This window comes from Xenopus laevis, chromosome 8S, assembly GCF_017654675.1.
Source record: "Xenopus laevis strain J_2021 chromosome 8S, Xenopus_laevis_v10.1, whole genome shotgun sequence".
In the NCBI taxonomy this organism is placed as follows: domain Eukaryota; kingdom Metazoa; phylum Chordata; class Amphibia; order Anura; family Pipidae; genus Xenopus; species Xenopus laevis.
In genome coordinates this window covers 96203688-96275776 of record NC_054386.1, presented here as the reverse complement: position 1 = coordinate 96275776, position 72089 = coordinate 96203688, and the positions used below count along the sequence as shown (strand labels likewise).

The 72089-nt window shown below is 40.9% G+C and overlaps 1 protein-coding gene across 1 annotated transcript; it reads right to left on the bottom strand.

Moving 5' to 3' along the window:
• Positions 1 to 45964: 45964 nt before the first annotated feature.
• On the bottom strand, positions 45965 to 49864 carry LOC121397566. The gene is made up of 4 exons (XM_041574450.1): positions 49738 to 49864; positions 48477 to 48641; positions 47833 to 47994; positions 45965 to 47530 (listed from the first exon to the last, which is right to left on the bottom strand). Exons 1-4 carry the CDS (start codon positions 49783 to 49785, stop codon positions 46274 to 46276), a joined length of 1632 nt encoding a protein of 543 aa, XP_041430384.1. The 5' UTR covers positions 49786 to 49864; the 3' UTR covers positions 45965 to 46273.
• Positions 49865 to 72089: the final 22225 nt, after the last annotated feature.

The following is a 72089-nucleotide window of genomic DNA, read 5'->3' as shown; positions in this document are numbered from 1 at the left end:
TATCCTGCCATGTGTTCTGGGGTATTATATATGGAACTGGCAAATACTGAAAAAACTGTTAAAAAATAAATAATGAAGAGCATTTGTAAAGTCGCCTAGAATTGGCCATTCTATAACAACTTAAAGGTGAACCACCCCTTTAAATGAACTAGAAAATCATGTAAACATTAAATAAACCCAATAGGCTGGTTTTGCTTCCAATAAGGATTAATTATATCTTAGTTTGGATCAAGTACAAGCTACTGTTTTATTATTACACAGAAAAGGGAAATAATTTTTACGGCCTTTCCATAATTCGGAGCTTTCTGGATAATGGGTTTCCAGATAACAGTTTGCAAACCTGTATTTACATATACACAAAATAGAATCCCATGAGTTTCAGGTTTCAAGGTCTCAGATCCCCAGGATTTAATTTATAACACAGGCCTGAAATCTGGCACCTGCTCAGTCCGTATAAATTAAAATGCTTTTTAGTCAGAATTTATTGTCATGGGCAGAACATAAGATGAAACCAACGACAGGACGAGCGGAGGAAACTGAGATGGAGCGAGGTGTGAAAAAGGTCCTTATTAGTGAAGTGGGCTTGGTGAAGGTCATAACCCCATTTTTTAATTGGGAGCGTGTGCTAGAAGCCAGGGTGTCTATGGGTGGCATATGTAGGCAGAGGGTGTGGTGCCACGGAGGCTTGTGTTACGGGGAAGGGATGGGGCGATTATTACGGGGGATGCTTCAGAGACAGGCTGGGTGGACTTGCCTGGTTGCTAGGAGACAGAAGAGTTAAGTGGTCTCACTCTAGGGATGGAGCTGACCTTGGCGTACTCCACCTGTCAGGTAAAGAAAAGCTTGTTTGATTCATTGACATGTGGCCAAATGAGGCCCTTTGGGCTTGGGGAAAGAGGGTGATGCCAGGAAAGCGTGGGTGGGGCAGTTTGGGGGCACTGAATTGAGGGACAGAGAGAAATATCCCTGTGCCGAGACAATGATCTGACTGTTATACATACAATCATTTTGCCTCATTCATCTTTATAAAGAGTCGCCATCGCCACTTATAGAGAGAAAGCAGCAAAATGTCTGACGAATATTCCATGCTGGAGGGGCCACTCAGCAACATATATACTGTATATCAAAAATTAAAGATGTTGTTTCGGGTTATTATATACCCTTTCTCACTTGAGAAAGGGTATATAATAACCCGAAACATGTCGTGTAGTAGCTTTTAATAAACACAACCACAGCGTTTTTGCTATTGAGCAGTGCTCTCCTCATTCTTTAATTTTTGTCATTTGTTGGGATAGCGGTTTACCCAAGCGAGGATTGATGCATTCCTAAAAAGACTGAAAAGGCAGTGCGGAGGACATCATTTGTATTTTGCAATATATTCTGTATATATAACTCACTCAACAAATCCATTTCATTCTATTAAACACCCAATTTCGTAAACATACAAATATATGAGTTTAGGTTCTAAAACTGAACATTTCTGTGAAATTCACTCTTTTCTAAACTAAAAAAAAAAAATCTTAATGAAATTTAAAATATGATTTGCTTTAATGTATTTGGATACGTGGACGCAATGAAAATACAGGGGTTTAAATGGGTTCGGAATGTTTCCGTAATGATGAAGTCGATGTGATTCAATTTCCCATTGTAAGTGAAATGCAAATGTTTGGCTTATCTCCAATGTATGTGTGAACGGCGAGTTAAGCAACATCCGTCTGTCCTTTGTGATTCTCCCCACTGCTGCTGGTTCTGACTAGTGGTGGGCGAATAAATTCACCAGGCGCGAATTGGCGGGCAATTTCCGCCGGCGTGAATAAATTAGCAAAACTGCAGCGAAAATTCGCAGACGAAAAATCTGCTGCGTCAAAAAAATGAGCAGCATTGAGTTTAATACATTTGGCAAAAAATCATGCGCAGGTATAACAATTGTCGCGGGCATCTAAATTGACGCGCGTCAAAATAATTTTGACGCCTATTGACTTCATTGAGCTTCTTGAATTTCCCAGGAAATTAGCTTATTTTTCTGAGAAATGGGACAAAATCGCCCATCATTAGTTCTGACTGCATGAAACAGTTCTGCAGAAGTCGGCTTTCCAACAGTCAAACCTCAATCCCTTGTTATTTGCCATCTCTGTGGGAATGACAGTTGCAAGGCATGGAGATGTGCACAGTGGCATAGAGGGACTGCAGGACATGTGCTGATTGGGGGGGTCACAGCACTTCTTTTCAGGGTCTGGCAATGCTCTGCACCTATACAAAAAAAAAATCCAGTGTGAGCTACAGAGCAGATTGTTTGGGGTAAAAGTCAGCCCTGTTCTTAAAGGAAAAGGAAAGCTACAGAATCAGTTAATTGCCACTAGATTGGCCACAATAGTGCAAGCTATAACACTATATTTATTCTGCAGAATGCTTTACCATACCTGAGTAAACAGCTCTAGAAGCTCTCTCTGTTTGTTTAGGATAGCAGCTGCCATATTAGCTTGTTGTGACATCACTTCCTGCCTGAGTCTCTCCCTGCTCACTCATAGCTCTGGGCTCAGATTACAGCAGGGAGGGGAGGAGGGAGCGATAGAGGAGCAAACTGAGCATGCTCAAGCCCAAACCCTGGAGGATTAAGCTGAAAACAGGAAGTCTGATACAGAAGCCCATGAGTACACAATAGAAGGAAAGAAATGTGCTGTTTGTTTTGACAGAGGACTCAGAGCAACATTACTTTGAGGGTTTACTGGTGTATTTATATAGACCTTTCTAAGAAAGCTTACTTAGTTTTAGCACAGACGAAAAAAGAAATTGCTGGCTCTAATCCCTCTCAAGACCAATTAAATATTATCAAAAAGCATCAATTCTAATCTTGCTTATAAAACATTCAGTGACGGAAAGCCAGCCACTGGGTAATTCTCACCGAGTGGAAAGGGTGACCTGGGTGTCCAAACCCCAGGTCCGTCACTTGAAAGATGAACAATTCAATTTCAATATTGTTAAAGGTCAGCAGAGCTTACACTCACCAAATTGGCCAAATGGCCCGGATGCCGTGCCCCGAACCCGTAGCTTAGGCAATGCAAATCATCCAAAATAAATGTGCACGCACTCCTGCAGCCAAGGCATTAGAGGTAAAAATTTGTAACTTTATTCCATCTTATGCGTCCTAACGCGTTTCGTATCAAACGATACGTAATCATAGGCACCTATGACTACGTATCGTTTGATACGAAACGCGTTGGCTGCAGGAGTGCGTGCACATTTATTTTGGATGATTTACTTAGTTTTAGCCTTTCCTTCTCCTTTAACCCCCATGAATTCAGAGCTGTTGAATGCATGTAATTCATTTTGCATGGAAGGTAGGGTGCAAAGACTGGGGTGAACTGTGAGTTCACTTGTGTTATTGGACTTAAGTATACTTAGATAGTGCCTATAATTGAATTAGCATTTCTGCATCATTTTCCTATATTATTGTTTCACCCAACTTTCTATTAAACCATTAATGACAGGCTTGAGGCTTGCCGGAAAAAGCCAACGAGTCTCAGTTAGGGGTGTCTCTGTCACGTTTAGGGTTTGGGCACACGCTAAGATTCGGAGAGATTTAGTTGCCCAGCGACAAATTGCTTCTTCTTCGGGCGAATAATCTCCCCGAAAAGTCTTCCTGCCAGCTAGAATTTAAATCGTGGGTGGCACTTGGAGCGCTTCATTGTCCGAAGTCGCCCGAAGTTTCCTCGTGAGGCAACTCCTCGAATCTTAGCGTGTGCCCTTACCCTTAAGTGTCTGAGAGTCAGACTAGGCTCATAGCTTGTATAGAGAGATAACATAAAGCTATTTGAAGGAATAGTGGGCCCTTTAACTAAACCAGTGATAAGTGGTATGTCCGGACTATATTTTTCTACAATAAATTATATCCAAATAATATCAAAAGGCGAGGTAACCTAAAGTCAGTGGACATGCTAATTTGTTAGGAAGCCACAGGCCAATGATAAATCCCATCACTCTCCTTTTACAGTACAGTTGTATATATATATATATATATATATATATATATATATATATATATATATATATATATATATATATATATATATATATATATTTATAATGTCCTTGCTTTCAACAAGTCACTGCAGATTGAAGCAAGGAGACCTGCATTGCTGGAGACGTCTGCAGAGAACACCAAGATTTACAAGAACTCTTTAGATTCCGATAAATGCTGATTCTCGTCTGTCACCCACACTCGCCTCATCTGAGCTGCTCCCGATCTTCCCTTCTTCTTGTTCTAAATTCTTCTATCCTAAGTGACTTCATGCAGGGTGATTCACGGATGATTCATGGGCCACTGATGTGGAGGAGATTTCTCCTGTAATAAGGAGACCATCGTCTTCTATCACTAGATGGTTATGAGTTCATTATTAACAGGACAGTAGGGTTTATTTACGAACACTGGGCAAAAATTACATCAGTGTAGTAGTAACCAGTGATTGGCGAATTTCTCCCGAAACGGCAAAAAATGTACAAAACTCGAAAATTGACGCCCACGAGTCAATGGGCATCTGACGCGCAACGGTTGTGGCATGAATAACTTTTCCAATGCATGTCCGAAAATTTTTCTAATTTGTGCTTGCCGAATTTATTCCCCCATCACTAGTAGTAACCGGTACATGAGCTGATCGGGTAAGCTTTCCAATTGATCAGCCCACAGGCCACATACAAGGGGCCATACAAGGTATAGTTCTTTTTCTATTGCTCAAAACATTTGGGCAAACAGCCCAGAGGCTCTTCTTCACTTCCTCATCGGCCAGTGCACCCTCCATTGGGCAATATGGTGCATCAGCTAATTACATTTTCAAACCTGCCTGACCAATATCGACAGTAAGTGGATCGGTTGAGATTAGTAAGCCACCATATACATATGAATAATTATACAACACAAAGTTATTGGTACATGAATGGTCATCTACAGCAACCAATCAGATATTTGCTTTCATTACTCTATCTGCAGCACATTGCACAAATTACTAACACATTATTGTTGATTGGTTGCTGCTCTGGTGCAAGTTTTCCCAACGTTTATCAATGAGACCTGTCATTTTCCTATGTTTTTCCGTTCTGTTGTTCTTGTCTTTGGTCAAAGAGATTTGATAGAAGCTAAGGGCCAAGTTCCTATCTCCTGGGTGACTAATTTTGCACTAGAGACAGCAAACCCAAGGGCTGAATGAGGTGCCGGAGCTTAAAGGGTTCTGAAGGATCCTGGCCAAAGCACAGTTTCAATATATGTGTGTAAAACAGGACTTCTGCAAGGATTGTTGGTTGGGTCAAGTAATGTCTTCATGTAAAACTTTTAGTCCTCCACCAGTTGTTAATTTGCAACTTACAGAAGCTTCTGACAGCCTTTGTTCAGCACTAGCTAGAGTGCTGCATGTTGGACATCTCAGTTTTAGATTCTTAAGATTTAAGATAGTCATACATATTAAAAAAAATCCAAGCCATAGAAAATATCTGGCCTTCAACCCAGAGATAATATCTGGCCTTCAACCCAGAGATAATATCTGGCCTTCAACCCAGAGATAATATCTGGCCTTCAACACAGAGATAATATCTGGCCTTCAACCCAGAGATAATATCTGGCCTTCAACCCAGAGATAATATCTGGCCTTCAACCCAGAGATAATATCTGGCTTTCAACCCAGAGATAATATCTGGCCTTCAACCCTGAGATAATATCTGGCCTTCAACCCAGAGATAATATCTGGCCTTCAACCCAGAGATAATATCTGGCCTTCAACCCAGAGATAATATCTGGCCTTCAACCCAGAGATTATATCTGGCCTTCAACACAGAGATAATATCTGGCCTTCAACACAGAGATAATATCTGGCCTTCAACCCAGAGATAATATCTGGCCATCAAACCAAAGATAATATCTGGCCTTCTCTCATTAACATATGGATGAGACACTGAAGACCAGAAAGTGACAGAAAGTTCACAGGTATAAACAATCAGGAATTCATTTTCCTGAGCAAAGAGCAATCAGGAATTTATTTTTAATCAGACTAATACATGTTACAAAAATTCAAGTTAAAGTGATATTGACACTAAAAATAACTTTTTAAAATATGAATGTACATTAAAAGTTACCTATGGGTTATGTTGATGGCTTTTTGCTGAGAGGTTTGTTTATCTTGTTAGTTGAAGTTTCTAAACCTCTGTTTTGCCAACCTGACTGTCTCATCTTAGCCTGTCAGTTAAAGGAGAACTAAACCCTTAATTAAAAAAAACCCTACCCCCCGTGAGAGGAGGTAATAACACAGATTGTGGCCTGCAAGTCTTAAGTATGGGCCGTCCTTGTCCTTAAGGTTCTGCTTAATGAATTTAACTAAGGGGAGATTCCTTCTTACACCAATGCCTGTTGTGGTCTCTGATACTGACAGATAAATCTCAATTAGCTTAAATAGAAATGGATCGAAGAATTAATCAGATTAAAGTAATATGGGAGCTGTTGGGACAGCTGTTCCTCCTATGATAATAAGCCCTACAACATTTGTCTTCTGCAGGTCGTCCCCACAGACCTCAGTCTCTGTCATCCTACAGACCTCAGTCACCCTATAGACCTCAGTCGTCCTATAGACCTCAGTTGCCCTATAGACCTCAGTTGCCCTACAGACCTCAGTCGCCCTATAGACCTCAGTCGCCCTATAGACTTCAGTCACCCTACAGACCTCAGACCCAGGCTGATGCAAGTCCTCCATTGACACAGTGCTTGTTAATGCCTGAGGTTAAGTGACTGGGAGTGGAGGTCCAGGGTGGGTGGGTTTGGAATAAGCAGAAAACATTTATGGCCTTTTGTGGTATTAACTAACCTAATGTGCGAGTGGGGGAATTAGCGGAGGGGGGGATCGTACTCCATTACTAGATTAGTCACTGCATAATGGAGTTTATAAATTAAACGCTGTCAGTTTTTGTACATTAAGGGGGAGCTGGGATTTTACTAAATAAAGCTGAACTCACCAATCCCTCCAATTATTTCCATCATTACGGACTGTCTCTGTGCAACGGAATCCATGACATAAATGTATCTGGATCCAAAGCAGCCTAATTATTCTTACATGACAACACCAGTTTCTGTCTCTCCTCCACTCTAACCCTAATGCACTTGATGTTCCATTAATTGTCCGGCCTCCCCAGTGCAAGAATATGACTCCAGACCTCTGCAATTGCTCTCTCCCACTTTTCACAAGGCAAATGTTTCCTTCCAGGACTGATAAATCAAGTGTGAATGGAAGACTTGTATTGCCACCAGGGCAGCCTTAGGCGTCCACCACAATACAGATTACCCATTTAATTTATAAAAACCTTTAAAACTGTTAAAGGAAAAAATTAATTTTATGAGAGTGTTTGTCAGCCATTTAATTTGTATTTAAATGGCCAATACAGAATAAAGGACTAGATTACACAGTACCATAAATATTTGTACAGGTATGGGATCCGTTATACGGAAAGCTCTGAATTACGGAAAGCCTGTCTCCCATAGACTCCATTATAAACAAATAATCTAAAGTTTAAAAATGATTTCCCTTTTCTCTGTAACAATAAAACAGTAGCTTGTACTTGATCCCAACTAAGATATAATTAATCCTTATTGGATGCAAAACCAGCCTATTGGGTTTATTTAATGTTTACGTGACTTTGGAGTAGAATTAAGGTATGAATATCCAAATTATGGAAAGCCCCAGGTCCCGAGCATTCAGAATAATAGGTTCGATACCTGTATTAGAATTTGTTATTGGCAACACTTGGGGGGTTATTTATTAAAGGCCGTATGCCAAAAACTCAAAAAATTCGAGTTTTTTTTAACTTTAAAATCTGAATTTTTTGTGAAAAAAACTAATTTTTTTTTGTGATTTACTATACCACGAGGATGGAAAATGTCTGGATGTAAAAATCTGGCATCTCAGACCTACCTAGGTTGTATATAACAATGGGAGAAGTCCCAAAGATATCGTTATCTGTGCTGGGTTTCCAGAGATTTTGTGGTTTTCGGGCAAAAATCTGGAAAATCTGGAGTTTTTTCTCGCAATTTTTCAGGAAGATGTATTGATTATGAACTCATTATGAAATTATGCCATTCCATCTCCCTGAAGTCCATCTTGTCCATGATCAAGTTATGTCATTCCACCTTGTTGATCAGTATTGTGTATGATACCTAAAGATACATAGGATATCAGCTGCCATTCATTTTGGACCTGATTAGTGACCCACTGGACTATGTATACTGGCACCTTCCTGATTGATAGCGTTAAGAGTATTTTAAAAGTATGGAAAAAGATCATCGATGGCTCAAGAGTTCACATCAGCTAATGGGTCATATGTTGGACATGCCTGTTTTACTAATTTTTTCCCCTCCATTTGGGCCCATCTTCTCAAAATTCAGATCTGATGGAGGTAATGGAACTGGATGCATATATTGTATGTTTCACAGACATCATTTGCATAAGTATTGGCCGCTGTCCGGGCACTTTTAGAATGTCGTGGTAGAGTTCTTTTTGTTTTTTTCCCCTGCCTCAGAAATTCCACTTCATTACTCTGTTTGTTGATGCAACTTGTATTCGTTGACACACAAAGCTGAAACTACACAGACTTCACTTGATTATTAACTTAAAGGGATGTAGGATAAAAGAGCGAGGTGATGTCCCAAAAGACCGACCAACCACAGTTAGTGAGATTCCTAATGGCTCAGCTGTTTTAATTGGCCAAAATCCATGCACCTGTACTGCAAAATGATAGTACATGTTTCTCATTTGAAACAGTTGAGTGGGTTTTCTCTCCCTACTTCCTCCCTAATTAAGATTTTTCCACCTCCACAGATCATCGTTGAATAACTTTTTGTTTGATCTCACAATTAATGAGCAGGCAGCTCGACAATTAGTCTGTGGCTACATTTGATGGAATTAATGAGAGGTCTATGCTCCTATCAAGCAACAGATGTAGCACAGGCCTGGTGCGCGGATCTGTAATGCTTGCACAAATCTGCCTGCCACTCGAAGGTGGCGGCTAAAAAAGATATGGGAGGAATGCGTTGTAACACCTGCCAGATCTGATAAAGGCACACGATCTGAAGGGGTTATCACCATTTATTTGCCTCCAAGTGCTAATTGCCCAACTGTGCAGCATGTTTTTTTGTTTTGTAGAATCTGACAGTCACTTAATGAAACTTTCTAGTTCCAAGTGGCTTTACAGGTTTGGTAGACAATCTTAGTTTAGATAGCAGGAGATCTTAGCGGACTACAAGAACCACTTAAAATAAATCAGCTGTTAATACTATAGCTTGAACTTTGCTATAGGGAGTAACACCTATTCATACTACGGCTCATTCTCTGTAGCAGTGGTTGAAGAGCGGTTTTCAGAACAAGAACAACATCAACAGTTGTTTCCATCCATCCCAAAGGGCTGAGAAAAGAGCAAGAATGATTAAAATCATTAATCTGTAGTGATGGGTGAATTTGTATGGGGTGCCGTTTGTCCCAAATACATTCTGTATACAAAACTATCCCTAATACACAGAATGAATGTCTCTCATGTTATATAAGAATTTGTGACCATACACAGAGAAAAAAAATATACAAAAGACTTATTTCTATTAAAGAATGAAAACAAAATCTGGTTAGTGCACAAAATGGTGTCATTATATCACAAACTCCATTCTGTTGCTCCATTATTGCTCTCAGCATAGACAGGAAGAGGAACAGGAGTCAGTCATAAGATAATGGCAAAACAGCAGGAATGCCCTTAACCAAAATGGCCCACAAGCAGGTTACTACAATAAGAATAGCCATATCACCTAAAATGATCATATTTATATAAGTTTTGCATACTTTTCTTTTTCTACAATCATTATAAGTGCAGCATTATATTTCTCAGCCATTTGTAAAAACTTCCATTTATGAACCTGTAGTGTTTAACAGCAGCTCTTTTAGGAAAGGTTTGTTCATGTTTATTACTATGCAGCACAGGGGGACATTAGAGGGCGCCCTCTATAGCAGGTCAGATACTTTGCCTTAGCCATGTGGAGGAGAGCTGGCCACTTCTCATCTTGTTTGTATATGGTAATAAGCTTTGTTCTTATTGGTTCAGGAATGTGACTGACAGTGTTGCTTCACAGAATGGTTATTTTATCTGTTTTGTGAAACAAAACTGTCATTTTGTGGAAAGAATGAATCCTGTACTATAAAATCTTGCTTTCTGTCACAGATATCTATTTTGTCAGTCAAATCTAGCTTGACAAGCACTAGTTAGTTACACTATTATATATTATGTCCAACTTTGTTTTTACATAATTCATTCTGTAAGTAACTTTGCACATAAGTGCGTCCGTTACATGGAGGTTCTACATTTGTGAGACAGATTGCTTGTTAAACTGTACAGAATGGAGTTTGTGATATAATGACATCCTTTTGTGCACTAAACAGATTTTGTTTTCATTCTTTAATAGAAATAAGTCTTTTGTATATTTTTTTATCTGTGTATGGTCACAAATACTTATATAACATGACAGACATTCATTCTGTGTATTAGGGATAGTTTTGTATACAGAATGTATTTGGGACAAACGGCACCCCATAAATTTGCGCCATTTCGCTACGGCGAAAAATTCACCATCGGCGCCCGTTTTTGACGCCGGCAAATTTTTGCCGGTGACTTTTCGCGGGCATTTCGCGAATTTATTCGCTGGCGGCGAATCGCGCAAATTCGCTCCTGACGAATAAATTCGCCCATCACTATTAATCTGCAGTGGTATTGGACTGGGATGCCAGAGGCCCACCAGAAAACCTTACGGTGGGCCCACTTTTCAAACTAGTATGCCTCCTCTCCTCACTGAACCTCTTTATTCTACTAGTCTTTTATATCTACTTACTATATTTTTCTATTATTAAGCATTTTTTCCCCATAAAGAAATAGGGAATGACCATGAAATATGCTTAATGATTATAAGCAAGAGGGTCCATTGACACCTGGGCCCAACAGGAGTTTTCCTGGTATTCCGGTGGGCCAGTACGACACTGGTCTACAAAGTCCTCACTGAATCAAATGGGTTAAGAGGAATTGTTGCAGAGCAATCTGCTTCACTTTGTGATTTATCTAAATCCTGCTTAAGCCCTAAATAGTGAGGGATCAATAGACCATTGGCTACTGTCCGATTTTGCGTCTTTCAAGGGTGTTATCTATAAGCTGTGACCTTTTTCAGCCCTGGGGGGTTCCCAGAAGTGCTTCTTCTAATGTTTCAAGGAGGTGCTCTCATAGGATTCTATCCTTTAAAAATACTACTTACCTTTACATACAATTTAGTGTTTGTGTTTACACTTAATAAGTATAAAATTATTGTTAAAGGGATACTGTCAAAACGCATCAGTCAATAGTGCTGCCCCAGCAGACTTCTGCACTGGAATCTGTTTCTCAAAAGAGCAAACAGGTTTTTTTTATATTTAATTTTGAAATCTTACATGGGGCTAGACATATTGTCAGTTTTCCAGCTGCCCCCAGTCATGTGACTTGTGTCTTTACTGCTGTACTGCAAGTTGGAGTGATATCAACAGAACAATGGGAAGGTAACCAGATAGCAGCTCCCTAACACAAGATAACAGCGGCCTGGTAGATCTAAGAATAACACTCAATAGTAAAATCCAGGTCCCACTGAGACACATTCAGTTACATGGAGTAGGATAAAAAACAGCCTGTCAGAAAGCAGTTCCATCCTAAAGTGCTGGCTCTTTCTGAAAGCACATGACCAGGCAAAATGACCTGAGATTTCACCTACACACCGATATGGTGTAATTTAGAAATAAAAACTACATCATAAAAATCATGACAGAATCCCTTTAAACTAGAAAACTATGGGGTGAAATGGAATCAAATATTTGCTCTGTTTCTAATTGAGAACATTAGATGAGGGTATTTTCAGTCCCACATACCTACCTATGAGCCATATTGGTTCATTACATCTGCTGCAAGGCTATCATCATTTCTATTACTCTGTGTACTTATTGATAATTAAAATGTTTGCTACGTGGAAAAAAAAACCTTGTATGGTAACACAGAACCTGGGGTTGGTATTTCGCCAAGGCACGATGTGCAAGATTTATTTGTTGACTTTGAGTTTGTGTTGAGTCCAGCAGACCAAAATGATGTAAATATGTTAACTTGCTTCTGATCAAACTATCCATAATGTCTGTGGAAGAAAATTTAGATTGTAAGCTTTGTGGACTGTCCATATGCTACAAAGAACGTCAGGGCTAAATAAATAAAAGATAATCTTCTGCACTGAAGTTAGGGTTATTTTCTTGAGGAGGTTCCCTTAGCTAAAGAGATTTTACATCTCAGTTTTATTTTGAGGTGCCACAACATCAAGACAGATGAACAAAAGGACCAACGTAGTTCCTTACTGATGTTTGGAACATCAAACCCTAAAAACTCTGAACATTTTGTGAGGGTTAAAACATCTTCAAATGGTTAAAGGGACATCTCCCAAGTGGAAGTAATCTTCCCTTCTCCTTTAATTAATGGATGCCTTTTGTTTACATAGTTTAGTCATTCAGTCCTATTGAGGGGTACCAGGGAAATCAATGTATTATTGACATTTTTTTTGCATAGAAAATCAGGGATTTCATCATTAGCCTAATGTGGTGTGCGGGGATAATATCCTCTATGATCCCCCAGGAGGCAGATTTCAGGTGTGGAACAGATTCAGGGCATAATAAATCGTAAAAAAAAGTCTTTTTTTAGCACAATTTTTCTGATTTCCTGCGTCAAAATGGAGGCCCACCAAAAAATCGCACCTTAATAAATAATACCCAAAATGTTTCCCTTAGGCTTAGATGTCCTTAACGGATTATAGCAGGGGGTCAACTATTAGTTACATCACTAAATGTATTCCAAGAAATGTCCACTATCAGGAGACCATGTACTACATGAAGATTAACCACTACATATCGCCAGTGTTGGACTGGGATGCCAGGGGCCCACCAGAAAACCTTAGACAGTGGGCCAACTTTCCAAACTATTATTCCTCCTCTCCTCCCTCAACCTCTTTATTCTCCTAGTCTTTTATAACTACTTACTATATTCTTCCATTATTAAGCCTTTTTTACCCATAAAGAAAAAGGGATTGACCATGAAATAGACCAAATGTTTAGAAGCAAGAGGCCTACTGACACCTGGGCCCACCGGGAGTTTTCCTGGTATCCCGGTGGGCCAGTCCAGGGCTGCATATCGCCAGTTTTCACATATGGAAGGTCTTCATGAGGCAGATACTGTATTATATTATCAAATGGATAACTCTAGAGAAAATCTGGTTTTAACATAAAGCACTCATCCAGGAGACATCAAAGAGAGAAGTTAGAGATCGCCACAGTGCTCTAGAGTGAAATTCCACCACTCTCCATTCATTTCTATGGGATTTTTAAAAGAGTATTTATCACTGGGTGAAAGTGAAAGGAGAAGTCCATGAAGAAAATATTTTATTTTTATTTCATTTTTATCAGCTCAAGGGAAACCTGGTTTTACAGAGAGTTCCAATTCCAGAGACCATTTCATCACAGAGAGATAGAGAGATCAACTACCGTATATGTTAAGCTCCACCTTTAAGGAAAAGAGTATAGTCCTCTTGAGGAAAAATGATGAGCTTGTTAACTATAGACAAAAAACAGTTTTAACAAAGAACATTCATAATAAGTTTAACCACCACATGTGGTAGGCTCAACATCTAAAGAGAAGGCCACTCTCCTTGAGGGAACTATAGTGTCAGTTTGAGATTAACTTCCACATATGGTAAGATCTCCTTTAATGAAAGACCACCCTCAGCACGAGTAGCAAGTTATACTACAGCTTGATAACCTTATGGAGTTTCCACGTCTAACTTCAGATTTCTAACTTGGGAGACCAATGCAAAATGGTGATAGGGTTTACACATAGCCCTTTGAGTTCCGTGCTTTGTCATTAGCCCACCTCCTACGTTTTTCAGGAAAAAAAAGTTACAATCTTTCATTAGCCCCCTTGTTTTACGCCACTTCAACAAAGCTTACTTTTTTGTTAAAGAGTGACAGACTGCCTCATAAATACGCCCCGTCTTAATGCTTCACATTTGTCGCCCCGAGGGAAAGGACCAACCATACTCTGACCTCCTTCTGACCTTGTCAAGCTTCAGAAAGGGCAGTGAGAAGCTTAGGTGTGAGAACTAGATTGTAACGTTTGTGCTCAGCTCTTGTTGTGGGATGTGTATGAAGATGTGTGATTGTCACGCACTATGAAACGTCCTAACAAAGGTTCTTCTCTGAAACAAAGAGTCCTCTTCACCCTCTTACAAACCTACATTTTCCGGGCTTTGGCACAACTTAGAAAAGATTCAGTGCCGGTTTTTATTGCATTCTGGTGTTGAACACAATTCATAAAATTCATACTTTAGCGAGCAACGCCATTAAATGAACGAGACGCAGAAGCCTTCGTGTTTTCACTGTTTTTATTTACTGTTTCAAACTTGTTTTACATGTCCATAGATTTTGAAACAATAATTAAAAACGAACAATATTCGTATGATGTAGATAATGGTATCTAAAGACAATTTTCAACTGGGTTTTATTTTTATTTTTTTATTTTTTTTTTGACCAAATCCAAATCAACCTCGGTTAATTGTAAGACAACGATTCCCTTAAATGATGTTATAACTAATATTGTCAAATAAAATTTTATTTGAAATCGTAAATATTGAAAGAACTACAGTCAAATATTCCATTAAATGTACCCTTTCTTTATGCCTCATTAGACCTGGGTAATATTAGTGATATAATGAAATTTATTTGCAGAATATAGAAACTAAACCATATGTATATTTATAAATAGAAATTTTAAAATTTTGACATTTTAAATTTTCTGTAAGGTTCAAGGTTTAGCAAGAAAGAAAGACCATTAGGGAAGCTTGTTAAGCGGAAACAGTTGAGTCCTTCGTAAAGCAATTATTTTCTAATTGCAATGATTTCGGCTTTGCGGGATTTGTTAGATGCACATTATATCTGAATATTTATGTGTAGCTTGGACTTTTTACTACTGATTTACTAATTGTAATGAAAAATTTGTAAATTTACATTTCAAAACCGTTATTCATGGGGAGGCAGAGTTATCGAAATTGGAATTTTCAAGTGTTTTTTCTTAATTTTAAAAACTCAAAAATCTGGAAACCACATTTAGAGGGTTATTTGTAAAAATCCGAATGTTTCTGATTTTTTAAATAAAAAAAGTCAGATCAAACTAGAATCCACAATTTGCCCTTATTTATCAATAAAAAACTTTAAAAAAATCAGATCAAGAAAAAGCGTGACTTTTTCAGATTGTCACTCAAAAACCCCAAATTTGACTCTGCAAACCATAAAATTTTTCGCTGAAAAACCAGCGTCAAACCCCGATCTTCAAATGGTCAAGCAGACATCTACCATTGACTTTTACATGAATTCAGCAGGTTTTAGATGAAGTATTTTTCGGATTCGGTCAAAACGGTCGCCACAAAAAAAGGCTTGAAATAGAATTTAGGTTTAGGAAGCAAAGAAGAATGTGTTTTTGTTTTAATCGTGCCAAGCAACTTTGTAGTTGTTGGCTTGGCACAATTAAACACGGGATAAATCCCTGTTAAGTAGTGATGGACGAATAAATTAGTCTATCGCAAATTTGCATTGCATTTCACCACCTGCGAATAAATTCGAGAATCTCCCACGAATGTTCACAGGCAAATATTCACCTGCGTCAAAAAATTTAGGACGCACATCCGAAAAGTCGATTGCGTCAAAATCGCTGCGCGTCAACACTATTCGGACGCCCATTGACTTTAACGACAACGACTTTTGATCTTCACATTTTTTCCACAAATTTTTTGCCGTTTTGCGAACTTTGCAGGCAATTCGGTAATTATTGGGCGAAGTCAAACGGGAGAAATTCGCCTGTGTCAAAACTTTGCGGGAAATTTGCCCATCATTGCTGTTAAGCATTCTACCATTTGCTGGAGTTTTCTTTGCATTCTACATATGGTGGAGGTGCCGTCCTCTTAAATTTTGTTGCACTGGGGTTATATCAGTGGAGAGAGTGTGTGTGTGTATCGGAGGATGCACCTGACAATCAGAGCTCAGTACAGATCACATCCTGTGCAATAGAGGAAGTCCCGTCTCCTAATGATGTCATTAGTTCAGAAGTGTTGGGACCACTTTAATTTGGATTTCTTCATATACCTGCATAGAAACAGGGATGGATCAAATAATCCAACTGGGCTGGATCAAATAACTGATTATCAAATAACTTGGTCTGGCAGAGAACTGGAAACATCAAAACTGTCGGTTCCCAAGTGTCAGAAGGCCATAGGCCATCACAGATAACCGAAAATGGGATTTCTGAGTAAGGGGTGGAATGAGGAAGAATCTGGAACAGGCCGTAGTGAGGGGAGGGCTGGTTACTAACGCAGAATTTGTTAAGGAACAACGCATTTTGATGTGAACCCTCTGACAACACAGTTAATTATTTCCCTGCTTAATTATATAATTATATTATTAAATTATATTTCAGAGGCGACAAAGGGAAAGACTGAAAAACGGCACAAATTTGGAAAAATATTTCAACTTTGGACATGGGAAAATGTTAACATATGGGGAATTTTCTCCTTTGTGCCCTTTATTTTTCCTTCTCTACCACATCATTTCCCATTCCACTCTGTAATTTCCCCTACACAGTTTCTTACATTGAGTGTAGTTTTCCCGGCATCTATTTCTTCCCTTAGTGCAATTTAAGCTGCACCGCACTCTCTTCTATCAGTGTAATGGCCCCTACTCCTCTCATCCCCTCAATGTTGCCACAATGAGTTCTCCTTTCCCCCCCATGAACATGACTTTACCTCCATCTTTCTTTACATCTTCGTACCCTTGCTTGGTGGCCCTACACCTCTTTTTCCTTACACCATTCTCCCACAGTTAGCCCAATTTTCCTCAAACCTCTCTCCTTGGGTGCACCACACTCCCCTTTCAGTTTAATCGCCCCTACATGTCTCTGTTCCATCAATAAATGGAACCACTAGAACCATAGAGTTCTCCATTCCTCACATGAATGTGGCCTTCTCTCCACCTCTCCTGCGCTCTCTTTAAATGTTCTTACTTCCCTCTGACAACACAATGAATTATTTCCCTGCTGTGCTGCCGTGATACACTGAATTTAACAGCACTAGTGTCTGCCAAGAAAAGCAGTAAATGTATTTGATTTGGAGGAGATGGAGCAAAGGGGAGCAGCCAGGCACATATCTGTTACTTCTATTTTATAGATGACCACGCTAAAAGCTAGCACTGAGCTCAGTAACAGAGATGTGTTTGCTCCCGGCTCCCGGGTAAGTGATCTGACACCGAATACTCGCGAGCATCACCCACTATTGTGATGTAAAATGACAAGGGGGAAAGTGGAAGTATTGGTTTCCAGTGTAAAGCAATCAGATCTCCCAGTGACTCTCCCCTTACAGCAATCAGATCTAATGAATTTGTCTCACGCCTCGCTACATTGCTTTGGCCCTGCATGGCTTTTGTATTGTGGCTTCTGCGGGTTTAGTCCTTTCTCTGTGCTTATATGGATCAAATCCATTTGGGAAAAATGATCCAGGAGTAGGAAGTTATATAAACCCACTCTCCCCCAATTCAAAGTGGATTGTGAATGGATTTCAGGGCATTCATGACTTTAATGTTTGAACAGTTTACTATATATTTATTTTTTCAATTTTAGCCATTGTTTCTCAGACTGACTCGCCGCAAGCTTGTCCCATTGCCTTTATATTGTGTTATAATCCCCTAAAAGAAGCCAAAAAACTGTGGAACAATGGGCACATGGTCTGAGTTCATTAGGGTTCAAGGCCAGCTGAACAGAGTTAAAAATAAATCTCAATTCAAAGATATACTATTTCTGTTATTCTGCAGGAACAGCCATCTACAGGTATGGGATCTGTTATCCAGAATGTTTGGGACCTGGGCTTTTCCAGATAATGGATCTTTCCATAATTTGGATCTTCATGCCTTAAGTCTACTAGAAAATCATGTAAACATGAAATAAACCCAATAGACTGGTTTTTCTTCCAATAAGGATTAATTATATCTTAGTTGGGATCAAGTACAAGCGACTGTTTTATTATTACACAGAAAAAGGAAATCATTTTTAAAAATATGAATTATTTGAAATGGGAGACGGCTTTTCCATAATTTGGAGCTTTCTGGATAATGGGTTTTCAGATAACGGATCCTATACCTGTAATTCAAAATTGTAGAAATTAAAAAAAAAAATTCTCTTTAGTAATGAAAGAGTACCTTGTAAGATAATTTGTCCTTATTTCAGGCAAAACACGCCTATGGGGTTTATTTAAGGGGTTATTTATCAATATCCAAATTTTTATGATCTTTTAAATAAAAAAAAAGCCTGACCAAACTAGAATCCGCGATTTGCCCTCAGTAAAAACTCGACTTTATTGGATTGTCGCGCGAGTTTCATGCCTAAAAATCACGAAAAATTCACGTTTTCATGGAAAAACCAAAGTCAAGCCTTGAAAGGTGAGGGTTAAACATCTTCAAGGGGTTAAGCGGACATCTGCCATTGACTTTTACATGAATTTGGCAGGTTCAGACTTGGAAAAGATTCGTGGTATAATAAATCGGAAAAAAAAAATCACTTATTTTTTTACCAGGACTTTTTTGGGCTTTCTGTGTCAGAACGGACGCTGCAAAAAACTGCTCCTTAATAAATAACCCCCTAAATGTTTAAATGTTTTTTAGTAGACAAATTCTGGAGGTTCATATTACAGAAAGATCCTTAATCCTGAAAACCCCAGGTTCTGAGCAATCTGAATAAGCCTTATAATAAGCACAGTTCAGCAGGAACTATAAATCTATGCCAGCATCGCTATTCCTATGCCCTATTAAAAGCTGCCCAGCCTAAAAGCTGATGGAAGTAACAGAAATCCTGTGCCAGCATGGAAATTTTCTCATTTTACAGCCGCAAAACTGCAGCGAAAATTCGCTGACTAAAAATTTGACATGACAAATGTCACAATAGTGAGCGCATAAAAATTGTCGCATTTCAAAATGATTTGGAGGCCCGCTGACTTTAATGGATTTGGACAAAATAGTCACGCTTATAAAAACTGACGCTCGCGTCAAAATTATTTCGACGCCCAATGCGTTTCATGAATTTTTTGCCGTTTCGGAAATTTTTATTTTTCAGCGAAGCAAATGGGACAGATTCACCCATCACTACTTAACACCCATTGAGGACACAGACCGAGGTTATGGCTGATATCCACTTGCTCACTACAACTCCCAAAGTTCTTGTGTTGGATGAGGAATTTGGGAGCTGCAGTTCAACAACAGCCACAGTGTTACACCGTCCTTTGCTCTACTCTGTAGGACGTGCCTTGCAAGACAATGGGCCCTTTCATTAGCAGATTAGATTTCAGCACTGGCCCAGCTCTAAGTTAATGTAAAGAAGAGACTGATTCTTCCCAATTCCAAAAATCTCACAGCTATAAAAGGGAAACTATTATTAAACAAGAAGCAATGCTTGTATACATCCCGGCAAAGGAGTTCTTGTGTCCTGTGAAGGCCACACACAAGTAGTCTTCTCTGGGGCGTCCCTCTATAAACTCCCAGGGGGTATCAGTACTGCACCCCCATGTGACCCCTATAAAAATGAAAACCATTTCTCCATTGAGACACAGCGAGTGATCTCCCCTAACTTCCCTGGAGGCAAGTGAGTAACATAATGGCCAGCCATGTGCTTCAGGAGAATGTGAGGCAATAGAATCTTAATTTTATGTTTCACAGGAGACAAAGTGAAAGTCTGAAAAATGGCACAAATTTGGAAAAATATTTCAACTTTGGACTTGCGAAAATGTTAAAATATGGGGGACATTCTCCTTTGCAACATTTATTTTTTCTTCTCTTCCACAATTTCTTACAATGACCGTAGTTTTCCCAACATCTTTGTGCAGCACACTCTTTTCTTGCAATGTAATTGTCCTACTCCTCTCCATTCCCTTAATGTTGCCACAACAACTTTCCTCCCATGAACATGACTTTACCTCCATCTTTCTTTACATCTTCCTACCCTTGCTTGGTGGCCCTACACTGCTTTTTCCCTACACCATTCTCCTACCAGTCCAATTTTCCTTGAAGCTCTCAGAAATTTCCAAACACCTCTCTCTCCCTTGGGTGCAATTTAGGTTACACCACAATCATCTTTCAGTGTAATTGCCCCTACACCTCTCTGTTCCATCAATAAATGGATCCACTAGAACCATAAGTTTCTCAATTCCTCATATGAATGTGGCCTTCTCTACTCCTCTTCTGCGCTTTCTTTAAATTTTCTTATCCTTTCCTTCTTTATCTCCCTACCCTGGGTAGGTGTCCCTACACTAGTGATAGGGCAGGTTGTCCCAAAACACACATGTCCCAAGACCCACGAGATGACCACTTGTTGGGTGGGCTTTGGTTGAAATTTGGCCAACCATTGCGGTTTGGGTTGAATGCGGGTCAGACTTGGGAAGTACACTCCCCATTGCTCCTGTGGATTCCCTGTCTCGGAACCAGAGGCGCACACAGAAGTAGTGTACAGAGGGATAAGACACAGGTACGGATCCTACAATGGCAACATTTTACGTATTTAGTGTAGGCATGGGTTAAGGTTTTGTGGATTAGGGACAGATGCGGGTTGAGTTTTTCCTGACCCACAAATCACTACCCTACATATTTTACACCATCTGCCCATCAGCCTTATTTCCACTACACCTCTCACTCGCTTCAGTGAAATTTCTAAACACCTCTCTGACCCCTTGGTGTGAATTTTTTCACAGATTTTTCTGAGTTGGCCTGGAGCAGATGTTCTAAAAGGCCACGTCCCATCATCTGTCACATCATAACTAGGCAACACACACAGGTCACAGACAACACGTTCTGAAGAAGAATCAGATGTCAATCTTGTCTCCTTGGTTGTTACTCAGGCACTAAAAAAGTAGAGTGCAAGCTTTGCAAGCAGGAAATAGTAGTGCCTGAACCAATTTGTGCAATACTCTGCTTTAAATTAGTCATAGAGTCATTTATTATTCATCAACGTGACTTCCTTATCTAACAGTGATAGGATAGTAGTAAACCAAAATAATCCTGGTCATGGTCAGTTACCAAGACCATTCAAAAGCTTTTCTACCCCAGGAAGAGTCTCTAGCTGAGTAGAATTATTTCCATTGATAATTTCCATTTATGGTATAATTTCATGCAGCGCGTCCACCACCACTGCCAAGCTCTGAAGCATCCAAGAAATGGGACAATATATGGAACCTAATAAAATTTGATGGCAGATAGAAAAAAAATTATATTTAACACAAAGTTTTTTGTAGGATCCCTCAAAATATGCAATTAACACATTCACATAAAAAAATTGGCAGGGACCCCTAAAAGTAAAAAACCCCACAGATGGCCAGCCTCCCCCCCCAAATATAAAAAAACATTGGTGGCCAGCCCCCCCAGTTTAAAAACAATTGGTGGCCAGGCCCCCCCCAAATTTAAACAAATTGGTAGTCGAGGCCCACCGCCCAACAAATAAAACAAAAAGCATCACTGGCCAGGGCCCCCATCACAAGTAAAAAAAATTTAAAAAAACAAAAAAAACATTGGTGTTCAGTGAAACTTACTTTTCTTCTTCCTTGGCTCCTTTAGGCGATTTTAAGCTCCTTTCATCGGCAGCTCTGCTCCTTTCATCTTTGGTGGCTCAGCTTCTTTCATCATTGGCGGCTCTGCTCATTTCATCATTGGTGGCTCAACTTCTTTCATCATTGGTGGCTCAGCTTCTTTCATCATTGGTGGCTCAGCTTCTTTCATAATTGGTGGCTCAGCTTCTTTCATCGTTGGCGGCTCTGCTCCTTTCATCATTGTTTGCTCAGCTATTTTCATCATTGGTGGCTCAGCTTCTTTCATCGTTGGCGACTCTGCTCCTTTCATCGTTGGTAGCTCAGCTTCTTTTCATCGTTTGTGGCTCAGCTTCTTTCATTGTTGGTGGCTCAGCTTCTTTCATCGTTGGTGGCTCAGCTTCTTTCATCGTTGGCGGCTCTGCTCCTTTCATCATTGATGGCTCGGCTCCTTTCATCGTTGGTGGCTCAGCTCCTTTAGTCTGCAGCTTGCTCCTTTCATTGTTGGTGGCTGGGCTCCTTTTGGTGGCTGTGGCTTGGCTCCATTCATCTCGGCTTGCTCCTTTCATCATTGGTAGCTCGGCTCAATTCTTCTCCGGCTTGCTCCTTTCGTCGTTCATGGCTGGATTCCCTTCTGCACCTGCAGCTTGGCTCTTTTCAGTGGCAGCTTGGGTTCTACTCGTCGCAACTCCTAATTCATTATCTGAGTGACTCAAACTAGGCCCGGCTTATCCAGAAATGCAGCATGGCCGCCCTTAACATATAAAAGCCTCCTGGCCCAGGAGGATTGTCCCCTCAGTACCCCCTCGATGGCAGCCCTTCACCTAAAACCTCATCCGGAAAACCCCAGGTCCCAAGCATTGCGGATAATAGCTCCCATACATGGGCTTGGCTGGCTCTACAGCTTTTACAGAGTCTCCAGTGACAAATGGAAGATAATCCAACCATTGTAGGGGCTGATTCTAATACAAAGGCTCCATTGCTGCATACAGGATGGGGATCTGTTATCCAGAATACTTGGCACATAAAGTTTTACAGTTAAGAGGTCCTTCTGTACACCACCATGCTTTCAAGCAACTAAAACAATGGCTTCAGGGGATAGCACTTCTGGGGTCCTAAATTTGATTCTGTCCAGGACACTTTAAAGGGAGTCTGTTTATTCTCTAGTGGGTTTCCTCCCATTCCAAAAAACAGGTCGCTTAGTAGGCCCCTTATAATATTGGCCATCCTGTGTGAGTGACAGGGATCATTATTCCTGTATTTCAAAGCTTCTTAAAAAACAGGTTTGCAGGACCATGGATCTGATTCTAGTAAATCACCATCTAGGATCCCCTTTCCTTTTAAATCAATTTAGATTTGGAGATTTTAATATCCCCACTAAGCCATGAAAATTACCGCACGGCCATTCCATCCTAGAACGGGTTAACAGCGGCTAAAATTAATTATTCAACAAACCCGCATTGTCTAAATGTCTAGAAATTATAGTGCATGATAAAAAAAACACAGAGGGATGAGCAGACTACAAATTAGCCGGATATTTTGCTATGGAAGGCAGCATCCGAGAATTTTTTTTTCCTCCAAATGCCATTCTGTCTTAGATAATTGCATAGTAAGCACCTCCATTTAGAGCGCAAAATGCCCACTGGAGAAAAAAAATATGAAGACTTGGTAAAAATCTAATTGACAAGAAGAATAATAAGAATGTGCCGCAAGCTGATGGGAGGAGGGGTTACAAAATTCAGCGTTGGGGTCTCGTACATGTAACGATACACAATGGAACAATCAGACAGCCGGCTTTTTTTTATTTTCTTTCCTTACTCAAACTCTGATAAAAAACAAAAAAAATTACCGTGAATAATAAACAGGGCAGCCGCTAAGGGAAACATTTGTGAGGAGGGGGAAGTACTAGATGGAGAGAGGGAATGACATAGATCAGAAAAAGAAATGGATTAGGGGCCCCAGCATGTAATTAGTGATGGGCGAATTTATTTGGCAGGCATGGATTCACTGCGAATTTCTGCGTTTCGCCACTAGTAAATTTTTCCGCGAAAATTCGCCATGACAAAAAGATTTTGTCTTGTGTCAAAATTGGCACGCTCATAAAAATTGTCACGCATCAAAATTATTCGGACGTCCATTGACTTTAATGCATGTGGACAAAATAGTCACGCGTATAGAAATTGTCGCACGCTTCATAAATGTTGAGCGTCAAAATTATTTTGATGCCCATTTGTTTTGCAAATCTTTTACCATTTCTCAATTTTTGTCGCCGTTTCACGAATTTTCCGGCGAAATGGGACATCACTATGTGCAATGTCTCTTCCACAGAAAGCATTTGTCAATACAACAGGTGTAGCAGCAGATATAGTAGAACATGAAGGGCAAGAAGAAGTTGACCAACCTGTGGCCCTCACTTTTTGTTAAAGAATAACTCCCAGCAGCCACAGATCAGTTGAATCAGTTTTACATGGAACCCACCGAGGGCTCCTATCCATCCAGAACTACCAAAAATGTTTCTCTTTTCTTTCTTTGTTATCACAAGGTTGGCTGGCATGTCACTGCCCTGTGATTGGACACAGCTGATGGAGAAGCTCCAATTCCCATCCTAAGCCACCAAGCAGGAAAAGGCATCATCCGAGATACAGAAATAGCAAGAACCTTTTTCAGTCTGGCTGCAATGAGACTTTGAATAGCAGAAGATACAGATCTTTCTGCATAATTCACTATGGTTACCTTTACTCTCCCTGTATAATGTACTAAAGATGCCAGCCCCCAGTTATCTCACTGTGTAATGCACTTAATTTGATAGCATCCAGTGCCCTCATTGCATAATGCACTATAGGTGCCCGTACCCAATGGTTTCACTGTATAATGCAATATAGATGCCAATACCCATTTCTCTTGCTGTACAATGCTCTATGAATGCCAGTACATATTGCTCTCACTGTATAATGCACTACAGATGCCAATACCCATTGATCTCATTGTATAATATGCTATAGATGCCACCTCACAATGTTCTCATTGGATAATGCACTACATATCCCAGTACCCATTGGTCTAACTTTATAATGCACTATAAATGCCAGTTCTTGCTCTCACTGTATAATGTGCTATTGATTCCAGCACCCATTGCTCTCACTATATAATGCACCATAGATGCCAGCACCCATTGCCTTCACTGGGTAATGCACTATTGATGTCAGTACCCATTGCTCTTACTGTATAATGTGCTATAGATGCTAATGTCTAGTGATGGGCGAATTTCTCCTGTTTCGCTTTGCAGATAAATTTGCGAATTTTGCTTCGCGACACGGCGAAAAATTCACAGAAAAATCGGGAAATCAGAAAGCTTCACGAAAAAATCTAACATTTTTAGAGAAATCGTGAAAAACCGGACATTTTCACCCAAAAATTGTGAAAACCGGAAATTGACAAATTCTCTGCGGCTTTTGAATTTTCACGGGAGATTCGAGAATCTATTCGCCGGTGCTGAAACGCAGAAATTCCCTGTGAATTCGTGCCAGTCGAATTTATTCGCCCATCACTACAAATGTCTAAATCCTCTTTCACTATAATCCACTACAGATGCCATTAGCCAGTGCTTTGACTGTATAATGCAGTATAGATACCAGTACATATTGCTTTAGTGTCCTACAGATGGCCTGGTTTTCTGATAAAAAAATACAGAAGCCCTAACCCCACAACCACTTAAGACAACCCCAAGCTAGTTGCTATAGCAAAAGTATGTCATATAAGGTATTCACCTAAAGCCAACGCAGTAGAGTTATTGTGCTTATAGCAATTAGGAGATTTAAATGAAGAAATACTAAACCAGGGCAAGTAATATGTCAGCTCCCACACATGTGAATGCAAAAACACAGAGAAGGAATATCATTTGATAAACAAAACAAATACATATTGTCGGTTAATGTCTTTAAAGGGGACAAGCCTGGGCTATGGCAAGAGCAGAACGTTTGTGTAGATAGATGCAACATAAAGCAAGTAATTAAGCCTTTAAACACAAGCCTTACTAATGGCAGTGTGGTCAGCGGAATTCCTTCCCTGGAAGGCGTAGGGGCTTAAATGGAAATGGAAAATGATAGGCGTGGGGTGAGCACGGACAGAAGGTAAAGCTCCGGAACAGTACTCAGATTCCCCAGGCATGCTGTTGGATCAACAGGAATTAAGCTTATTAATACCTATGGGAGAATTCCTTTTATACCCACAGAAGGCATTGATTTGGGATCCATTTCCCAGCTGATCGGGGGCTTAGATACCTTTTTACTGCCTTGGAGACTTAAGGGGCTTTAATCTCCTCTCTTTAAGACAAGAGCAGACTAAAAAACACACACACACAATACAGAAGAGAGTGGTCAGCGATGACTTTTTCCTATCCCAGAGGCTTTCCTGATACAAGGAAACTATGGCCAGGCAAGGACCAATTTAGAACTGAATCTACGGGGTCTTTAAATGGCAAGAATGTGAATATACTGAATGCCTAAGAAGGATAATGTGAGCTTATATTACCTCTTTTTTTTCCTATTAGTGTTGATTTAGCTTATTTAAAATGATATGATCAAGTAGAAGGTCCTGTCTCATTAGAATGACATAAATAAAGCATATTTTGGAGCTTTCTGGATAACGGATTTCTAGATATCAGATCTTGCACATGCATTGCCACCCAGAACTTGTGTTTAGTTAGTCTAGTTCGGGCTTAAGCTATTGCACTTTCTCTCCCATTTCTATTGATCATTTCATGTTCCAATAAATATCTAAATCAACTTTCAGCAAACACTCTCCTTGTAGACGAGCCTCGTCTATTTGCCTTCTGTATCTCTCCAACTAAGAACAAAAATGATTGCCTATTTGGCTGCAGGACTAGAACTAGAATTTACTATTTTATTGCTGATCTCTGTGTTTACTGATATCCTATTCATCAACGGTTATAAAAGGGAGCCGTTGAGCCGTGTTGAGTTCAGCTGGTTTTAGTTGGAGAGGCATTTGTATTCCCTTCTAATGCTGTTGGTTTCATAGTCCAAAATTTGCAGCCTGTGCACTCTAATTTGGAGACAATATGACTTGCCTAAGGTCATCGGGTGCTGTCACGGGAATGGAACAAGTGTAAGCTTCTCAGCTCGGCAGCCAGGGTGGTGACCAGCTGGACCTCTGTCTCTTAGCAATATGTTCCTTGGAAATATAAAATCAATATGATCCCTATAGATCCTGCATAATATTTACACTTGGGCACATGGACCAGAGGCCAATTAAAGATATCCGCTGTGTTAGATGAGGAATGATAATAATAGCTGAACACAGCACAGAAATATACTGCATACGTATATTTTTTAATCATTTCTATAGCACGTTATACAGTACAATATTATACTACATAAGAAAGAATTTTGTGTCTGCTTTTATCTGTCTGTTATATTTATAGTCATAATTTCTTATTATCAATGTATTCAGGATAAGGGGGGGATGGTTGGAAATGCCAGAACACAGAGATAGAAATATACATAGTCAGAGACAGACGCCCTACTAACACCCACAAAGACTATTGAGACTAATTCAGAACTTAATATTATAGTAGAATAAACCTGATTTTGATTTATTTATTCTAAAGGACTTATAAAACATCACAATGCTGGGGGACATATATAGAGACCCCGACACAAGTGCAAGAGCACTAAGCTTCACAAAAGAGATAAAAAAAACCTATAGGGAAGATGGTAAGTACATGGCTTTCATGAATACACTACTGCCAAACGCAGGCAATTCTGTATTCATCAGGGGAACACAGGTCTCTGCACTCCCAAGCCAAAGTTTAAAAAACATGGCTGACTTTGGGCATTTTTTGCACTTTGCACCCTGTCCTGCACTGAGGGGCATTTCTGCCATAAAACAAGGTCAGATCCTTGCCGTAGGCAGCAATTCCCCAAAATTTACCAGGGGTGGTTATTAAACTGGAAATTCAGATCTTTTAGCACAGAAAGCGTAATGTCTGCACTAGATATGCGGTTCCCCAGGGTCAGAACTATAGCAGGCAGAAGAAGCTTGTACCAAGGGTGCAAAGCTGAAGGGGTGCCTAGCAAGTACCTCTTCTCCATGGCTGCTCTTAGTTCCTACCTACTGAAGTGAAGACGACGTCCTTCCAGGGCCCCTCCGGCCATGAGCAGGGGCAATCCTGGCCCCTCCGCCACCTGAGGCAGCAGCAGTCGCTGCTGCCCCTCCCCCGTGCACTTACCTTTTTGTGCCTGAGGGGATCCAGGGGGGTCCATGAGGGCAGCAGAGAGGGCCAGTATGCTAGCGCAGAGAGCCTAACTACCAGGAGCGGTACCTAGTGGGGCGCTGCAAAGCGCCCCTGGCCATGAGGCAAGTTGAGAATCTTGCCTCAGGTGGCACGGATCGGCCAGTTACCAGTGGCAGCAAAAAGCTGCCTCTGGTAACTTTAAGAGACGTATTTCCATTTTTTAAAACTGAAATTCGGCTCTTCTACTGCAGCGAGCACAATAGCGCTGTAACGACCATGTTATCAGTGGACTCTGTGGGTTCCGGTGTTCATCGACGCCCTTTTGGGGCCCCAGGCTTTCTGCTGCAGATCCAACAAGGAATTGCGTAAGAAGGATTAGGGAAGTGAAGGGTTCAAGGCAGGCGGCTTCGGCAGGAACAGTAAAAGTGGAACCAGCTTGGGCACTCAAAAAATTGAGGACTGGGCTTTTAAGGATGTTGTGATGCCAAGATTCGAATTTGGCACCTCTTCATGACGTCATGATGCTTGGCGTTGTGACGCGTCAAACAGGCACTGGTGTCTGGAAGTGCATGCCTGTGCACAGAGAGACGCACCTGCACACGGAGAGGCGCGCCGGGAGGTAAGAGAGCGTTTTACAATCGATGATGCCCCTCCTTGACCCGCTCCGACGCTACAAGTCAGAAGTGCGGAGCAGCATCAGGCAGCAGCAGCCCCTGAAAATTTGCCTACGTCCTGAGTGATGAGTGAATTTATTCTGCAGCCAGGGATTCACAGCGAAATTCCGTATTTCTCCATGTGTGAATTATTTTGCGAACTGGAAACATTCGGCAAGAAAAAAAGCGCATAAGAAAAAAGGCCATTAACTTTAATGCATTAGAACAAAAAAGTCACCATGAAAAAAAAACGCCCATTGACTTTAAGGTTGGTGGCACATGTGAAGATTCGGGAGAGACTAGTCACCCAGCGACAAATATTCTCTTCTTCAGGAGACTAATCTCCGCAAAATGGATTCCCGCTGGCAAGAATACGAATCACCGGCGGGATGGAATATGAATCGCTTCGAATTTCCGGTCGCTTCGAATTTCCTTGTGAGGCAACTTTTGGGCGACTTCGGAAATGTATGCCATCCAGCCCACATTTGGGGAGATTAGTCGCCCAAAGAAGTGTAGATTTGTCGCTGGGCAACTAATCTCTCCCGAATCTTCATGTGTACCACCACCCTAATAAAAAGTCGCCATAAGAAAAAACACCCTTTGACTTTAATGCATAAGAACAACAAAAAGTCGCCATAAGAAAAAACGCCCATTGATTTTAATGCATTTGGAGCGAGACAAATTGTAGCGGGCATAAAAGTTGTTGCGCGTAAAAACGCCTAGTGACTTCAATGTGCAAAATTTTTGCTATTTCACACATTTTTCGACGAAGCAGGATTCGCTCATAACTAGTCCTTCCCACTCCTGCCTCTCGTGCCTACTGTAGGTAACCATGGGAGCCCGCTCGTGCAGGGGGAGGGTAATAAACGTACTCTGCCTTGGATGCTCCAGCAACTTGGCCTGGCCCTATGGCCCCCGACCAGGCCCGGACTGGCAATCTGTGGGTTCTGGCAAATGCCAGAGGGGCTGCTATAATGTGCCATAGAAAGTCAGTATCTAGTGGGCTGGTGGGGGCTGTTTGGGCTTCTGTGTGGGCTGTGTGGGCCTCTGTGTACCTGAAATTTCAGGGCCTATTTTAATTCTCAGTCCGGACCTGCCCCCGACCCCTGCCAGCAAAGTAATGGGTGCATCGCGAACGCTCCCTCAGGCAGTTTAAAAGCCAGGAAGCCCCCTACATTCACCACACACCAGAATTCCAGAGTCATTGTGGACACCCTTTAAAAAGACTCACCATTTGACCAGTACAGGTACAAATTATCACCTGCTTTGGTGAACTGGGCAGAATTTCCGGTGCATGTTTTAATTACAGTATTTGGGTGCCAATGACATCACATGGCATCAGTTACAGTGATGGCGTCCAATTCACTAGATGCAAGTCAATGCCAAACAAACCATGGAGTTATTTACTGTACATTGAATCTAAGTGCCCAAATTTGTTGATGGGGTGCGGTGTTTCGAGCTGCGAGATTCTAAGGAGAGTGTATAGGTGCAATTGCCTTTGTCAGTGGTGCCAAAGTTTTGGGTGTATTTTAGGGCTTTGCGATTGCTGTTGCATTTGTAAATTAGTTCTATGGTTTGTGCTTTAAACCCTCTGAGTCTGTGCATTTCTCCATAAGCAATCCCACCTCTATAGTCTCTACGACTATTTTATCATTCCTTTAATGAGAGCAGACAAAAGGATCAATAGAAGATCATTTCATTAACCTAGCGTGCCAGTCAGTGCGCTATATAAGCCATTATACTCAGGCCATTAATATGCAATTGAGTCCTGGCAGGTGCTTCAGGAGCCCATAATTCAGATGCACTTAATAACAGATACAGGAGGGTGAAGATAAGCAGGAAACATGAGGAAGAGCAGCAAGAACAATGATTTCCAAAAAGTGAAGGAAATAATCCATCCCCAATCCTATTGAGCGTGACTGTATTCGGGAGTTGGACCCTTAAAAAAAAAAATCATTTTGCTCATAATGTTGCAGTGGAAATATATGATGATGAAAACTTCAACCTCCAAACCTTCTGCCCATTTGATATTCCTATTGCCCACAATGCAGGAAACGGCCCTTGGAACGCTGACAAATGCATTGGGTGGAAAGCCAAACACACCTTTTTATCAGACACATTTCACTCAAGCGTCTCGGAGCACAGGCCATAAACCCATTAGGTGCACCTCTGCTAGAATTTATGAACACCCTTTTAAGATGGTCCTTAATAACGGTGATGGAAATTGAACTAAAAGGTATTTCGACTATAAAAAGGGCTGCAGGCAACCAACCAGTCCAGTTCCAAGTAGTAAAGTTGCAAATTGTGGTATCGTTTTATCCATGCCATGTATTCATGATTTCATCAGGCCCAGGCTTGCTAAATAATATTGTGGGCAATATGTTACTCCCCCCCCCCACCACCACCACCAGGGTGGAAAGTGCTCTTTGTTAGAGACTGTGAAAAGGCCCTTGTGTCCATGTGCGTATTGTTCTGTTGTACAGACCTGGTATCCAGAAGGTTTTCTTGTTTTCCCGATAAGGGATCTTTGCATAATTTTGATCTTCATACTTTAAGTCTAATAAAAAAAATTTTAAACATTAATTAAACCCAATAGGATTGTTTTGTCTCCAATAAGGATTAATTATGTCTTAGTTAGGATCCATTGCAAGTTATTGTTTTCTCATTACCGAGGGAAATCAATTAAAAACATTTTTAATTACTCGATGGCCTTCCTGTAATTCAGAGCTTTGTGGGATTTTCCTGTGGGTGAAGGTGGCAGGCGGTTAGGTTAGACCACTGACCAATATCCTAGATCAGAGGTTGCTGGACTTTATTGGTTCAAGTCCTTCAGGGAGATTAAATCACTGGTGACAGACTACTTAAATCATGAGAATATAGATATTAATTAAAATTGGATTAATTAAAATTGGATTATCAATTTTTCAGCCATAGTTTCAACAGCAAATAAGCATTTGTCCCAAATTCCCACTCCATGTGACCTTCATGCTAAGTATCTTGAAGAGCAAAAAGATATTCTGCTCAAAGTTCATCCTAATTGTCCTTCAGTCTGATCCCGCCAACCCAACAGTTTGGCAACAATTGCCATACTGTATAGCAGTGATCCCCATGTCTGGAAAAAACTGTTCCCCAAAAAAAAGTTTGTCAGGACTTCTGCTGGCTATCACGCTGAAAAAAGGAAAAAAACACCAGCGTTTTTTGAACTTTGATGCATTTTCGTCATGATATGATGTAAGTGAAGGTTGAAGAAGATCTAGCTTCTTTTGAGCACTTCGTCTGGTCTGAGGTGGCAAAGTCAACTCTGGCAAAAGAGGTAACGTTCAGAAAATTCCGCATTCAAGTGAATTTGAAGAGTAATGTCCGTTCGACAATGAGAAAAGTCACCTGGCGATAGAATGCGAATGATCACCATCGATGGTCTGTATCACTAGCGAATTGGCGATGTCCCTGTGGGTGGCAACGCTGGTGAAAAGTTGCTAGCGTTAGCCACTTCACTCTTTAGTAACTCTGCCCCCATAACTAGTTACACTAGTTATATACAGTACTAACTGATGTCTGAACAAATGTTAGAACTGAATGGGGAGCTTAGATATTACAAGTCTGTCTATGTATTTATCTATCTGTCAATCATCAATCAAATTCATTTTGGCAGTAGGAAGGCATTTCTGCTTATATTGGCAACATGGAAGCGTTAATGGAAGATCAACAGACAAGACTTTTAAAAAATATTATTTCCAGAGCTACCCCCACCCTGAAAATGTTGTCAGAAGCAGATGTTCCATCCATTGTGCGAGCAGATAGAAATGTTATTATATTAGAGACAAATGACAGAGAAAAGGCAGAGAGAATTGCCAGATGTCTCTAATGATGATTTCATGCAATCACTTGTCTAAAATGGAAAGGATTTGGGGATTTAAGATACGGACTTGATTAAGTCGGCACCTGTAGAGCTATTTGGGTGAAGAAAAAAAAAAGAAAATCACAGCAAGTGAAAAGAGGCTGCATTGGTGGGGGCTTGTGACAGACATAAGGGGCTGCGCTGACCTCTGAAATCATCTTACACCAATTTCCATGTTTGGCCAGTTGACCGGAGAGACCTGGCGTGACGTCCACTTTCACAGTTTAGTGGTTTGTTCTTCCCTGGAAAAGCCTCCGCATGTGACCTAACAGGACACCACCCTCCCCTATCAATGAGCGATGACAGGCAGCTGACACTTGCTTTGTGAGTGCCGGGGTGGCCTTCCAAAAGTGTTCGATGACCTTGCCGCTTCCTCTCAATTTCCCATTGTCTGCTTTCTGTCTTGATTGAATGCAGTGGAAAAGACGAAAAGAGAATGAGAGAGAGAGAGAGGGTAAGATGGAACAAGCAATGCCATCATGGACTGCTGAATGTACAAGATATTCCTAATGAAGCTGCTTCTATTGAGCTCAGCAGATCATTTATTAGATAAGTAGCCATGAGTGAGAGAAAAGGATCTTGCTTGGTTCTCCTTGGAGCCTACAGGAACCTACAAGGATCTTTTATTCTAACCCCTTCTTCTCAAAACCGATGCCCTAATTTGGGTTCCAGGGCCAGCATTAGCTGACAATATCTTAAGGGCAATATCTGAGGCCTTACACAACATACACTTCCTACATATTTTTCAATAATCATGAGGCTTAAGTAGACTGTGATGAGATAGGGAAGGCTTGTTCAAGATCTTCAATGCTGTGGGCTAAGTAACCATTATTTCACACGTTGGGGGGATGATTTATTACAAAACAATGATGTCATAGGTCTATGGAGATCACAGACATGACAGAGACCGCAAAAATCACTTGGAGGACCATATCCAGACCACAATTCTCCAGCTGGGCAGCACTGAGCTAGAGAAATACAATGATTGAAAGGTGTAGTCAATAAATAACCAGTCATGGCATTGGCATCTTCGGAAGGCTATGGCAGCCTGTGACAAGATAAAACATTAGAAAATTCTGAAGGCTAAGCCAGCAATTTGGGACATTAGAATGTTTACAAGCGATTAGCAAAAAACAACATTTAAAAAGCAAGATAAGAAATCAGTCAGAGCATAATAATGATCATAAGGCTACACCAACATTATTGGTGCATATTATGCAGCATATTATTGTAGTTTGTATTGGAATATGGGCACTCCTAAATATAATTTTTTATGCATTAGGAGATTTGGGGTGAGTGCTTATTTGTGCCCTGGGTACCCCTGGAACTATAGCAGAGTGACTGTTACCCCAATGTTTCTATATATCTGTAACCTTGTTATGAGCTAAGGGGGCCCAGTCTGAAGGTCAGTTAGGGGGAGATTTGAGGTGAGTGTTTATTTGTACCCTGGGTACCCCTGGAACTATAGCAGGGTGACTGTTACCCCAATGTTTCTATATATCTGTAACCTTGTTATGAGCTAAGGGGGCCCAGCCTGAAGTTAAGGGGAGATTTGGGGTGAGTGCTTATTTGTGCCCTGGGTACCCCTGGAACTATAGCAGGGTGACTGTTACCCCAATGTTTCTATATATCTGTAACCTTGTTATGAGCTAAGGGGGCCCAGCCTGAAGGCCAGTTAGGGGGAGATTTGGGGTGAGTGTTTATTTGTGCCCTGGGTACCCCTGGAACTATAGCAGGGTGACTGTTACCCCAATGTTTCTATGTATCTGTAACCTTGTTATGAGCTAAGGGGGCCCAGTCTGAAGGCCAGTTAGGGGGAAATTTGGGGTGAGCGCTTATTTGTACCCTGGGTACCCCTGGAACTATAGCAGGGTGACTGTTACCCCAATGTTTCTATATATCTGTAACCTTGTTATGAGCTAAGGGGGCCCAGCCTGAAGGCCAGTTAGGGGGAGATTTGGGGTGAGTGCTTATTTGTGCCCTGGGTACCCCTGGAACTATAGCAGGGTGACTGTTACCCCAATGTTTCTATATATATCTGTAACCTTGTTATGAGCTAAGGGGGCCAGTCTGAAGGTCAGTTAGGGGGAGATTTGGGGTGAGTGCTTATTTGTGCCCTGGGTACCCCTGGAACTATAGCAGGGTGACTGTTACCCCACATATTATCAGGTCAGATAGGCAAACTTTTGGAGAACAGTCTTCTAGGATGCACCAGGGTATGCTGTCTAGTTATTCACCCCTTGTATAGACTATCTGCCATTACAGTAGAAAGACCAATAGCCCAATGGCCTCCACTGGACCGAAATTTGGAACCCACGCTGAGTTCTATTGTTTGATAGTCACAAAGGCATACGCTGGGGAAAAACATTAGCTAAGGCTGATAATATACAATGAATATAAAGGGCAGAGACAAGTTATACATAACTGTAAAACACATTCCTATAGTTCTTGGACCTGCTCAGTTATCTTGAGTGTACATCTAGAATACCTGCCATAAAGCAAATCAGTCACACTTTTATTTAATAAATTCATTTATTTTAAAAATGAAGCAGGAATATACCGTGCTTTACAATCTTGATAACTGGCCCTTAAGACATTAAAGATTGTGTGGCAGGTAGATTTGTGCCAGGTTTCTAGTTACCTCCAATTGTTTGCTGTGCCAAAATCTCAGCTCCATAAGCTGGACTCAAAGACCCCCTCTGCATTTTGAGACAGTTTATATGTTTATTTTGGGTCACGTTACCTCTCACTTCATGTTAATGATCCCACAAGAGACCCACCTATGAGAAATGCAAAACCTGTAACCCCCGAACTGAAAGAAAAAGAACTAATCACAGAAAATAGAAACTGAGATGTAGAACCCGATAGCAATCACCTCCCTAAGAAAATCGAAATTGTCGACCTGTGTTAGTTCATAGGGAGGTCTATTAGGAACGGCACATAGAATAATTTGTAGCAGTTTGTTAACAATCATCACGGCTTATTGAGAAGGACACAAAGGATATTTGTTTGGCATCTTGGAGGCCACTTGGTGCCTAAAAATATTAATTAAAGCAAAAAAGCAGATACCGGGCCTCTTTTGCCTGTTAAATTGCAGTTTCCTAATTTTCCGCCCATTTGTCCTGTTTATAAAAATTTATATTGAACATTGAAAATTTTTTTTTACACCACTATTTGGTATAAAACTCGCAAAAAGCTGCTGGCATGAACCATTATATCCTACTGAAAGATTTCCTGAAGTGTTAAAAAAGGTTTATGGAAGGAACATTCGCTCTGAAAAGCTGTCGAAATTTACCAATAAATATTTTTCGAGTGGCCAAGCTTTTGAATTTTAACTACCCGCCTCTTGAAATTTCCATTTGATACTTGAATGATTTTCAACTGTTTTCTAGAAATAATATTTCAAAGTTTAATACATGTTAAACCTTCCAGTGGTCTTCACTCAGGTAGGACAATCTCAGAAGGTGAACCCCAGACGTGGCAGAGCTTAACAGAATGTAATACATACATCAGAGATGTCCATTCTATAGCCCTCCAGAGGACACCTTAACTTTTACAAACCCCAGGCCCATACAATACCCATCTTACTCTCCCACTACCATTATTTTCTTGTGTATGCCTAGTTCTAACTTTGCGGCTGAAGCTATGACTTCTGGCATGGTGATGGGTCAAAGGCTCAGTCGGCAGAAGTCTCATTCATACTTCAGCTTTTTGTGTCCTTGCTCCATGCCTGAGCCCAACTTCAAAGCTTTAAAGACAATAGATGAAGGCACATTAGAGTCTGACACAGGTATGTAATGCGAAAAGTAACAATGTTACTTTAAATATTGGTGACTGCCACAAACAAAGCTCCGGTATCTACCATAAATGTTCAACTGGGGTTGAATGTGGGAAGCCATTAGATACAGCATGCATGTTCCTGCTCATCATACCATAATCAGATGTCCCCTGTGGAACTGACACTGTTAGCACCCGTCAAGACAAAAGGTCATCTCACAATTTCTTTGTGTTTATTGGCCTTTACATTGTCATTGATATACTTCCATGAAGTTGGTCATATTGATAAACCAGGGACATTTCTAGAGACAAAGTCAAATTGAGGGATTGTCCTTGGAAATTAGAAGCCACTGGCAGCTATGATCTATGAATATTAGAAACGGTTTTCCTTCAAGCAGAGTATAATTATGAATGTTCCCTGCAGTTACAGTCGCCGTTATTATAAACTTGCAATTGTGACTCATTTTGTTAAAAACAACATAAAATAAAAAAGAGTTCAAACACCCCGACCCACCTGCGGTGGAAATCATTGGGTGTGTGGGAGAGATGCCTATTAATTATTATTTCTACTGAATAAAAGGACTTCATAAATGAAATGTTCCGTAAGGGGAGCAGAGTTCACACCTCCATCTTCGGCAATAAGTCTGCATTTTTTTTACGGCTATTAAAAAAAATAATTATTAGGTGCCCAAATAATGTAATAGCACCAGATATTATTGCCTAGAGCGGCCTAAGCTCTCAATCTGCATGGGAAAACTTGTACTGTAATTTCATGGCTGCAGACCTTTATACACACCCCAATATTTAAAAAATATTAAATCAGAGAATTAATTAAAAAATTAATTATATTTTTACAAAATGACCATTTTACTCGTGAACCATTTTTATGTAAGAATTCACTCCTTATTGGAAAACTGGAATATATTTTATTTTTTTAATCAAATAAAGTCATTTTAGAGAACTTTAAACAGGAGGGGGAAAACACACTCAGATTCAGGGAGATTAGTCGCCCAGCGACAAATCTCCTCTTCTTCGGGCAACTAATCTCCCCAAACTGCCTCCCGCCGGAAAGAATATAAATTGCCGGCGGAATGGCAATCGGTGCGCTTGGTTTTCCGAAGTCGCCCGAAGTTGCCGCACGAGGAAACTTCGGGCGACTTCGGAAAACGAAGAGTTCCAAGTGCCATCCCGCCGGCGATTTACAGTCTAGCCAGCGGGAGGCAGTTGGCGGAGAATGGTCGCCCCGAAGAAGAGGCGATTTATTGTTGGGTGACTAATCTCCCCGAATCTGAGCATGTGTCTCTGCCCTTAAAGTGTTAACTCTCTCGGAAACAGGAAAAGAAACCTGGAGAATACGAGCAATCAGAGATTAAAAGTACTGCTGTTATTGAGACTCACGCTCAGATTCGGGGAGATCAGTAGCCCAGCGACAAATCTCCTCTTCTTCAGGGCGATTAATCTCCCCGAACTGCCTCCCGCCGGTTAGAATGTAAATCACTTGCGGGATGGCAATCGGTGCGCTTCCCTTTCCGCTTTTGCCACATGAGGAAACTTCGGGCGACTTCAGAATAAGAAAAGTTCCGAGTGCCATCCCGCCGGCGATTTATATTCTAGCCAGCAGGAGGCAGTTGGGGGAGATTAGTCGCCCCGAAGAAGAGGTGATTTATCGTCGGGCGACTAATCTCCCCGAATCTGAGCGTGTGTCTTAAAGAGTTAATTCTCTCGGAAACAGGAAAAGAAACCTGGAGAATACGAGCAATCAGAGATTAGAATTACTGCTGTTATTGACATAGTACTGTATATCATTGACATGGAAATGAGCCGCACAAAGAAATAGTGGGATAAAGATTCTAAAATTGATGCCATTATGTAATACATGGAGGCAAACTTTTCAAAATTCGAATTTTTGAGGTTTTTTTCTAAATCTTGAACATGAATTTATTTATGAAAGAACTTCAACCTTGCTTAAAAATGTAAAAATTCTACCCAATTTTGAATGAGCCTGACAAAATGTTGAATTAGTGTTGAAAACTCAAATTGAAAACTTCTGTTGACTTCGACATGAATTCAGCAGCTTTAGATTTCAATTCTTTTTATTCCATTTTTAAATTTTTAAAAATTGCATTTTCAAGATTGATTAATAGCAAAAAAAATTGAATCAAATATTCTTTTAGACTAATAACTTCCACTGTGTTCTTCCATCCTGGTTTCAATGAAGAAGACTGTAAGGGGGTTATTTATCAAAATCCAATTTATTCAGATTTTTTAAGTAAAAAAAAGTCAGACCAAACTAGAATCCATGATTTGACTGTATTTATCATTTAAAAAACAACTCAATAAAATCGTTTTGGAAAAATTTAGGTTTTTGCAGAAAAAAACCCCAAATTTTCGAGTGTTATGCCCGAAACGCTATAAATTTTCGTGAAATCGATCAAAACCCCCTGATTTTTTGGGATTTTTGGACGAAACTCAGCAAGGACCATGATATCTTCAAATTTCAAACGGGACCTTTGCCGTTGACTTCTACAGGACTGAGAGTTACTAAATCACTCCTACAACTCCTACAGTTGATGACAAGATCATTACATGAAGGCACCTCAAGGTGATTGAGACTCATTGTCCCAGCACAGAAGGCTGCACCTTTCAACCAAGTTAAAGTAGATTCATTTGAGCTCCACAAAGTGCTCAATGAACAAGACTCCAACCTCAGTCCCACTGAGCAGTTATTTGCATGCATAGTGCTTTTCAGCTGGTAGACAATTTTCTTAGTGACGTGATTAGACCCTTGTTTATTAGGGTTCAAATCTGCACCCCAAGGTCTTCCTTGGGCCAGTGATGACATCACTACACCATTATGTGTTCAATGGAAGTATTTAGGGCTTTTGAAATTACACATTTAAGTGGGCATAAAATAATTGGAATATGGATAAAATTAAAACAATTCATATTAGATATCATCCAAGAGCTAACCAGACTTACGCCACCCCTTATGCCAATATGGTAAAGTACTTCCGACCTACCATAACCCATGGAAATCAGTTACTTCTAGTGGAAGAACTGGAGGCATCTGGTGTGGTTGAGCCTTTTTCCAAGGGAGTGTCTCTTTTTCTACCAGAATAGTATTGCTGTCTATACACAAATAGTGATGGGTGGGATTTGCGCTGAATTCCAGCAATTCTGCGCCGGCGAATAAATTTGCAAAACCGCCATGAAAATTTGTCGGCGTCAAAAAAATTCATGCCGGTGTCCATTTTTTTGGACGCCGGGGCATTTTCGCCAGTGAATTTGCACCGGCGTCAAAAAACGGACGCCGGCGTCGTTTCGTGAATTTTTCGGCAAATCGAAACCATCGGCAATTCGCCCATCACTATACAAAAGCGCATCATTGCACAGCCTTATCATAGAAGGAATTTTAAACGGTGTATTGTATTATTTTGTGTATTTCTAATGCCTCTTTTTATTACACCTTAATAAATATGATGCTTAAAAAATTAAATACAAGTGACGCCCAAGAGTTTAATCCCTGTGGCTCAGCAACTAGAAGCAGTAAGTGACTAAAAGAGGGAATGTAAGGGATCACGTAAAATCCTTTTTTTTTTTTAGGAAATAAAGAATCCCTTTCTCTAGTGCTTTCAAGGAGGCTTGGATACTGGGCAATGCCAGCAGAGCAAGCCTGATACGTTTCAGCCTGAAAACGAGAACCCGATGGATAGCAGAAGTAAAAGGACACTACAGCTGTACAGTATTCCCATCTATAGGGCCACTGTTTTCAGGGTGACCCTAAAGGTCAAAGGTGAAGGGTTTCCCAGGAACGTCTTTGATGGGAGACGTCTTTGATGAGAAAGGAGCCTCTGTACAGATGTCCCACAATTAGCATGAGAATGCCAAGCACATGTAGCAGAGAAGGAGAGCTTTAATGGAATTTAATTAAATCTGCCACATTTTTTTACTTTCCTTTTTAACTTTCCCTAGTTGCATCCCACCCCCAGTCCTGTTGTGTGACACCCTAAACAGCATCGCCACCTTCCAAGCTGCCTCCCATACCCTCGCTAACCCTCATACAGAAGGACCCTGCCAGCTTGGGGCTGGATGGATTCAAAGGATAAGCCAACCCAATGCTGCCATCATTATTGGCGCTGAAATTATCAACCATGTAACTCAAAACAAATCCCATTCACGTCGCTGCTATAGATAGAAGGGAGATTGTTTCACCCAACGAGTAAATAAAAGCTTCATCAGTTATGGAAAAAAGAGTTCGATAATAAAGCATGGCGGGGAATGAAAATGAGTATTTCCAGTTAATACTTATAGGGATTACATCTTCTTCTATCAATGCACTGTTGGGGAAAAAAAAAGATGGAACCCTGGAGAGAAAGAGAGACGGGTCTAGACCCACAGCTGATGGACAACCATTAACCCTTACTGACAGCTGTTTGTTATTTCCAGTAATTAGGCCGAAATGCGTGATTGTCATGCTTAACGAGGAACACTTGACCGGACTGAAATAATATTACTCTAATTAGTAAAAGTCCAGCTGCTAGAAAATATTGTACTCTCTCTATCCAAAACCAGCACAAATATCAAAATTGTATCAGAGTTTATCGGAATAGATATCACTGAGCTCCTTGTGTTTCCTAATTCCATTATTCTCCAAAGCCATAAATAGATCAGTTCTAATAATTGGGGATTAACCGAATCCGTCAATTTAGATCTCGGCTGAATTGCCGACTCTTCCTCCACAAAATTCAGCAGAATCCCTAATTTGCTTATTTACATTTGAGAAAAATGTTCAAAGTGGCATCAACTGCAAACCAAAAATGTGTTGCTCTCTGTTTCCAGCGATTCAAAGTAACATGAATTTTAGGGTTCGGAATTTGCTTCACACTCGATTGCTCCCTCGATTGATCCTGGATCCTGATATTAAAGAGATATTTGAAATCAACGTTTGTTATCCATTAATTGTACAAAAAGCCATGACTTATGGCCTTGCGTCTTTATATGATTATGGAATCTCTTAGTTATATATTTATATTTAATAAGTTAATTTTGATTTACAGTTAGTGATGGGCGAATAAATATGGGAGGCACTAATTCGTGGCAAATTTCCACGTTTTGCCGCCAGCGAATACATTTGCAAAACTGTGTTGAAATTTTTCTGGCTCAAAATTTGTGCGCGCGTCAGAATAGTCGCGCACATAATAATTGACGCATCAAAATTATTCAAATGCCCATTGACTTTAATGCATTTGGACAAAATAGGCGCACGTAGAAAAATTTATGCGGGCAATTAAGGCGCATCAAAATAATTTTGACGCCCAATGACTTCAATGGAAATTCGCAAATTTTTCAGCAAAGCAAAACAGGACAGATTCACCTATCCCTGTTTATAATTGGTGATACATTAATGTACTATCCCATGCACTACAAGTATGGCATCCATTATCTGGAAACCTGCTATCCAGAATTACGGGAAAGCCATCTACCATAAACTCCATTTTAATCAAATTATTAAAATTTTTGTGATTTCCTTTATCTCTGTAATAATAAAACGGTACCCTGTACTTCATCCCAGCTAAGATATAATTAATCCTTATTGGAGGCAAAACAATCCTATTGGGTTTAATTCATGTTTAAATAATTTTTTAATAGACAATGTATGGAGAGCCAAAGTACAGAAAGTTCCCTTATCCAAAAAAACCCTGGTCCTAAGCATTCTGATCCCATACCTGTACAGGTATAGGACCTGTTATCCAGAATGCTCAGGACCTGGGGTTTTCCAGATAACAATTCCATAATTTAGATCTTCATGCCTTAAGTCTGCTAGGAAATGATGTAAACATTAAATAACCTCATTAGGCAGGTTTTGCTTCCAATAATGATTAATTATATCTTAATTATATCTACAAACTACGGTTTTATTATTACAGAGAAAAAGGAAATCATTTTCAAAAAGTTGGATTATTTGAATAAAATGGAGTTTATGGGAGACAGCCTTTCCGTAATTCGGAGCTTTCTGGATAATAGGTTTCCAGATAATGGATCTCACACCTGTTCGCATTTCTTATATTACTCCAAAATCTGCCTCTTCCAATCTGTGTTATATATTCTTTTGCTTAGAAATCATAGGGGTCGGGCACAAGAGAGCACCCCCATAATGATTCCTAAGCACTTGAATACCCAGACGAGCTGCTATTTGTACTGGGGCAATGTCAATGAGGTCAAAATATTCTTCTGCATTATATATAAATGGTTCCTTGAATTCTTATGCCCCATCGTTTTATTCTGCATGTATTTAGTTTCAGATTCTACATCAGTGATCCCCAACCAGTAGCTTCTGAACAACATGTTGCTCTCCAACCCCTTGGATGTTGCTCCCAGTGGCCTCAAAGCAGGAGCTTATTTTTGAATTCAAGGCTTGGAGACAAGTTTTAGTTGTATAAAATCCAGGTGCACTGCCAAACAATGTAGGCTGCAAGTCCTCATAGGGGCTACCAAATGGGCAATCACAGCACTTATTTGGCACCCCAAGAACATTTTTCATGCTTACGTTGCTCCTCAACTCCTTTTACTTCTGAATGTTGGGTTCAAAAGGTTGGGGATCCCTGTTCTACATCATGGTTGGCCTTTCTATGTGCACCACGTTATCCTTCATAGTAGGGTAGACACCTTGGGCAAACGCTAGGCAGGCAAATTGCTTTCCCACACCAGCTGAAATACAACATGAGTGAGTTCATACAGTTTTCATACAGCGATCTTGTAAGAAGATATTATGAGCATGGACGTCACAATGGGCTCTTTATTGGTGCAAAATAAAACATGTCCTTATGTTATCCCTTTTCTTAGAGAGCATCTAAGACTGCTCTTTGTGCAACAATTATCCCCCCACAAAGGGTCTAACACGCCGCTGTTTTTAGTGAGTCTTTTTTATGTGCCAAAGATTCTCTTATAAGGCACCGGAGCTGGAGAGGATTTTTGTTTTTCTTGTCTTGGAAAGACCGTTCAATATTGACACGTCATTTTAAAAATGATGCGCTTTCTCACTCCCAACGGACGTACTCAATGGCTTCCAGTCCCTAAATCACTGTTACGAGTCACACATGACACGGATAAAAGCTTCTAGTGAATAAGAATAGCTGAACTCACCACCGTCCATTTGTGGCCCCTCGGCCAGCAAGACTTCAGTAACATTTTATTATAATGTGATGTGTGTGGCATGTCAGCTAATTCTTGAACATCAGCAATTGGGAACGTGATCTTAATGAAAGCAAATACACTTCAAGTATCGAGGAAGTCAATTTCCGTTACCCCTAGTCCCACCAGTTCAAAAAGGACTCATAGTATCTTCATATTCATTTTTTTTTTTTTTTTTTTTTTCAAAGCAATTTTGGGAAAAAACATCCTAAAATGAATTTTTACATGCTACATACAATAGAAAAAAAACAACTTTGACAAATATTTACTTTACATGATCAATCCATCTTACACTATAAATCTTCTTACACAGTTAAGGAAACAATCACCCCCATTAATTTCCCCCTTTAGATATGCAATGTGAGTGATGCCATTGAGTAAAGGTCCTTAGGTTCCAAGACGGTCCTTGTGTGTCCCTATTGATGCAGGGGAACCCTGGATATGGTGTCAAGTTCAAGCTGGTGCTCATTTTAAGGTTCCCTCTGTGGACTGCGTCGATAAGCACAGCAGACTTGCACCCAATAAGTCACATGAGTGGACTGGGTGAGACACCAGAATAAAAATTTGGTGGGGCCCTGCCAGCCCAGACCCACTCCCCTCAGCCGCTTGAGATTGGGTACCACTGTACTCTGGAGGGAGGAAAGGGGGGGCAGAGGGGGTTTGCGGCTGAGGGGGGCCTGTGGGGGTTGTGGCAAACCCAGTGGGCCTGGATCCCCCTCAGTCCGACGCTACCCGTAAATGTCCACATAACACCTGCCACAAGAAATGGTGCAAACCCCACCCTGTCAATTTTGGACAAAAATTTTGAATTGTCAAGAGACACACTGGCAGTTCATTTTGACATATCCAGAACAATTTGGACTGGGCTGGTGGGACACTGGGAAAAAACCTGGTGGGCCCTGCCTCTCATGGGCCCCGCCAGCCCAGACCTGCTCCCTGTTAATGCTGCCCCGAACCTCCTCCTCCTCCTGTCCTTCTCGCTTGGTAAGCATGCACACACGGGGGGACAGGTACGAGCGTCCGCAGGGTATGTGTGCGCACCAGGGGCCCAGAGAGGGATTTGCAGTATAAACGGGGGTCAGAGGGGGGCCCCTAAGACAGCAGCCCCGGGCTCCCCAGTCCGACCCTAATTGGGATGAGCACTGCAACTACAGTAACAGTATTGCAGGAACAAAAACCATGGAGTATTGTGAGTAAAACATGGAAAATTGTGCGCAAAATTGCACTTTCCACATTGAACTTTTGTAAACGATCTCTTAAAGGACCGTTAACATCAAAAATATTTTTTTTTAAAATAAAGTATACATCGAAAAATAAACACCAACACAAATTAAACTTTTAAATTGCAAAGTTTTTGATTTTCTAATCGCGCTTCAGTCTTCTGAAGTTGCCCAATTTTGTCTCACAAGGAAACTTTGGGGATTCCGAGAAGACCAAAGCATGGACAGGTTTTACCACCAGTTATTCACTTTATCGCTGGTGGTAAATAGGAGATTTGCTGCAGGCGACTTATATCCTCGTGGTTCATTACCCTTAAGGGCCAAGCAGAGAATCTCATTGGTGGCCCTTACAGCAAAATCACTTCTCTAAATCCGGTGAAATTGAATATAATAAAGCAGGCAATAGAGATATGGCCGGAGCTTACTAGAATTGACATAAGGACCAGGTGATGTAGGTGCTGCTCAGGCCCCTTATGTCATATAATGATTGACCTGCAGATACACGTTTGAATGATCCCAATTAGGCCTATCACCTGTGTATTCAAATGAGATAACTATCTGCACATTTGAAAATCTCACCATATGAGCAGGTCACGTGCACGGCCAATTAAAACGAGAGTAAAACAAACTAAACCTTAAAGAAGGACACAACCTGCAGGAATTAGCTAATAGTAAATAATATAGAAAACAAAGGCTGCTTGGAATATCACACCCTTTTGTGAGCAGGAAAGTTCTGCCAGAACCAGTGTTTACTGACACCCTTGTGGGGTCACATTACTTTCTGCTGCAGACTTGACAGAGAGAATCTGAACACAACAGTTTGATCCAAGGAATGGACAGACGATGGTAAACACAATAGTGGTCAAAGCAGGCAAAGAGTTAGGGGGTAACAAACAATCAGTCAGGAACAGGCACAAAGTCATTAACGCAATAACTGGATGGCTGCTGGTACAGATGGGGGGCTGTTCCTTTTTGGTTTACCTTATTTTTGTTTGTAAACATTACATATCTATATAAATTAAAAGTTTCATTCAATAATGCGTTTTCTCATATTAAAAAAGCGTAATGGTAAGGTGGGAAATGCTCATATAGGGGGAGGGGGCGCTGATTGGAACCCTTGCCCAGGGTGCCAAACTGCCTTGGCCAGGCTCTGGTAATACCAATGAACCAGCTTGGGTAATGATTACAAGCAGAAATTGGTAACAAAATGAAATCAGGGGGAAACCTCATGGATTCAACATTTACAACACTATTTATAGTAACAAAATACACTGGAGAGCAATGTAAGTTCAATTCTAATGGTTTATTTAAAGATGTACAGCATTACATGTTCTGGACCACCAGGCCATCCCTCCTCTCCCAAACCCCAGTGGTCCTCTCACCACCTTTATCATAGGTGGGTCCTTCCCTCCTCTCCCTAATCCTGGGGTTCCTTCTGACTCCAGTACTTCTCTCCATCTCCATGTTTTGGGGTTGAGTGGAGTAATGTCACAATTCTAGAATCTCTAATGGCTGATCTTTATAATCCAGTCTGGATTCCAGAAGTCTTAGGCAGAGGGTGGTGCTTCCTCTTTAGCAACAGATAAATCCTCTTAATTTTCTTTTCTTTTTTCTTGCCTTTTTTAGTCGAGTTTTGAAAGAGCGGAGGTGGAAATATTTGCCAAGTTTATTTCTCAGGCTTTTCTTTTTGGCCTTATTAGCGTTTGCTTTTTTATGTAGCCCTTGTTTTTTCTTAAAACAAAGAACATTAAAGCGCCTGTGCTGCTTCTTTTCTCTAGCTGGTTCATATATGGACTCATCACTTTCTATAGATTTATATGATGATGTCTCATCGTCTGTGTCATCAGAATCAAGAGAGTTTCTTTTCTTACAGCAAAGAAGAATGTTAAGGCTACAACGCTTTATCTTTTCTCTTGGTGTTGCAGAACTGGACTGATCACTTTCAGCCGTTTCATATGAAGTCTCGTCTTGTTTGTTTTCTGAATCAAGACTGTTGCGTTTCTTACAACAAAGAAGAATAGTGAGAGTACAACGCTTTATCTTTCTTCTTCTCTGTACATATGAGGATATATCACTTTCAGCAGTTTCATATAAGGTCTCTATTGTTATTTCACTGCTTGTACTGTATGTCTCATCACTACTTTCTGAGATTACACTCGCCACCTCATCAATACTTTTCTCACTCTCTTCAGATGTCTCGTACAGAGTTTCCTCTTCTTCTTCTCTCTGACGACCACATTGCCAAAACCGTTTCTTGTGTTTCGCTTTTCTAAATTTCTTTGCTTGTTTAAAGCGGTAGAAATATTTTCCGATTTTTAGGCCAAATCGTTTCTTCTTACCCTTGCCTTCATCTTCTTCATCCTCAGAATCAAAGGTTTTACTTTTCTTGCAGCAAATAAGGAAGTTACGGCCACGTTTCCTCTTTTCTCTTGTTGGTTCAGTTATGGACTCGTCACTTTCCTCGCTTTCATCTGAAGTCTCATCTAGAGTTTTCTCTTTTTCTTTATTTTTCTTCTTTTTCAGTTTTGAACAACGCCAGAAACATTTACGTACGTTGAATCCAAAGCGTTTCTTTTTCTTGCCTTTTTGGTTTTCTTCAAAATCTGAATAAGATTCCAGACTAGACGAGTAATCAGAAACACCTGAGATCTCATCCTCACTTTGATCCAGCCTGTGAAATTCTGTTTGAGTTTCTACACTTTGCCTCTCTTCTTCGGCACGAGTATATTCCTTATTCTTCTTTAGCAACTTTATATTCTTATACACTGAGATACTCAAGGCGCCCAACAGAAAGATGAACAGGCAAAGGAGATGAGTGATAATTGTATCCTGAATAGAATAAGACAGACACAAGGTTAGTTGTTAGAACATCCCATAATACAAAGGAGAGCAACTCATTTATTTTGAGAATATATTTTTAAGGTGCATTTTCTCATATAACATACTATGATATGACATGGTGAGGTTGAACATGAAAAAGTTTCTTAGCAGATACATAGGGAGGGTGAGTTTATTCTGTGCTACAATGTTAGAAAAACCTTTACTTGTTAAACATTACAGCTGCACCTGCTAGTGGGTAATAGAGTCGTTTTAAGGGGATTTGATTTATACCAGAGACCAAACGAACTTACCTCACTGTACTTATTGTTCTGTTTCTCTTCTTGTTCTTTACTGACAGAGTCAATAGGCTCAGACGTGTGTGGCTGCTGCTCTATAGACTCTTGCAGTCTCAGCATTCTTACTTCTAAGTCACTAAATCTGTCATCTAATGTAGAAATCACTCTCAGCAGGTCCTACAATAGAAAAGAGTCAGTTAGAAAGTGGGACACTCACTTATATAGGTATCAGTGATAGCAAAGACACATTATTATCTTCAGAGTATAAATCCTTTAGGGTCAGGACACACACTCAGATTCGGTGGAGAGTAGTCGCCGAGTGACAAATCTCCTCGTCTTCGGGCGACTTATCTCCCCGAACTGCCTTCCACCGGCTAGAATGTAAATCGCAGGCGGAATGGCACTCTGATCGCTTCATTTTCCGAAGGTGCCCAAAGTTTCCTCGTGTGGCAACTTTGGGCGACTTCGGAAAACAAAGCGCTCCGAGTGCCACCCCACCGGCGATTTACATTCTAGCCAGTGGGAGGCAGGTCGGGGAGATTAGTCGCCCGAAGAAAAGGAGATTTGACACTGGGCGACTAATCTCAGATTATATATAATTTATATATCAGATTAAAAATGAATTCTAACATGAAGTTGTTTTTAATAGTTTGACTTACTTCATAGGACTGTTTCTTGGCTGGTTCTGAGTTCAGTTGAAATTCAATCAGGGGATCTTCATTGAGTTCAGATGCTGCTTTTTCCTCTGCATTTATAATATCCCAATCGATGAGCGGATTTTCAAAATATGTGTTTGATGGTTTATCATTATTTAAGTATTTATGCTGAAAAATAAGACAGAATTAATCAGAATACTGGAATATTAATTGGGCAGTTAAGCTCAGACACATAATAACATAATAAAAAATATTTGATGGGAAAAGTCTATGGTCAGTTACATGCAATACAGGAATGCGACCTGTTATCCAGAATGCCTGGGAACTAGGGTTTTCTTTGCATAATTTAGATCTTCATACCTTAAGTCTACTAGAAAATCATGTAAACATTAAATAAACCAAATAGGCAGTTTTTTCTCCCAATAAGGATTAATTATATTTTAATCATTACAGAGAAAATGGAAGCGATGTTTAAAAACTTGGATTTTTTGTATAAAATGGAGTCTATGGGAGATGGGAATTCCGTAATTTGAAGCTTTCTGGATAACAGGTTTCTGGATCCTATACCTGTATTTTAAAGTATTAAAGTAAAGCATTAAGGGGCAGATTTATGAAAGGTCGAAGTGAAAATTTGAATTTAAAAAATTCGAATTTTGAGCTAATTTTTGTGTACTTTGAATAGGGATTAGTCCAAATTCGATTCAAATTTGAAAAAAAATCAAAAATTTGAATTTTGAAAATTATTATGTACTGTCTCTTTAAAAATTCGACTTCGACCATTCACCATCTAAAACCTGCCGAATTGCTGTTTTAGCCTATGGGGGACCTCCTAGAACCTATTTGGAGTCAATTGGTGGACTTTGAAAAATCTAAGTTTTTATGGGGAAAAACGAAGATTCAAATTCAATCGAATGCGCTATTACTTTGATTCCTACGATTCGAATTTGCTGGTAATCCCTCTGAATTCCTCATTTTGAGAAATTGGCCTCTAACAGATTAGCAAGGAAATTCAAATAACACAAAAAATAGGTCAAGCGGGAATATTAGGATGAATAAAATCAACTTAAACTCATAAATGTATCAGCTAAATGTGTAACTAGTTGATGATAAAGTTAGAGAGATGAGTAAGGGACCAGAGAGATTAATAAAAACAAAAGAAACAAAATATGGATACATATTAAGGGAAAATCTATAAACCATAAAAACACACAGACAAATGTCACTTAAGAAATAATATAAATCCAATGGAAAAACAAGAACTTACTGATAAAAGATTTGATAAAATCAGTAGACTGATGATTAGTAACTGCATGGTTGCAGGTCTTCTCCAGTCTGGCAGCTTCCTGCTACAAGCAGCTTTTATACCTTCTTGAGCTCATTGTGATGTAATCGCAAACTGACATTGTGATGTCATACTTAGATAAGAGCTCATTGTGATGTAACCTTTAATGTCATGTGACTGCCATTGTGATGTCATACTTAGGTAAGAGTTCATTGTGATGTAATCTTAAATGTCATGTGACTGCCATTGTGATGTCTTTACTTGTATAGAAAGAGCAGCTGATCCAGTGCATCATATTTTCATCTAGTACAATAAATGGCTGGTATAGTAGTGGCTGGTAATTTGGATCTTTATACATTAAGTCTACTAGAAAATCATATAAACATTAAATAAACCCAATAGGCTGGTCTTGCCTCCAATAAGGATTAATTATATCTTATTTGGGATCAAGTACAAGCGACTGTTTTATTATTACACAGAAAAAGGAAATCATTTTTAAAAATTTGGATTATTCGGATAGAATGGGGTTTCTGGGAGACAAACTTCCTGTAATTCTGAGCTTTCTGGATAACGGGTTTCCGGATAAGGGATCCCATAAATGTACAGGCATGGGATTTGTTATCCAGATACCTGTTATCCAGAAAGCTCTTAATTACGGAAAGGCTGTCTCCCATAAACTCCATTATTATCAAATCATTTTCTCTGTAATAATAAAACAGTAGCTTGTACTTGATCCCAACTAAGATATAATTAATCCTTATTGGAAGCAAAACCAGCCTATTGGGTTTATTTAATATTTATATAATTTTCTAGTAGGGTTAAGTTATGGAGATCCAAATTACGGAAAGATCTGTTATCCGGAAAACCCTGAGCATTCTGGATATCCATAGCTGTATAGTGATATGCACTTAATTAGAATAACACAGTGCCACATACATATAATGAATAATTCAGGTATTCATTGCACAACTGGAATATGGGAGGAGACACAACGCTGATTCTAATAAAAGCACCGCCTGAGACGGATCCTGCAATGCCGCCCCCCCCCCCCTCGCAGGCTTAGCTTTCGGGAGGGGAGGCAGGAACACTAATGCGGAGAGCGCAATTGCGCTCTCTCGCAATAGTAAAGCCGAATTTTGGGTTTAAAAAACCGAAATTCAGCTCTTAAATGTAACAGGAGCGGCTTTTTGCTGCCTAAGGCGAGTTGAGAAACTCATTGGCGGCGTGCCCCTGAGAAGACATATAAGAAAATCTATTGAACAGGTTTAGAACTTCTATTGGGTAAAGAGTGCACTCGCCCATTGATTTGGTCCTCTTCCAACAGGACTCCAGAAAGCTCCTAATTACAGAAAGGCCATCTCCCATAGACTCCATGTTATCCAAATAATCCAAATTTATAAAAAATTATTCCCTTTTCGATTTTCACTGCTTCAGTCTTCTGAAGTCACCCAAAGTCGTCTCACGAGGAAACTTTGGGGACTCCCAAAAGAAGACCAAAGCATGGACAGGTTTTACCACCAGTTATTCACTTTATCGCTGGTGGTAAAGCATTTGGAGGAGATTTGCTGCAGGCGATTTATATCCTCGTGGTTCATTACCCTTAAGGGCCAAGCAGAGAATCTCATTGGTGGACCCGTACAGCAAAATCACTTCTCTAAATCTGGTGAAATTGAATATAATAAAGCAGGCAATAGAGATATGGCCGGAGCTTACTAGAATTGACATAAGGACCAAGTGATGTAGGTGCTGCTCAGGCTCCTTATGTCATATAATGATTGACCTGCAGATAAACATTTGAATGAACCCAATTAGGCCTATCACCTGTGTATCCAAATGAGATAACTATCTGCACATTTGAAAATCTCACCATATGAGCAGATCACGTGCACGGCCAATTAAAACAAGAGTAAAACAAACTTAGCCATCAGAGAAATGCCTGTCACTGCCCAGGCTGCCTGACAATGAAGTGAGCAACCCATAGAGACTACCCATTAGCAGTGCTGCCGGGCAGATTTCAGCCCTCAAAACAACTGGGCAATTGGCCTAAGGGCTTATAAGTTGTGTTAACAGTAGGCCTAGGATGTTGTCTGAATGCTCTGTTATAAAGATAGCTCGAATCCTAGCCATCAAGCATGACACAACTGACATAACTGACATAACTGACATAGCAATTCTAAAGTAGATCCAATACTCGGTTTTATTTTCTGATCATATATTTTCTTTCTGCAAATGATCTGGAACGGGCGCTCTTTTTTAAATGTACTACATGTGGATTGATAACAGGAACAGACTTTACTGCAGGTCCAGAAAAGAACAAAAAATGGTTTCTGAAAAGGAAAAAAAACAATATTACCAGCTCTGCCTTTAAAACTCCATTCAGAAGGGTCGCTGAAGCACACGACAAGGTTCAACAAAAACATCTAGTCCACCACAAATCTCTGTGACATGTCATGCCCATATAGTCACATCTGTAGGGCAAATTTCCCAGGGAAAGTGGATGGGAGCGTCTTCCCTTTGGGTTCCCAGCCTTGGGAAGTAAAGCAGAGACCTGCTATTCTCTTCATACAATTAAGGCAATAGCCCCTTCAACAAATAGCTTGCAAAGTGGATATTGTAGGTCATTAGCTGGCAGCCATTGTCTTCTCTCCTCCTGGTTAATGGTTTGTTAACCATAAACGTGGGCCATGGCTGTGTCTGTACAAAATAGCCTAATTACAACGACAGCTTCTGACTTGATATATTGACACAGCCGTATAGAGTGAGGTCTTCACAAAATGTTCTCATGCTGGTGGGACTTTGAAGCAGAGGAACATCTGAAGAGCCCCAGTGACTTAGGGGAAATGGTCCTGTCAGAGGTGATTTAATGCCCCAAGATACTTCTGTGGTCACTTTCATATAAAATTAAAGTCTTCTAAGAATTAAATGTTCACGTGGAGTGTGCAACTGGCTTGTCCTACTATTAAGGCCTTACTTTCTTCAGTCAAGACCAGTAATTAAGGGTAATGGGTATTATCTGCCCTTTAAAGATTTTATGGAACCATTATAAAAGCTGTATTTATAAGTTGCCTTTTATTTATTCCTGCTTACAAAAGAAAATACTAAAACCCTTTAAATCTGGAACTAGAACTGGAAATAACGAAGATAATTGGCAATCACCTTATTCCACGTAGAGAGTTCATCAACATATTCAGTAGGCAGATTATAATAATAAAATAATAATAAATAATAATAAATAATAATAAAATAATAATAAATATAATAAAATGATGCTGTCATGCTAAATAGACAGGGCGCAGGGGGGTCAGAAGCACCACTTTTGGCATCTGATTGGGTTACACTGTTGGAGGACTGTTAGGTTATACTGAGGAGCCTGCTTGAAATCAGAGAATCAGACCCCAGTTAACATAACAAGTTACATATAAAACTGCTGAACATTGGTTTTAGTTGCCTCAATAAGTATTTGTAACTCTTAGGCCAAGGTTATACCTGGTGTACACTTACTCCCTCACAGGAGGTAGTCACCACCCATCTGTACCAATAGGGAATAAATCCTGCCAATGTATCCAGGTTACAGGTACCAGGACCTTCTAACCAAAAAACAAGAGATTCCCCAAATCAGTAGGGGAGTTAACCCTGTGGGTCCCTACCAGGGGCGTAACTACAGAGATAGCAGACCCTGTGACTGCAGGGGGAGGGTCAGGAGGTATAGGGGCCCAAAGGAGGTCCAAATAATGAGCAATTTCAACATCTATTAGTTAAACAGAAGAAACTCTAGATATGTTGAGGACTTAAAATTAATTTGCTGTGGGTAGGTCCACAATGGCCTGGGCCTAGGGTGGCAAAATTTTCAGGACAGCATGCTGCCCAGCCGCATCCTAAAGTGCATGGGGAACGCAGAGTTCCCCAGCGCTATGACACATGTGAGTGCGAGCTCTTGCGGAGGGAGGAATGGTACAGATATCGCCTGAGGCTTTATGTTGCCCTGAGAAATCCGGCACTGGCTGTGGGGCCACTGGTCCATACACAATCTTACAACAGTCTCTTTGCTCTAAAGCAATTGTACAAGTACAGCTGTCCATAGCAGCCAATCAGCAATTAAGTTTGCTTAGCCTATTGTCGGTTATAAAATGAAAGCGTAGATGTGGCTTGTGGCCATGAGCAACTGCCCTGGGTGCAGTGTAGCACCTAATTTAGAAAAACAGCATTAACATAATGTCAAAATGTTGTGGTTTGAATTATGTTTAGATCATTACAATTGCAGCCATACAGCAGGACAGGAGTGTTACTTTGCAGTATGGAAGAAGGAAGGAGTTATATAACCTGTCTATGTCGGAACATTTACGCATGTCAATATAAATCCAAAATCTGGGCAATCTTGTACCAATATTCTAATATTTGCATCCAAATTGTATGGCCCATCAGAATTCAGGCACAATAAACTAAGTCAAAGTCACAGGGGAACCCTATACTCAGCACCTACCTTTAACCACTCATTCTACCTACATCATCATGTGAAATCCTGGGCAGAACTATGGTGGAACAGGTGTGGCTGTGGGCAGGAAAGAAGGAGCAAAGATGCACCCAGAGAACTTTGGATCTAGGTTGGCATGTCTGTGTCAGGGCCCGAAGGCGCTGTTGGAGATTTGCGGACCAAGGAGGAAGCTTAGAGTTCAATACAGTTCGCGGTATCAGAAGGGTTAGGCAAAAGAGTAAACAAAGTCCAGGCAAGGGGGTCAATCCAGGCAGCAAGGTTCGTAATCCAATAAACAGGCCAAGGTCAGTAACAAGAATCAAAGTATTTAGCAAAGATCACACCCAGGAACTCACAAAGATGAACCTATATTTGGGCAAGGTCTAAAATGTTCTGGCACCTTAAATAGGGCAGTTTTCACGCTGCCGTCCTGACACTGCGTCCATTCTGACGCGCTGGGGTCAAGACATTGTGCACGTATGACGCGCTGGCGTCAGAACATGCCACGAGGGAATCCTGGAGTTCGACATCTTGCCGAAGGGAACCAGAACAGCCATCTTTCCTACGAGGACCAGAGCAGTGAGTATTCCTTACACTCTGGGCCTCCATATGGACACGTATACTTTGCACATTGAAGGATCCAATTTTGCACTAGCATTGACCCATTAATTGTACCTCGCAGAGGGTGCAAAATTCTACAAAGTGGGGTGCAGGAATCTTGGGGTAACACTATACTGTGAGTAAATCAACACTGAATAGTTCTTGTGTTTGCACAGGTCAGTTTTTGGAATATCTACCAAATCAACCCATTGGCTGGGTACTGTACAAAATAGTTTCAATAAAAACAGCCCAGAAATGGTTATTTGTACAGCAAGTCGCAAGTGCAATACATGATAATATATGATAACAGTCCGTCACTGAGGGAACGTCCAACTGAAACAAGTCACCCTAATAGAATGGTGTAAAATAACCTTCTCTGCATCTAAAGGTGGCCATACATGTAGAGAACCAATTATTTGGTGAGGTCGACCAATGAGCAGATCTCTCCTTGATATGCCACCTGGTGGTGGGTGATATTAGGCTGATCCGATTATGGACTCTAGGGCCCAACGATTGGATCACAACATTAAATAAAGGCTGTCAGACCAAGGACAGCATCACCAAACTGATGTTAAAGTCGCAAGTGGCAATGAAAGATAATATATGGCACCATTTTGTCATTGAGGAAACCAACAGGGTTTTTAAACCTGCCCCATCGACAGCCGGCCAAGTTTCGGACAGATATCGATCAGGGAATCTCATCAGAGGGCCCCATACACAGCCCAAATATATGCTATTGGCAGATTATATTTGCCTGTGTAGGACTACCTTAAGTTATCAATATGCAAGTATGGAGGCCAATTCCGATGAACCTGCTTGCATACTGAATAGGTACGTATAATCAGAGGCCAAAAAACCCAAGATCTAAAGACCAGAAGCAATGTTTTTTCCCAGATGAAAGAAGGATTTTTTTCTTTGAAGTACAGGCTGAATCCAGGCTTTGAGCAGTTTACTCCTCTGAGATTTGGAATTGGATCAAAGTCCCCTTTATATAATTCTGAATCTCTAGAGTCCTGTTCTCTTCAACAGTTTTTTTCCTGATTTTGCAGCAATTTCCCTTTTTTATACTAGACTATATGTAAATTGATCTGTTCGAGACAATAAGCAGTGTCTATAACTACAAAACTGAATGATAACAGCGCAGTTTATTCCATTTACATTCGGAATAAAGAAGATTTTATAAGTAGAAAATGGAATTAAAGTAAGAGGGCTCATTTATGTTGGCAAGGTGCAAGCACTAGGCATGTTGATGATTACAATATTGCACCCATAACCATGCCAGTTAGGGTTGCCACCTTTATTAAAAAAATTTACCGGCCAGTGGGGGGCGGGTACCAAAAGGGGGCGGTCTGTTATGCTAAAAGAGGGTGGAGCTATGTGACGTGATGCAAAGGGGGCTGAGCAACATCGCACAGCGCTGGAAAAAAGGTAAGTTCTTTGCAATCTTTGCGAATTGGGGGCAGGCCAGGGGCTTTTTTTAAAGGGTATTACAAATTACCGGCAATTGTATTGCATTAGAGTTGCCGGTTAAATACCGGCCGGCAACTCTAATGCCAGTGGAACCTGCCAGTGGAACCTGCCATTGCTGCAGAGCAGATGCCGGCACTCTTGTGTTCCATTTTGTGCCCTTGTCCCAGTTGCACCTTTGGTAATGCAAGGTGCAAATAAGCCCTGTTAATGCCCACCTTAAACAGAGGTCCCTCTGCTGTTTTGCACCCAGAGGTACTGGCTTGGTAAGTTATTAATAGGGGAAGGTGGAACATGCCATCAGCCCAAGACACCATTGGCCTATGGATGCAAACCAAGACCAACAATTGTGCATGGGGTCTCTGTATGATGCAATCATTGGCCCACGGGTCAATTATTTGTATTATCCTGATTTGGCCTACATATTAGGTGGCCTCTTCGGGGCAAGATAAACAACAAGCCTGCTGCAGAAGAAAAAAAAATGTAATTTCCAAAAAAAAAAATTCTCATTCATACCCCAATTATACAGCGATCTGGAGCAGTGTTTTTACTGGTATGCTGTAAAAAGGACAATTATACACTTGCTGGGAATAAATCTGTTGTGTTCCCCAGTCCAAAACCCTGGCCTGACGGGCAATCGTCTCAGACTCTATCGGAAAGTCTTTCATTGCTCTGATTACCATAGTGCAGGCTCTGTAGGTGCTTAAGGATCTTCATAAATTTTGGGCATGTCATAACATCACAGAGCACTTAAGCATGTAATCTTGTTAATGAGGGTCACCGACATTTTCTAATATAGTCCCGGAATTCTTCCCTCAATGTTAACTCTTGCGGTTTTTAATGTTTGGGAACTGGAGGGTGATTTGTTGCCTATTATTCGACCCCTTCGCCCATACGGGAGAGAAATGACTAAAAGCGCTCTGAAAGTTCAACTTTCTAGAACACCCTTTAAGAGAAAAAGAGGCATCGTATTCTGTTAATACAAGTATAGGAGATCCTCTGCACTCAAGCCATTACCAATATATTAAGGACATTGAGATATTTTGTGCATTCCCTTTAAACAAAACAGGGGTTGTTTGTCAATACATTGAAGATGTCAACTTGAGCTGGTCTCCTACCTGCCTAGTCCATAGGTAGGAGCTGCAGTTCACAGCTGTGGGCACAAGTTTCCTTCCTTTCAAGGGACTTACATCAATAATTACTGCAATATATTCCTAAAAGCTGCTAGAGATGATAGTAGGACAGTAACATCGGCTTTAGAGTAGAGTAGTTTAGGGGAAGGCCGACAGATAGATATTTTAGAATGTAGCTAGCAACTTCAAAGCTTTTTATTTTAGCACAAAATATTAAAGATCCTTTATGAGTCCAATATACAGACCCTATGGTTTTGGTTTGCATTAGTATTTATCTGAAGAAGACACTGAGGTCCTTACTTGACTTGCAGTTTCAGTTTTGACTCTCTGACCACCACCTTTCTGATCTTCTGCCCCAGCCAGCGGGGAATATTTAGCAAAGAGGTATAACATGCTCCTGGTCACCGTAGGGTTCATTCTTCTTCTGGCTTCTATCTTAAGTTTAGATTTTGTTGCTTATGCCATTTTGGAGGGAAGTGCTCCTTATTGGCCCATGAATAGTGTGACCATTTCCTGCCTGTAGTTTATATAATGGGAGGGTGGCCACATGCCTATTGGTCTCTCTAGACTATATCTATGATCAGAGGTAGATGTGCTTGGGATCCTTGTATCAATTTGAGCCCAAAGGAAACCCAAGTCTTAGAGAAGTGGGGGGGGCAGGGACCCCGAGAATGAGGACCAGATACTGATAGAATTGCATTCTGCAACAGTACATTCCAGAGGTTTAAGAGAGCCAGATCTACTGAGGAAAAGCAGTTATATGCTCCACCAAGGAGAACCAGTGAGATTAGCAATTTCCACCATGGTAGAGACTCTAGTGTAGTAGGACTCAGTCTGTGTGGTATTGCTTCATCCATTATTGTGCAAAGGAAGAACTTCATATGTTTTCAATAGACAAAAAGCTCATAGTGAAGAACCACCGGTACCCTTTAATTTGTTTAAGACAACATTTAGGTTGGAGTTCAGCTACACCGTCCTTCTCCCAGACACTTCAGGTGATGGCCCTCAAGACCCATTTGAAGGAGAGGGTCACAATGTAGCAGGGCCCTACTAGTCAGCAGCTGAGCTAAAGAATGGATTCCATCTGACCCCTCGTTCTACCCATTATACAACCATAGCTACAGCAGAGAAAAAACCTGGGTTACTTATTATCCATATGTAACCTTGTTATCAATTAATGGGGTCTGAGAGAATGTTGGAACCCAGGGGGAGAGGTGAATTAATTCCAAAATGTTTAAAAGAAACCACTACAGCACAGTGAGTATTGTAATGCATTTCCAGGTTGGTTGTTTCAGCACTGCACAAAACGTAGGCAACAGTAAATGAGCAATTACATTCAAGAACCTTGGTCGTTACATGTACATGGACTTGTTTATGGAGTGTGAGGACAGACGTAGTCAGTAAAGCAAGTGCTCCCTATATTTGTTGTGCAAGGCCATATGATACTAATACATTGTATAATGTAGGGCAATCAGCATCTATTGTTTAAAGTGGTGACTCTTCTCAAGGTTGTTCAGGGACACAAATAAAATAGGAAAGTGTTCAGTTCATAATCCAAAGGGACTTGATGCTGTAACAGGCCATTTTATCTTTAGAAAGTCCAGCATTCTTCTGTATGACTCAGCCCTCAGGTATCATGACTCCCAACAGTTTTTGAAGGACTCGGCTTGAGTCACCTTGAGCCATAATTTCCAGATGCTTCCTGGCCAGTCTGAATCATATACAAGATGAAGAACTATTTACAAGAGGTGGTTTTCATAGGGCTGGAGATTAAGCTGTGCACATATTGACAGATTAAAGATAGAAGTCATTCATTTGTCCACTCTCTGTACACATCATTAGCTGTGGGCTAAAGACAAGAAGGATAAATTACCATATGGAACAATCAGCACTTTTTTGTTCATGGAAATAGCCACTTACAGTCCTGTAAGGAGTGCTCGCCGACGCTCCTTTCTTCTTCAGCATCGCCGGCAAAATGGTAGAGATACGTAGCATACCGTGACGTTCTGACGCCAATTCGTGAAAACATGCACAACAGCAAAATGTGCAGCGTCAAAGCGAAACATCAGTGCGTGACACGTGACATCATCACGCTCGTTTTGGCGTGAAAATTGCCCAATGAAATGGGGCCAGAGCCCTACAGACCTTGGCGATTATAGGTTTTACCTTGTGGGATCCTGGGTGTGCTACATTAATAATTCTATTGATTTCCCGATCTTGACCATGGCCTGTTTCATCGGTTATTGAACGCTTGCTGCCTGAACTGACCCTTTGCCTGGACTTGACTACACTGAACATCTTAACCCCTTAGATACCTCGAACTGTGTTTGGTGCCTGCTACTTCCTCCTTGGTCCGTAATTCTCAACTGGAGCCTTCGGGCCTTGACAAGTCCCCATACAAAACTAATATTTCTAATTGCTTCAACTCCAAATGTTGGTGAAAACGGTTGGCATTTTCCTGAAATCTTTTAGTAACTGTAATAAAATGTGTTGTTTGTAGTTTTTATCCTCTAGGGTGGGGGCAATTGCTCTCTCTGACATTCCTAAAACCACCTCACATGTGTTCCCACCAACATCTCTAATTCCACTACTACTATGCAGTGGCATGGAAGCTTATTGGTTAGCTGTTGGGGGGAGAATGGTGGGGGACGATTCTCAGTCCAAAAAATGTTGTTGAAGATTTTGGAATGGGTGGTCAAGTGTCTAAGTGATCTAATTGAGAAGTTTTATTTTTATTGGGGCTTCACTCTTCTTTGCTGGCCCATTGTCCAGTGGACTCAACCCAGGCCACCTTGGGGGTTGGTGAACCTCTAAGTACTATGGGGCCTCATGATTTCTCATGTCGCCCCTGGATTTAACCCTATTAGGATCATCTATTATGACCGGAAATAAAAGTGCATTATGGGATGTGCTTTTATTGTTAATTGGCAAATGATGATGTTGACTCTAATCATGTAGAGTTGTGTAGGGACCATAGATGTGAATGTGTTAGGGACATTAGATTGCAAGCTCCACTGGGGCAGAGAATGATGTATAATCTCTGTAAAGCACTACATAAAAGTGTTGACACTATATAAATAAGGGATAATCACATTGACATTATTCTCGTTCATGTTGGATTGTGAATTGGTCCCTTCACACTTCAGTTTCATTTTCCTTTATGTAAACAATGTATTTTGGCCCATGGGGGTCCCCTTTGTGTCTCACCAGCTGCAGCCTGGAAACAGTCTATTTACTATACCTCGTGGGGGTGTCTCTTAGTCTCATACAGGAATGATACCTGCAGGAAGCCAGCTTGGAGCATGTCGAAATCTCACAGATGGAACAACCAGGTATGACACTGATATGCAGTTAAACTCCCGTGCTGTCAATTTCTGCCTGTACATGATGGATCTGTGATGGAACACAAGTTGAAAATTCCGAAAAATGAGCCAAGCCATAAACAAATAAAATCGTACTCTACTCTAATCGCCCAGACACTCAGACAAAGAAAACATTCCTCCTATTCGTCATATCGTCATCAAAAGGTCAGCAATGACTAGTTAGTTATCATTAGCCCAGGCCAATTTAATCTTAGCCAATGCACATTAATCACTTTGGACACAGAGAGGCCACCCGGTGCCCTTGCACAACCACGAGTGAAAGGCTGGTAATTCACATATACTCTTTGCTCTGTGATAACTTCCCACCGCTGCCTCTCTCTCTCATCTCTGGCGTATGGGGATTCATACTTTTCTCCACATATTAAGGGATGTCATAAATCATGGAGACTGGGCCATCCATCACTGTGTCAGGCTGAAGATCAGGGTCATGGGGAAGAAAGATCAGGGGTCAAGCAGAAATAGATAGAGGTCAAAACAGGCATACATTTCTTAAAACAACTTATTTTATTTTGGTGGAAGACAAGAGAGGGCAGCGAGAGGGAGAGAGGCAGAAAAGAAGTCACATTAAGGAACAGGTGGCTGCTATGGCAGATTGTCGATAGCTATCACTGCAAATAGGTCTGCTGCCAGGGTAAGTGTGTGTGTTTTGGGTATTATGTGCCTATACTCATGCAATGTGCAGAAATATATTCATCTGAGGTTACAGAGCACTCTATGAATTCCATTAGGTGAAAGGGGAAGTGTGAGTAGATACAGTGGAATACAGTGAGCTAAGAAACATAAGCATTGCAATGCCAATAAATACTATGTTGGTGGGTAAAAAAAATGTACAGTAGAGATACACATTCAAATGGAGCGGGGCAAAATAAGGACAATTGAGTGCAAGGTAAAGGGAATAGGCCAGAGAAGGGTACAGTAGAAGGGAAGAGCAAAGGACAATGATTGTAAGCTGAGTAAATGGTACACAGGAGAGCAAAAAACAAGAAGGAATCAAAAAGGTTTAAATCAGTGATGAGACATATGTCTGACCTGGATGAGAAATGGACAGGTGGTTGAAAGATGGAATGGGGGTGAGGGATGGATAGAGTAAGGCATGGATAGATTTTGAAGAGGAGGGAGTAATTAATGAATTGATAAATTGATATATGAAATATACTGGATGGACGTAAAGGATAGAAGGGGTGAGGCTATGGTGTATTGGGGATGGTTAGAGTGATGGATAGAGGTTGGAGATAAGGGAGTGAGAAATTGGCCTTAAAGTTGGAGTAATATGGGATATGGATAGTAGTTGGAAGAGAGAGGTAGAAAGTAGAGGATATGGATAATAACTGGAAGAGAGCTATAGGTAGAAGGTAGGGGATATGGATAGTAGTTGGAAGAGAGTCATAGGTAGAATGTAGGGGATATGGAGAGTAGTTGGAAGAGAGCCATAGGTAGAAGGTAGGGGATATGAATAGTAGTTGGAAGAGAGCCATGGGTAGAAGGTAAGGGATATGGATAGTAGCTGGAAGAGAGCCATGGGTAGAAGGTAAGGGATATGAATAGTAGTTGGAAGAGAGCCATGGGTAGAAGATAAGGGATATGGAGAGTAGTTGGAAGAGAGCTATAGGTAGAATGTAGGGGATATGGAGAGTAGTTTTCAAGAGAGCCATAGGTAGAAGGTAGGGGATATGGAGAGTAGTTGGAAGAGAGCCATGGGTAGAAGGTAAGGGATATGGATAGTAGTTGGAAGAGAGCTATAGGTAGAGGGACTAAGGGAACACATGTGCAACAGAGTTTGGAAATAATGGAGGTAAAGTTGGGGGTTAGGGTTGAATAAAAGGAAAACAAGGACTGTAAGAGATGGCTGTAACCAAAAAAAGTGAAATAGCTTGGGAAGGGACGGGGGTACGCTAATATTTGGGAAACAAAGGATTATAAGGGATAGTTGATGAGTTGATATGAGTATAGAGGGTTCATTCTTTTAAAAGGTAAATGCTTAGCGGGAGAAAGGTTTTATATCACTGTGGATTTTTTCCATAATGACATGTTATCAAACACCCTAAATACAGCTGGAATTCAAAACCTTTAGCCCTCAATTTTCTTACATTCTCCCCCCCTAATCTCTTACGACATGGCACCTAATTATATTAGTATTTAAGACGCATTCAGAAATGGCCCTACTATTTTCAAGTAAAAATGTTGAAAACTCCCGACATTCCCAGCCAGATTACAGCTCTCCGAAGACGCTGGGCGTTGGAACACACAATAGCTTAACAATTGCCTTTTTTTTAATAGGAATGATAATGCATAAAGATTTTTCTCTCCTGGGGGCCAGAAAGTGCCACATCGCTTATATTATAATGAGGGAAAATGGATCTAAAACATTGCGCTTTGGAACTGCTGGCATTCGCTGGAGGAAGAAAGGCAATCAATAGAGGTAATTTATGCCTAAAGTAAAATCCAGGAGCAGCTGCTTTAACAAAAATAATAAAATACCCAGCGCTCATCAGACCTTGCGAGACTGGTGGCCCCGACTTGGATGCAAAAGAGGGTCCCTCTATACAAACTTTCCTTTTTTTTTTTTTAATGATTGCTTTAGCTCAATTGAACAGCGAATGGAAGTTAAAAGGTGTCCGAGCTAATTACACCTCATTATTAGACGGGATTAAAGCATGCCTAACTAACTCTGAACGGCAGCGGGGCGGGGGGAGGAGCCAGCTCATTCAAATAGTCTCTGTATTGAAAGCAATGTTAGTACATTCAGAAGGGGCAAAGAAAAGGCTGTTTCTCTGAAAGGGGAGGGCAAGTCTGCATGGGGCCCATTCTGCGTGAATTGCTAAACTGGGTAATTAAAAGAGGTGTCATGCTGGGAGGCTCTTCACAGGTTCAATAGTAATGAAGATCTCCCTCGGCAAACCCATCCTGCACTCACCCCCACATACAGAGTGCACCTTTCAGATCCGCAGAAGATGGACAGGGCAGGGGCATTGCGCTACCCTTAAGCACTAGTTAGTCACCAGGGTAATCCCCCTGTAATTTAGGTATGTTGGATCTATGGATTTGTCATCAATCTGCTCATTAATTAGTGCATAGTCACGTTTCATGCCCAAAAAAGTACCAGAGGTGCATTTAAAGGGGTGCAAATAGGGGCCCATGACCTTGGCATTACTTGGTATCAATTAAAGGAGTGTCAGTAAAACTACATATCACTGTTGCCCAACCCATCGCTGTTGAGTTCCACCACCTCAGTAAAACGACATATTAGTGTTGCCCAACCATTCGCTGTTGAGTTCCACCACCTCAGTAAAACGACATATTAGTGTTGCCCAACCCATCGCTGTTGAGTTCCACCACCTCCGTAAAACGACATATTAGTGTTGCCCGACCCATTGCTGTTGAGTTCCACCACCTCAGTAAAACTACATATCAGTGTTGCCCAACCCATCACTGTTGAGTTCCACCATCTCAGTAAAACTGCAGATCAGTGTTGCCCAACCCATCGCTGTTGAGTTCCACCATCTCAGTTAAACTACATATCAATGTTGCCCGACCCATTGCTGTTGAGTTCCACCACCTCAGTAAAACAACATAGTGTTGGCCAACCCATCGCTGTTGAGTGGTGATGGGCAAATTTATTCACCAGGCATGGATTTGCGGTGAAATTCCGTAGTTCACCGACTGTGAATTTGACAAGAAAAAAAGTTGTGTGTCAAAATTGTCGCACATTAAAATTATTCGGACGGACTTTAATGCATTTGGACAAAAGAGTAAATATTGCGTGCATAAATATTGTTGTGAGTCAAAATTACTTGCCCGCAGTGGTGTAACTACCGGCGGAGCATCGGGTGCGATTGGGCCTGGGCCGCACCCCCTCAGGGCCCCCCGGCAGCTCGCACGCCACTTATTCCGGCCAGTTCCCGGCGTCCCGCGCCAGGGCCCGCCGCCCTCTAGTTATGTTGCTGCTTGGCCGCCCATTGACTTTAATGCGCTTCACAAATTTTTCACAGTTTCATGAACTGGGACAGATTCGCTCATCACTAAGCAAATTCAATGAAGGGCCTCCAAATATTGGTAAGTTGACTTTTTCTACTAGTTTTATATTAAATTGCTCATTAATTAGGGCCACGCTGGGCCTTCTACATTCCTGAGACTCCTGAAGCCGCAGGGTCTTTTTCCTCTATAGTTACTCCTCTGTGTGGCCCTTCAAAATTTAGCATTGGGCCCCAGCTCGACAAAAACAGACCATGTTATTGCACAAACAGTGGGTAGACACCAACTACAATTAAAAAGAAAGGATGCGAAGGCTAGATTAAAAATGATTTATCAATTAATATATTCTAATTAAATTTAGCAGCATACCAGCCATAACACACGGTGTATCACAGACTGGCCAGCTGAGGCATAACACACTATAATAAATACTCATACAAGTACAAAATACCCTTTATACTGCAATTCACAGGAGAGTAGTGGCTAGTGAGTGGATTGTAAGTAGCGATCCACGGGGAATAGATTTTATGCTTATCAGTCTTCGTAATGGCATTTTCTGCTTTGCAATTTGCATTCTAGCCAGTAACTGCTGGAGAAATGAAATGTAAATTGCTCAGGGGGTATCCTAGCACCCTAAATATGTGCCTGTGCCTTATTGTCATTATCCCACACTAAAGGGAAACAACACACACTTATATCTATATAAATAGAATCTATATACAGGTATTGGACCTGTTATCCAGAATGCTCAGGACCTGGGGTTTTCTGGATTTGGATCTTCATACCTTAGGTCTACTCCAAAATTGTGTAAACATTAAGGGGGTTATTTATTAGAGTCTGTTTTTTTCTGGTCGGACTTTTGAAGGGGAAAATACTATTTTTGGTAGAAAAAAAAAACCTCACATTTTTCATAATCTATTAAACCCTGGTGGTGTTGAAAGTCCATATAAAAAAGTGCAACTCAGACCTGCCGAGTTTATGTAAAATTCAATGGCAGATGTCCCGGTGATATTTCGAAGATATCCTGATCTGCGCTGGGTTTCGTCTAATAATCCGAAGATTTCGTGGTTCTTTGGCGATAATCCGAAAAAAGCACAGGTTTCGGGAGTCAAATCCAAAGTTGCAGTTTTCGGTGGCAAATCTAAAAAAATTCGTTTTTTTTTCACAATTTCATCAAGTTTTTTCCCACACAAGAAATTTTCATAAAAAATTGATTGATTAATTGATAATTGATTATTTGGATAAAATGGAGTCTATGGAAGATATCCCTTCTGTAATTCGGAGCTTTACCTCTACACAATTCACATTCCTACAGTGGGGCACATACAAAAAAAAGAAAAGAAAATGGTTGAAAAAGGAAACTGATGGCTGGGTTATGAACTGGACTTGAATAGATTTGGACTTGAAAACATTGGTGGCCAGGGTTCCCCCATAAAAGTAAAAAAAAACAGGGTTCCCCCATTAAAATTTTAAACGCACATTGGTGGCCACCAACTAGGAAAAAAAACATTGCTGCTGAGTGGAAATTTACCTTTAAGTCTTCTTCCTCTATGGCTTCTTCATTCTCTTCTGCTGCTTCCTCTTGGGCTATTTTCAGCGGCTTCATCTCCCATTCGGCAGCTTCACTTCATCTCCCATTCGGCAGCTTCACTTCAGCTTCCATTCAGCGGCTTCAATTTGCCAACTTCACTTTGGCTCCCTTCGGTGACTCCCAACTTCCCTGCTTCACTTACCAAAAAATAGGGCTGCCTACCAGGCATTTGCCCATATAGACAGGTTGCCAGTCAGGGCCTGGCTGAAGATTGGGAAGCACTTGGCCTGCGTCCCTTAGGTTGCCCAGGTGGCCAAGACAATATGGCAGGTCCCTGCTCTGTCTATATATAGTTTTTTTGTTGTAGGCTTTTTTCACTCATATATTTTTTTCATTCTACTGTATTTCTATTCTTTCCTTTTGACTTTTCTTGGGTTTTCTCTGTTATTCCAATGTTACTTACTTTCATTTTCCCCTAAACCAGTGATCCCCAACCAGTGGCTCATGAGTAACATGTTACTCTCCAACCCCTTGGATGTTGCTCCCAGTGGCCTCAAAGCAGGTGATTATTTTTGAATCCCAGGCTTGGAGGCAAGTTTTGGCTGCATTAAAACAGATGTACTGCCAAAAAGAGCCTCCTTTAGACTGCCAGTCCATATAGGGGCTACCAAATAGCAAATCAGAACCCATATTTTGGCACCCAAGAAACTTTTTGCATGAGTATATTGCTCTCCAACTTATCTTTTTGAATTTGTCTCACGGGTAGAAAAAAGGTTGGGGACCCCTGCTCTAAACCTTCCAAAATGTTCTCTTCTTTTATGCTTCGCTTTCCCCTCACCTCAACCTTTTTTATTTTTCCCTTTCATCACCAGTTTCACCACAGACAGTCTACTGCGTTCACTTTTCTATCCATTCCCCATTATTTTCTCATTTTCTTTTGACTGTTGCCTTCCCTTTCTCTCTCCAAAACGTATTTATCCATTCTATTTATCTGCCGAAAAAGGCTGATTCCTGGATTCAGTGCATCCCTATTCATAACTAATCATTATGACACATGGAGCTATACAACTGTTTGGTTCATATGTAGGGGGCCCTCCAGTCATTAAAGGGCACACTACACCAAATTCTTAAAAACTTAAAAAAATAGTTTTATTGAAGAATTGTCAGATCAACTCACCAACCAACATACAGGATATTTCTCGATATTTCTCTTACAGACTTACAGGTGTTCTCTTATTCCCCAGAGACGTCAGACTTGCGAACCCAGTCTCTTGGCCTTTCTTGCACCACCAACCGGTCAGGCAGTCCGCCGTACGTCCTACCAGCCCTCCACCTCGCCCGGTAGGAATTTCCGTGTGCCACCTCCCTCCTTCAGCCAGCGAGCAACCACAGCAGCGCCCCCTAGCTTTTCCAGGTAGGATTTTCACCACAGGCCTGTCTCTCTTCCCTATCTGTGGCCAAGCCACGGCTGCTAAGCCTCTTACTCCTTGGTGGGGTGCGAACTACCCTTTCTAACTTGCCCTCACTGGCTATGGCACCTAGTGCCCCATTTAAGTTCTATCTATCTATACTTCCAATTTGACTAACCACACCCTGGGTGGAACCATCCCTTTTATACCTTTTCTGCCCTGTCTCACTACTCCCCTCTAGTGGCCGGGGCAGGAACTACATTTTACATAACACCATTATATAACCCTTATATAACGAATGGGAACCCACTGCCATCTAGTGGACAAACCCTGTAAATACACCTTTTTAACGGTTCAATTTTTCAACATTAAAATTACACATAACAATCATTTTCTCACATTTACATCATCATGCACTACATTTTGGTACAACACCATTTTCATCCACCTTACAAATATGGGGATTAGTACTTCGCACAAACAAATGGAGCTGCTGCAGTGGAGCGTTAAAGTCTCCCTCTTGCCCTCCTGTATCTATCATGCCCTGTTGTAGCCATAATGATGCCATCTTAATGACGCCAGCTATGATTTATATGTAAAAAGAAAAAACATTTCTGAACCTCCCCCACCCAATCTCTGTCTCTTGTTCATTACTTTGATGTGTGTTAATTAAGGAAGGGGATTTCACACTACATCTGTCACCAAGAGAAATGCCACGTAGCCAGGAACCTCCACGCTGATCCGTTTCCATCTCCCCTACTTTATAAGCGTTTGTCAGACAGCTGGACTGTCAGCTCAACCATCTCCCAGTGTCTCTCTGTACAGTAAGTGATTCGATGAAAGAACATTTAGAGCACGCGGCTCTGGGGACACACAACACACGCAGCGCATCTTTTGCCCATTAACACCATTGATTTTGCCTCTAATTGCTCCCATTTTGCATGGGAAACTTAATTAAGGTAAATGAGTGGGCGGTTATATATATATTGAAATGTGGCGATACAACGGGTAAGTGGGGGGGAACCAGTGAGTCAAAAGTAGGAAATATTTAAATAATATAAAGATATGGGAAAGGTTATCCGGAATTACAGAAAGACTCCATTTTACCCAAATAATCCAAATGTTTAAAAATGATTTCCTTTTTCTGTGTAATAATAAAAAAGTCGCTTGTACTTGATCCCAACTAAGATATAATTAATCCTTATTGGAAGCAAAACCAGCCTATTGGGTTTATTTAATGTTTACATGATTTTCTAGTAGACTTAAGGTATGAAGATCCAAGTTATGGAAAGATCCATTATCAGGAAAGCCCAGGTCCTACTGGTTATCTAAATGTTATATTGACCAGGGGATGCTTAGATAATTTGTATTAGAGAATAACAGAGCCAGGCCTAGGGACAAGCGCCCTAGGCAGACTGCCCGGCTGCTGCGCCGGATGGTTGAGCGCTTCTGCGCTAAAAGACGCTTCTGCGCATGCGAGAAAAGACGATTCTGCGCATGCACGGGAAAACGGTTCTGCGCATGCGCGAATTGGGAACAAGTGGGCAGTCGGCAGAGAAGGGACCGGACTAGGGGTAGGAGTAAGTACGTGCCTGGCGCCCCTCCACCTTTGCGCCCTAGGCACGTGCCTACTCTGCCTACCCCTAGTTCCGGCCCTGGAGAACAATAACACTGAAAATAAATCATAATCCATCTGCATTCAAGTTGCCAGGGGTCACTATTAGTGATGGGTGAATTTATTCGCCAGGCGCGAATTTGCGGCGAATTACAGTGATTCGCCACCGGCAAATAAATTCTCAAAACCGTTGCGTAAATTTGCTGGTGTCAAAAAATGGACGCCGGCTTCAAAAACGAGACGCCTGCGCCGTTTTGTGAATTTTTCGCAGGAAATTCGGGAATTTTTCGGCGAAAAGCCCCAAATTCGCCCATCACTAGTCACTATACTTAGCGACCAGACAATCAAAGCTTTAATAGAATGCTGACTGCTTAAATATATTTCACATGAAGTTGTGTTGTAGCCTCCAGCCAGTTTCAGCATTTCTCTTGCCACCGCTCCCTTGTTCTCTCCATCAGACGCTTCGTCCCCATTCTGTGCACAAGAGCAGACAATTAGCTTTGTTGACAGGAGAGTAAGCTTCTCGGGAGCATGTGCTGTGGAACACGGTCATGTCAATCAGGAACCCAGGGTGCTTGCGTGCCCGTAATTGGGAGGGTGAGCCGCTGAATGACAGCTAAGGGCAATATGACAATTGTGAGACTGCTATAGACAGCATGAATATTTCAAATATATAGTGTTTTCTATCACTGGAACGTCAGGAGTTAAGGGGCACAAGTAGACAACATAAGGAATCGAACCCTGGACCCTTTGCTGGCAGGTGTCAATAAAGCTCAAGTCTTGAACATCATACACAGGCCATTAGAATAAAGATTCATTGATTGATTATAGACATCCAGCCAATCATCTCAAGAGAAACACTTTGCAACAATATGAAATGCCCATTAGAATGAACATTCTGATTTTTGTTTCCTAAGGGGCAGATTTATTAAGGGTCGAATTGAAGATTCGAATTTTCAAATTTTTTCAATTTATTCGAATTGTGAACTATCCCAACTCGATTCGAGTTTTAACTCGATTTTCGAGATTTAGCATACTCTGGCCCTTTAAGAACTCAAATTCGACAATTCGCCACTAGTGATCAGCGAATAAATTTGGCAGGCGCGAATTCGTAGCAAACCTCCACGCTTCGCCGCCGGCGTCAAAAATTTTTGGACGCTCATAGGAAAAATGGATCGAGTCACGCGTCAACATTATTCGGGCGCCCATTGACTTTAACTCCAGCGTCAGAATTGACGCGACTGTCAGAATTGATGGGGGTATCAAAATTGAAGCGGGCATTTCATAAATTCTTTTCCGTTTCGCAAATTTTCACGCAAAGTAAAACAAATTCGCCCATCACTATTCGCCATGTAAAACCTGCCGAATTACTGTATAAGTCTGTGGGAGAGGTCCAGGGATTAGTGATGGGCGAATTTGGGGCATTTCGATTTCCCGCAAAATTCGCGTAACGGCGCTGGGGTCTCATTTTTAACGCCGGCGTCCATTTTTAACTCCAGCATCCATTTTTAATGCCGCTTCCGTTTTTTTGACACCGGCGTCCGTTTTTTTTGCTCGTGAATTTTCACTGTGGTTTCATGAATTTATTCACCAGCGAATTCGCGTCTGCCGAATAAATTCGCCCATCACTACCAGCGATCAATTTAGTGATGTTTGTAGCCTTCCCGACATTCAATTCGATTCAAGCTTTCGGATCTGTAAAATTCAACCGGGTCTTAACAATTTAATTTTATTAATAAATCTCCCAAAGTCGATTTTCCAATTCATTCGAATTTAAGGGAGTTAAAAAAAACTCACATGAATTCAAAAATTCGATAAATGCCCTGCAGGGCATATTTATCAAGAGTCGAATTTCGAATTTGAAAAAACATCGAAATTCGAATTCAAAAAGTCCAACTGAAATTAGGTCGAAGTTTATTTTTGGCCGAATAGGTCAGTTTTCAATCGAATAGGTCCGTATTCGGATAGTGCGAATCGAAGTAATATCTCATTCGATCGAAGGTTTTCCCCAAAAAAAAAACCTTTGATTTTTCAATTGACTCCAAATGGGTTCTAGGAGGTCCCCCATATAAAACAGCAATTCAGCAGGTTTTAGATGGCGAATGATCGAAGCCGAATTTTTAAAGAGACAGTACATGATAAATTTCGATATTCGAATTTTTGGAATTTTTTTCAAATTCGAATCGAATTTGGACTATTCCCTAGTCGAAGTACACAAAAAATAGCTCGAAATTAGAATTTTTTGAATAAATCTGCCCCTGTGTGCGTGTGTGCATTATTTCCACAAGATTTTTGTATATTGAACCGAATGGGGAAAAGTTTTATTTTCAGGGTTGGAAAGGGAGAATTAAAAGAGAGCAGAGCAGGAGTTAATATATGAGCCGTGTCCTCTTTGCATTCATAGGACATTTATGTATAAAATGTCACGTTACAATAGCCGTCGTTATTAATGGTGCTTAATGGGAGGGGGGAGGTTGTTAAAGACTAACATTATATAATGCACATTCTTTTTATTCTCTTTACACAAAGCCGGTGAACTGATTCTTTACACGTGTTCATACTACTTGTCTGTGTCAGTCTCCTTTATTGAACAACTCCGTGAAATCTGTCCCAGTTATACAAAAGCGTGATAATAATGCTATCAGTATAATAACAAACCTTATATAGTATGACGCATATCCATTAACATGGGGGAATAATAAAGAAGAAGAACAATCCGCTACTTTACATTGAGTTCTCCTCTATTCTAAGGG

What these genes read in the sequence shown, in the direction of transcription:
- LOC121397566 (XM_041574450.1), bottom strand. Translation starts at nt 49,785, where the DNA reads ATGCAGTTACTAATCATCAGTCTACTGATTTTATCAAATCTTTTATCA. An exon ending in TTTTATCAAATCTTTTATCA is followed by an intron (nt 48,642 to 49,737) that starts GTAAGTTCTTGT and finishes CTTATTTTTCAG; the next exon opens with CATAAATACTTAAATAATGA. An exon ending in AGAACAATAAGTACAGTGAG is followed by an intron (nt 47,531 to 47,832) that starts GTAAGTTCGTTT and finishes TATTCTATTCAG; the next exon opens with GATACAATTATCACTCATCT.